At 38.7% G+C, this 72,089-nt stretch overlaps 2 protein-coding genes across 2 annotated transcripts; one reads left to right on the plus strand and one right to left on the minus strand.

Annotated features, from left to right (window-relative positions):
- The first annotated feature begins 42,070 nt into the window (after positions 1-42,070).
- On the plus strand, positions 42,071-44,725 carry LOC104232549 (transcription factor bHLH104-like). The gene is given in 6 exon segments (XM_070150010.1): positions 42,071-42,355; positions 42,822-42,905; positions 43,353-43,375; positions 43,378-43,429; positions 43,826-43,988; positions 44,197-44,725. Coding segments are annotated over 6 exon segments (684 nt in total). The 5' UTR covers positions 42,071-42,242; the 3' UTR covers positions 44,446-44,725.
- A 916-nt stretch (positions 44,726-45,641) lies between these two features.
- LOC104232542 (1-aminocyclopropane-1-carboxylate oxidase homolog 1-like) lies at positions 45,642-47,723 on the minus strand. Its single transcript, XM_009785770.2, has 3 exons — positions 47,096-47,723; positions 46,377-46,698; positions 45,642-46,121 (listed from the first exon to the last, which is right to left on the minus strand). The coding sequence occupies exons 1-3, from the start codon at positions 47,605-47,607 to the stop codon at positions 45,870-45,872; spliced, it is 1,086 nt and encodes a 361-aa protein (XP_009784072.1). The 5' UTR covers positions 47,608-47,723; the 3' UTR covers positions 45,642-45,869.
- Positions 47,724-72,089: the final 24,366 nt, after the last annotated feature.

A 72,089-nucleotide genomic window follows, 5' to 3' on the forward strand; every position in this document is an offset into this window, starting at 1 on the left:
CAGAATTTTGAGGAGGGCCCTCAAAATTCTAATACAAGAAAGCTGCAATGTCTCTAAAATGTGTCATAGCCATCAGTTCATCTAAAATTACTATGTTTTCAGAAATAACTCTATTTTTATCAATAAGTGCATATTTTCGAAAACTTTATTTCCGTGACAGCTAGGTGTTACCCAGGGCAACTCAAACAGGGCCTCCAGAATGGAGCAAAGCAAAGACAGTAGACGAAGGCACGAACCAACCTCCCCTTACAAAACTTACAATTTTTCTTTGGATGCAGGCATGGTGAACATAACAGAAGTATTCGCAAACATACTACCAATCAAGTTGACAGACACAAATATATCTCCAGCTAAGAAACACTCCACTCCTATTTGCTATCTGTTCACTACATAAGGCTAAGCATTGTCTTCTCTTTGCATGAGACTAAGCCATGTCTTAAATCTTGCATGAGGCTAAGCCCTGCCTCCATATTTGCATAAGGCTAAGCATTGCCTTCTCTTTGCATGAGACTAAGACATGTCTCAAATCTTGCATGAGGCTAAGCCTTGCGTCCACATCTGCATAAGGCTAAGCATTGCCTTCTCCTTGCATGGGACTAAGCCCTGTCTCAAATCTTGCATGAGGCTAAGCCCTGCCTCCATATTTGCATAAGGCTATGCATTGCCTTCTCTTTGCATGAGACAAAGCCCTATCTCAAATATTGCATAAGGCTAAGCCATGTCTCCATATTTGCATAAGGCTAAGCATTGCCTTCTCTTTGCATGAGACTAAGCCCTGTCTCAAATCTTGTATGAGGCTAAGCCCTGCCTCCATATCTATATAAGGCTAAGCATTGCCTTCTCTTTGCATGAGACTAATCCCTGTCTCCATATTTGCATACGGCTAAGCATTGCCTTCCCTTTGCATGAGACTAAGCCCTGTCTCAAATCTTGCATGAGGCTAAGCCATGCCTCAATATTTGCATAAGACTAAGCACTGCCTTCTCATGGGACTAAGCATTGTCCCTCCCTGCATTAATGTTGCTCTATTCTAAACTTGGCACTATCTTCTTCCCTCGGGCTAAGCTCTGCCCCTAAATTCCGCACAAGACTAAGCTTTGTCTTGTTATCACTTTCGGTACCATATCTCTACACTTCATGGGTTGACATATAGCCAACTTGTCCAAAGGAATCATAGTCCGAAGGCATCATCCTCATATCTTGAAGACACCGTGCCATGGCCTGAGGACCTCTCAATGCTTGCACATCATTATTCAAAGGCGTCATGGTTCAAAGGCACCATTTTCATGGCTCGAGAACATCATTTCATGGCCTGCGAATCGCCTATCTCACAATTCATGGACCAGGATATCATAGTCTAAGGACGACATCCGCACTGTCCAAAGACAATCCCTCATGGTCCAAAGGGAATTTGCATCATCTATATGCTTGCATGCATTGTGTTTTAAGTTTTTCAGGTAATCGAGGAGGTAACCATTCTTCAAACAGAAGCAACCTTCGCTCAGGTTTCCGCTCATACCATTTTTGCTTTGCCATTATAACTGATTCCCATCAATTGCCTACCTTACTCTGTAACCATTCAGATATATGCCCTATAATACATCTCACACTCCAAACTCACAAATCATAACTCCATCAGATATCGCCCTTCACAAAAGAACCTTTTCCATCGGCTTCATTCACCGTTGCGTCCAGAACTACACATGGCCTGATTCCTGTAAAACCAGGGATATATAGGAAACTCAGAGACCAGAGCTCGACCTCCATTTTTTTCAAAACACTCATTCGGTCAAAATCGGTCATCATTTCTTTACCCGAATACTCTTTCATCATTCCCGAGTAAAGAGGGGCAGTTGTTAATACCCAATTTTCCCCACACACTTAAAATATTGTACATGCATTTGCAAACATGCACAAGTATTTTTACAATTTTTCTATGATTTTTAAAGGCCCTAAATCCATTTATTTATATATTTTTAATTACATAAATATTCAAAACTATCCCTTATATTATTTTACGATGATTTAACCATCTAAATTCATCATTTATGTTCATATAAGTGTTCAAATACTTTAATTGTATTTTTTATAATTACATTTGTATGTTTAAGACTATAATTGCATATTTTACAAATATAGCCCCTACATAGGCATAACTATATTATCTATAAAGAAATTGACCTTTTATGTTTTTATAATATTGAAAACTATTTTTTATCATTTTATTACCTATTTTTAAAATTATTTTTATTAGTAAATTGGGTATTTAAATAACAGCCCCTAATTTACACCCAAAATCGCCCCCCCCCCCCAATCCAATTTATTAAACCCAAGCCCAATTTAAAATAACCCTAACCCAATTAAACCTACTCGACCCAGTAACTCCGTTTAATCATGGCTGTTGATCATTTAGATCAATGGTCAATGATTAAACTTACAATATTAATCCCAAACGACCACCTAAACCCCCTCATTTCTTTCATTTCCGCCGCTCTTCTTCGTTCCCTCATCTCTCAACCCTCTCTTAACCTAACCCTAAAACCTAGCTGCCATCACCTGCAAAACTCCCCGTCTATGGGGTTTCTCTGTATTTTCCGGCCCTCACCGGCCTGCTACATCTTCTGGTTGTTCGAATTCGTTGATCTATGAGAGAACCTCAAAGAGATTCGACCTGGTTTTGCTCGAAACTTTTTCACAGGCCTTTCTATGGCCATTTTCGTTTGTGAGTGATGTTTTCTTCCTATTTTTGGTTCGAATCTATGGGTTTAGACTGATTTCCTTTCATCTCTGTCATTTACAAAAAACCTAGTCTTATGATTACTTGGGTCTGTTCAGATCCTTGTAGATCTGAAACATTCAAGTATTATTTGGTATTTTTCTACGAAAAATCTTTCTATTTCTCTTATCATTATTAGATTTCAGTGATGTCTAAGAACTAGGGTTCGTCCTAAGTTCTCTTCAAACGATTTTCAAACTTCCAAGTGTTGAATATGATTATTCTTTACTGGTTTGATTAAATTTTTGTGTATATGCTTAAACCCTAGGTCTTTCTGTTTCTGGCACTAGTTATTTCAGTGATTTCCCCCCTTATTTGTTTACTTCTGTCAATCCAATATACTGATTGATTTTTATTTGGGATTTGAATCATATTTTCCTATTAAGATCAGTATCTCTTGTGACTTTTACCTATTTCCTTATTTGTGATTTTAATTAGTAATACTTGCCTTATTCAAAACTATCAGTCTGACTTAGGGATTTGATTGATTCCTACATGGTATGAGAATGATTTCTTGCCTTATTTGAGCCCTAGTTTTGTACCGTTAATTGACTCTCCTACTTCTAAAGGGTCTCTTCCGGATTCTTCTATATTGATTGACTCGTTAATTGGCTGATCGATTTATTTGATTACCCTTATTTTATGAACTATGATTCACTCTTTACCTTGTTTGGTTTTACCTCACTAAGTGCTATATATACTCTCATTCTGATACTTCTAAGGACATGAACAACAGTTCACAAACACACCCACACACAAACTTTGCTCTCATATTTCTCTGCTACTTGTGCTCATTGTTTGTCTAGTCGGCTGAAAGCCAGGACTAGACTGTTGAATCCTGCTACATTACTTTCTGCTTCTTCTTCTTTAAATGGTATGCTCCCACTTTACTATCATGCAAACCTCTGTATGATTTGATTTGTGTACTTCCTATTCCCAGCATAATAACTTGTTTGCTTCTATGTTGACTGCAATAATATGTTTGCTTCTGTCTGATTGAACCCATGTGTGTCTTGCTCTCAATCTATTTATTCCTACTTTAGCTAGACTTCTGTATTTCCATATGAATCAGACTCATGCTTATTTCTTCTTCACTAGCATGTCCCCTCTAATCTTATGTTCGCCTCTGACCAATATTGCTCCTAAGCTCAGCTACCCCTTTGCATGTGACTATATGCTCATCTAGTAACAGTTAATAAACTAAGATGAATGAGAGTCTTTGCTTTAATATTTTACGACTATGTTCTGTGTGGTTTGATGAACCTTTGTTTTAAAATGTTTCCTAAACTATTTTTTACTCCGGATATGTCCTTACTTCTAAACTGTTTCACACTTCTAACATTTCCTTCACTTTTAAAACTATTTTCACTCCTAAATGTTCTCCCCTGTTAAACTATGCTCACCTCTGAATTCTTTTACTTCTGAAATATTTCTTAAAACTGTTTTCCACTCTTTCAAGCACTATCTCCCATTCTTACTCTTAAAATACTTAGGCTCCGGCCCCTCCAGTGTGTGTACTGCCTAGGAATCTATGAGATTCCTCCGAACTCTGGCACACTGGGCCTGGCCTCTCCACACTGCACAAATAATTACTTCTCTTTAAAAGGGATCTTGGTGTGAGCATTGCCCAGGGTCCCTGAGGCCCTTGGGAACTTTGACACACCAGGATACCATTGGGTGCACTATGAGATTATGACATTTTGAGACTGGTTGAAGGCCTGCTTTGCTAGGTTTATCCTTTGGGCCTATATTCAGGCTCCCTATAGCGTTGCTTGGTTTATTCTGTAATTCATTTGTTCTATGGTCTGTAATAATAATCTTTGTAAACAGATATTGGGGGAAATTAGTAAAAGGAAGGGATTCTTATATGATTTTTGTGGGGAAACCGGGTAGAAGTCATGCCTTTAGGTCTATATTATGTTCACTTGCATTAGAAATCATGCGTTAGGTTTATAGTATGTTTACCTGCATTAGAAACCATGATTTTAGGATCACTTGGCATACTGGACGACATGTTATAGGCACACTACCTCATTTGTTACGAAATTCTATCTTCTGCATAATCATGATCATCTAGAAATCCTGTTATTAAGTTACTACTATAATTCTGCCTAATAAAAACGTCCATTCTTTTTGTACTTTAGAGATCCTGCTTTAGGACTGTATTTTCTTTTAAACTATGCCTACATCGCCTAATTCAACTATCTTGTCTATAAAAGATGTTTAAAAATAATCCCAACACTTAGATGTCATAGAGATAAGTGTGTAATATTCAGCACCTATACCAGCATGCCTATAGGACTTAATGAATTCAAATTGTTTTAAACTGATTCCCAGAATTCTGATTGCATTTTATAGGGTATTACAGATCCACGCCTAGACAAGCCTATAGGTAATCAAGGTCTGATAAAAACTGTGAAACTATGCTTTCCTTGTGACTGCCCAGGTTCAACAGGTTCTAAAATATTAATAGGCAAACTGATTAGGTCTCTATCACTTTGCCTTAACACAATGCTGCATATTCTCTGCTTGTCATGCTCACCTAGATATCCTGTTCTAGGACATTTCTAAAATCTGTTGTTTAAGACGTGCACTTACTTATTCTATTTGTGGAGGTAAAATGTGAGCCTTTAACTATTCTATCCTTGGTCCAGTCCTACATGTTTTGTTTGTCGCCTAGAGTTTTCTCCTTTTAATTACTATAGGAAAGTCTAGATCCACCTTAACTAGAAGTCCTAAATACCTCCAGGACTATGTAAATAAAGGGACGGGTAGTGCACGCATATGATACATCTTAAGATTGCTAGAACGCTTTAGGCTATGACCAAGGGGAGGGTAATTAGGTAGTAAAGGATATGATGACCTGTGTGCTAATATCACGTGTAACCCATCTAGTTGAGGAAGGCTTACCGGGTATTGAGACGATGTGATCCTATAGGCTAACAAACCTAGGACTTCCCTCATCTTATTTATATGTGTGCTTAGACTGCTCATCTATCAAATTTTCTTTATCTTATATGTGTGCTTATACTACCTATTTGTTAAATGACTAATTCACATAATTTGAGTTCGGTCGGGACCCACCGTTGTGGACCGCGAGGGGTGCCTAACACCTTCCCCTCAAGGTTATTTCGAGCCCTTACCCATTCTCTGGTAATGCAAACCGGTTTCATGAGTTATTTGCTTTAGGTGTCCTAACACTCCTTAAATTTTTTAGGTGGCGACTCTTCAAATTCAAATACCCAATTTCCAAAAGGAAATGAGTTGTTCTCAATGTATGTCGAAACCCAGACTCCGCAAGGAAAAAGGGAGCGCAACAGATATGATATGTAATGAATGCATATGACTGAGTATGTAATGCAATGAAAACAGATAATTCAACAGCAGAAATGACCTCAGTAGGTCCCAACAAGTTAAGCATGTATCCTAGACATGGTTTCTAATATGGATCATAGCTATATAGCTCAAATACGTAGACATTTCATGGTTGCAAGTAAGATCAGGTAACTACACAATACCACAAAAATAACGGAGTCACAATTCACACGGTGCATGACCATATGCCCATCAGCTAGCATGTGCATAACCTCAACACCAATCGCATAGCACGTAATTCGGGGCTTCATACCGTCAGCACCAAGTTTAGAAATGTTACTTACCTCGAAAAAGCTAAATCCAATACCAAGCAAGCCAAACGATGCTCCAAAAAATGTCATTTCGTGCGTACCGATCTCCGAATGACTCGAAACTAGCCAAAAGAAACTCAAAATAAAATAGTTCCAAAGGAAACAAACCCAATCGATAAAAGTCAAATCTTTAATCAAAATACCAAAATCGGCCATAAAGTCAAACTCGGACCCGCGCCTTTGAACCCAACAAAACTCATAAAATCTAATAATCCGTTTAATTAAGTTTCCAATCATACTAGTTTCACTCAAATCCGACTCCGAATCAATGTTCAAAACTCAAAAATTCACTTTATAAAATTTTAGACAAAACCCCCAAATTTTACTTTGAAATCATCAATCAAATGCCAAACACGAAGATGGATTCATAAAATATAACTAAACTTGAGTATAGAACATTTACTCCAATCCATATGGTGAAAATCACCTCCAAAAATTGTCCAAATCCGAGCTCTCCAGCTCAAAATACGACAAAATGCACAAACCTTTGATATTAAGTATTTTGTCCAGTTATTCTGCCTCGTTTTGTGTGCCAAACAATCTTGAAACTCACTATTGATATTTCCAATGGATTCCTTGTGAAATTTCAGTCAAGTTAGGCTTTTGAATCACTTCATTTGACCTTATAATGAAGGAGATATGTTGGTTTCAATATTTGAAAATAGTGCAGATTTTTAAATACGAAGTCAGTGACAATTTCGTAATTAATCTAAAAAAAATCTGGCAACCAAATTCTTAGTAAAATAATCACAAAATCCTCATAAGATGTCCAAATTTGATGATTCTTTTTGCAATGGCTCCATAATTACGATACGATTCTAATGCTTCAATCAAAATAGAAATTGAAGCTTATTTGTTTATTGTGGTACCATTTATGCTTGAAGAAACGACGTCGAAACATAAGAAAAACGAGCGTAACACACCCCAAACTATTTCGAAATTCACCCGAGCCCTTATGTACACCGTACGAACATACCAACAAGTGCCATAACATAACATGGAGCTACTTGATGCCTCAAATCATGCATAACAACATCGAAACGACGAAACGCACCTCAAATCAAACTTCATGATCTTTTGAACTTTCGACTTCCAAATACTCGCACCGAAACATATCAAATCAACTCGGAATGAACTCAAATTTTGCACACAAGTCCTAATATATCATATGGAGCTACTTGTGCCCCCAAACTACCGAGCGAAGTGCAAATGCTCAAAATGATCGGTCAGGTCGTTACACTAGGTGTTGTAAATTGATGCGTGCTACTTGTTGTGGGGGCTATGTTGTGCGAGGTGATGAGAGCTCGTACGTAGCTACATTCATATTATTGTCCGGGTAGGCTTAGGTTCACATCATGATATAACTGTACTATTTAAGCAGTCTCTCACCTATTAAATTCCTTTGTTTAACATTACTACTTGAGACTAGACTTGCTATCATAGAGACTTTATGATATATATGTTCATTGAGAGGTTTTGTTCTCACACGTTTATTCGTGAGTGGGGTCAAGGACCCGTTAAAGCTTCTTATTCTAATGGGATCGGGCTGTTTCGGCAGGATTATGTACTTCACATCTTATGGGATCGGGTTGTTCACCTCGGCAGGATTTATGTACCCCACTCTCATGGGAGCGGGTCGTTCGCCTCAACAGGTTAATAGATGTATCTATGATTCGTGTCGTTCGACCCTCGGCAGTACACAGTTTAATTATTTATGTTGGATGGGGCCGTATGCCTCGGTATTTCTATATATCCTCATGGAAATCGTGCGTAATATTTGGCAAGAAGCCAGTGTATCTTTGTGTTTTCCTTATTTGAATTATGACAACCTATCTGATGAGATCCACTATATTTATATATATGTTGCGGTTAAGAAAGTAATTTCTAATGGAGAGCTTGAGTTTATTCCAAAGAGGAGGATTGTACCACATATTTATACTCGTTTATTTTGTTTATTTGTTATGCCTCATTTCTGTACTTGATATTATTGGACCACTAGTAAGTGTCGATGTCGACCCCTCGCCACTACTCCTCCAGAGTTAGGCTAGATACTTACTGGGTACGCGTTGATCTACGTACTCATACTACATTTATTGCACATTTTTGTACAGGTATATATATGTCTAGTGGCCTTAAGGGCGTAGAGGTGTGGTTATTTACGGGGACTTAGGTGAGTTGCATTCCATGTTACGATCCATAGCCAGCAGAGTCTCTTTCAAAGTTATTTATACTTTCTTGTCTAATTTTTATTTCGGATAGAGGTTGTATTTTATTTTACTTCCTAGTGATGCTCATGCACTCGTGACATCGGGTTTGGGGGTATTTATGGGTTGTTTAGTATTGTGGTTGTAAGAAAATATCATCATTTACTTTGTAAATTTTATCACTTATCATTTATCTAAAGAAAATTAGGATTTCAAAATACTAAAAAGAGTAATTAAGTTAATAAATTCTTGTTGGCTTGTCTGACAGCGATGTTAGGCGTCATCACGACCTTCAATGGATTTTGGGTCGTGAAAACATGGTATCAGAGAACTAGGTTCACTTAGGTCTGTACTTATCTTCAAGAGGCTACGAGGTTGTTAGGAGCACTTCCCTTCTTGATTCATCATCATGCGATTTGATTCCTTTTGGGGCTTATGCCTTTATCTCCTTCCTATTCAATCTTATGCAACGTGAAGAACTTGTTATAAATTGGGAATCGAGGAATTGTAATGGTACTACAGATATGGTGCAGGATGTTTCTCCCTGCGTATTTGATTGGGCTATTGTCGTCGCCTTGCTGAAGGTCGTTCTATCGTTTCATCTCAGATTTGGCACGGATGGTTATGACGATTCGTGTCTTACTATAGCACAATATTTGTGTAATGGTAGGATGCTTGTCTATGCGTAGAGGCAGTGAATGACTTGAAAGGGCGGTTTTACTCAGTGCATGATTCAGAGATTCAGTATTTTATTTCCGGCGGAGGAAAAGAAATCGGACTACGAATGCTTGGGTTTGGATCCATGCGGTAATGAGACTTGGTATTTTCGAGCGTGGTGGAATATTCATTTGTGATGTAATGTCGTCGTCCTTGTTAAATGTGTTAAGTTCGCCGGTGTTATGGTCTTCTTCAATTCGCCTTTGGGGGCAAAGTATTGTGAAATAGTGCTGGGGAAGCGGCTATCAGAGATCATAGTATATGGTGGTTCAGGATTGAATTGGTGTCCCTAGTATTGAGGGCTCAAGGAAGGTGATCTTCGGGGAGGTTTAGAGCTGGTGGTGATCTGTTGGTTCAGGTGCTGCAGAGATGGATTTCGATTTAAGGCAATAGTTGGGCAGTGAAGGACGAGGAAGGGCATGCGGGAGGTGTCTTGCGGTGGTTAAACTTCTAGAAGTCCAGGTGTAAGAAACAAAAATCGAGTAGCTGCTTAAAAGAGAGGGTTTGACCAAAGAGGGGGAGTGGCCGGGTAGCATATGGGTTCTGTGGTAGGATAGCTACACACATGGAGGAAAGTTTAGAGTGATTTGGGATTTATGGTAGACAGTGACAAGGTCTACGGGCTTAATTTGGAACATTGGCTACTATTCGGAGGAAGGTTGGATACGATGGGAAGGAGTTGCTTGATATGAAGAAGGATACGACATGTCTTCGGGTTGGGATATTTTTTTGCAATTTTAGTGATGTCAATAAGGAGTGAACAGACTTGTACAACGGCTGAATGAGCACGGGCTTAGGATGGTTTAAGTATTTCATAGTAAGGGTACTCAATGCAGCGTCGTTCGAAGATGTCGGCATGTAATTTCCACAAGTGGGTTATTCCTGTGAGCAGGTTAGCGGTCGTGTGGTGTTGACGAAGCTTCTATGAAGAATTGTATTGGCTATCTGGTAATAGGTCAAATATGTAAATATGGCTAGTGATTTAGGGTGTTCATAAAATGTTAATAGAAGCATTTCGAGGAACTTGGCGGGTTGATTGTACAAGGTCATGTCAATGGGGGATAAGGAATCTTAGTGGGTTCCAGAGTTATGCAATGGTAGCTTCAAGCTAAGTGGTAGAGCCCCACCGCCTATGATTGGATTGTATGGTTGCCTACTTGTGAGATTTCTGGTTATCGACACATTGGTGGCTTATTTACGACTAAGGAAAGAGGACATCAGTGGTGATTTGAGCAAAGGATTTAAGGAATGTTTGCTATAATTGGCCCTATCAATTTATGTTCAAGCTTTGGGAAGACTCGGGATTCATGCTTCATGTAGAGGTGATTTACAAGGAAAATGATTCAGTTGGGTGCTTCTTTGAGAGGGTGTTCATGTGCTAGTAGAGCCTTGGGGTTTGATCATATTTGGGAACAAGTTAGAGTGGTGATTCTCAGCAACGGTCCTAGGGGATTCAAAAGTTAAAGTACGACACCTAAGGATTTCGAGTCTGTAGTATGGTTAAGTATCTAGCTTTTGCAGTAGATTATCAAAGGGGCTTGGGGTGTTCTATATTATCTTCGGTCTATGGTGTAGCATTGGATGAATGGCAGGAAATAACTTCGGATTCATAGAGGAATTATCAGAATGGGTGTACCAGTTAAAGATGTGAATATGCACACAAGGAGGGTATGAGATGGTTCGTGGGTTTTTATACGATGTGGTCTCGTATTAAGTTATGCATGTGATTTGTGGCGATATGTGCGAGGCTCGACGGTCGCCGTAATTGATTTTATTTGGAGGCATTCAAGTATTATGGCTTGTTATGTGTAGATGGATCCCGGAAGAGATGTGGTGGTTTAGACCACTACTAGAGGATTATATTTTCTGCGATTATGGGAATTCAGTCACGTGTTGCTATGGTTCTCCTAGAATGAATTAAGTGAAAGGTTTCTATATGATGAAGTGTTTATTCTATTAATTGTTCAGGAGTTATAATGAAATTATTATACTCTGTGTATTGGCATGTTAGGTATATAGTGAGAGGCATGGGAATTGGAAGTTGAGGATCAAGGTTGTCATTTGGTATTGGCAAGAATATCACGATCTCAGATGAGCAATAAAGGATTCAAATGGTTAGAGTAAGCTGGTATTGTCTTTAGCGTCACCTGAGATCGGTGTCCTGTGTAAGAGGCTTTTCGTATTGATTACGGATTCTTGATTTGCTTTACAACGTTTGTGTGGTCAGTGGTATAGATGTGCAGACTTGTTACCTGGTGTGGAAGTTCATGGGAGCATATCCTACGGGAAGATTGTATGAGTATGTCAGGTAGTCACTTGATTGATTGAAGATTTAAACCAAGGGTGGAGATTTTGGTACTATCGCTAATGTGAGAGTTTAGGCCTGAAAGGCGCTCTACTCAGTTGATTGTGAATCGTGGAAGTTTGGTTCGGATTTGATAGTTGTTCTTATGTGTTATGGAAAAAGGGGTTATTGTGGACCCTTGAAAGGTTATTAACCTAGTATGGTCTAACTGGATGTGTTCATTTTTGCATAGTGCCATTTATGGAGGAGTATTCAGATGTTGGATGTTGTTTCGTCGTCAGCTATTTCCTGTAATACGGTATTGTGCCATGTGGGTTGTGAGGCAGTTTGATTATTCACACTTGCGTTAAGATCCCATGTAATTTGTGGTGTTGTGAGAGCAGGATGGCTCTTAAGATACAAGTCATTTATTGCACCTTAGTTGTGCTTGATTTTTGTGGCGTATGGCGCTATTCGTCTCCCCAGGATTTGTATTATGCACTTCGTGTGCTTGTGGTTGATATTCGGGTATTTCGCGGGTAGGAGCATTTTAGCTCGGTAAGTATTTCCTTTATAGATTATTATGTGTGGATCGAGTGGCACGCCGCCATGGGTACATCGTTTGGATTGGGTGGCACGCCGCCACGGGTATCATGGTTGGATCGGGTTTCATGCCGCAATAGTATTATATGGGGATCGGGTTGCACGCCGCAACAATGTGATGTTGAGTACAGTTCCCCATATCTATCCTTGTGTGTTTTGTTTCTCATTTCCGGAGGAAGGTTCATAATATCCTTTCTGTTGTTTAATTAGTTACATGGGTTGAGTAGTTCTTTCCAAGGTTCATTTTCCTTTGGTATCACATTCGAGTTTGTAGTTTTTTGGCACATTGTGGCATTATTGAGTCTTTTGATAGTGTCTGAGGTGGCTTATTGCCTGAGTAGCTTGTTCTAGGTGAGACGAGATTATTGGACTTGGGATCCGTACGACAGATTTGTATAAAGCGTATTAAAGAGCAAATACCGTTATTTGGTTCATAATGAGGTAATGGTTCTTGTCAAGAGGTAGAACATAATGATTTGTTGACTCGGCAGTTGGTTATGAATTTTACACATCTCTTCCGTCGTGGTAGAATTCCAAGGGTTGGAACGGGACCTATATGTGTCATGAGGTGTGTTGTGAGCATCAGATTTGTAGGATTTCGGCTATTGTTATCAGAGGATGTTATTATGGTCATGTGAATTATACAGTGCATAGTGTGGATTCATCAAGGGTATGCAATCATGTATTGGTGCATAGTGTAGTGATTGATACGGTGTTCACATGATGTAAATAGGCCTAGTCGAGGATTTCAGATGTTGGAGTTTGGCTCTAAGGCTTATTTGCCTACATAAAGGGGAGGATCTTCATATTGGCTCAAACTAATGTACTTAACTGAGTTGTGGTAGCATGGGTAGGTGCACGAGGTATTAAACAGTGATTTCAAACAACTCTAGAGCAGTTCTTAGCACATTCGAGAACGAACATATGTTTAAGTAGGAGAGAATGTAACGAACTGACCGGTAATTTAGAGCCCTAGCACATCGTTCAGCAGTTTGAGGCCATGAGCAGCTTTACTTCAGGTATTATGACTTGTACGCGTGGTCAAAAATGAAATTCGGGAAGTTCGGAGTTGATTTGGAAAGAAAATTCTCATTTCGGAAGCTTTAAGTTGGAAGAATTGACTAAGGTTGGATTTTTAATAAACGACCTGGAAATCGGGATTTGAAGGTTCCAACAGATTCGTATGATAATTTTGGACTTGGACGTATGTCCGGATCGGGTTTTGGATGACCTGGAGCATTTCGGTGCCTATTGTGGAAGTTGGCATTTTTGGAAGAACTTCATAAATTGGGTTGAAGTGTATTTCAATTCTATCGATGTCCATTTGGGATTTCGAGTCTGGGAATAACTCCGTAATGGTGATACTGGTTTTAGGAGCGCGTCCAAAAGTGAATTTGGAGGCCCGTAGCTCATTTCGGAGTCATTTGGCAAAAGTTAGAAATTTGAAGGTTTTTGAGAAGTTTGACCGGGAGTAGACTTTTTGATATCGGGGTCAGAATTCGATTTCGGAAGTTGGATTAGGTCCGTAATGTTAAATGTGACTTTTGTAAAAAAATTGAGGTCAATCGGACGTGATTTGATAGGTTTCGGCATCGAATATAGAAGTTTGAAGTTCTAAAGTTCATTATGCTTGAATTGGGTTACGATTCGTGATTTCGATATTGTTTGATGTGATTTGAAGGCTCGACTAAGTTTGCAATGTGTTTTGGGACGTGTTGGTATAATTGGTTGAGGTCCTAAGGGCCTAGGGTGGATTCCGTATGGTAAACGGATCGAGTTTGGACTTGGAGGAAGCGATGTTGGGCGAGCTGGGCAGGAGCGCAAGTGCGAGGGCATGTCCGCACCTGCAAAGGCACATATGCAAAGGGTAGATCGCATAAGCGCTATTTTGACCGCAAATGCAGAGGCTGCTGGGTTGAGTTAGAGCCACACCTGCGATGGATTTCCACAGGTGCGGAGCCGCAGGAGCAGCTATTGGACCACAGGTGCGAAGGTCGGGCTGGGCAGTGTGCTTCTTTAAAATGAGAGTTTGGCTCATTTTCACTTCACTTCTTCCATGGGAGTCGATTTTGGAGCAATTTTGGGGTGCCATTTTCATCATCAAGCGTGAGGTAAGTAATTTATACTAGTTGTGAGCTAAATACATGATTTATATACAGATTTAAGCATGGAAATTTGTAGAATTCGAGATTTTGGAGAAAGACCTTGAAATTTATATTTTTGGATTTTGATCACGAAATTGGACATAGAATTTGGAATAAATTATATATTTGAGTTCGTGGTGTTATGGGTAAAGTTTATCTTCGAAAATTTTCGGAATCCTTGCACGTGGGATCGATGGTGATTTTTATTGACTTTTTGAACGGAGTTGGAAATTATTGTAAATTGAATTGTTATGAGTATTAGAGTATATTTTTATTGGTTTGCACATTGTTTGACTAGTTTGGTGGTTTGAGGTGTTAGGGTGACGTTGGAGCCAGTTATGGAACTTCGGAGAGAGGTAACTCTCTTGTATAACCCTATAAGGGGGAAATGACCCCTAGGTGTTGTAAATTGATGTGTGCTACTTGTTGTGGGGGCTATGTATGCGCGAGGTGATGAGAGCCCGTACGTAGCTGCATTCATATTATTGTACGGGTAGGCTTAGGTTCACATCATGCTATAACTGTACTATTTGAGCAGTTTCTCGCCTATTAAATTCCTCTGTTTTACATTACTACTTGAGACTAGACTTGCGATCGTAGAGACTTCATGAGTTCATGATTAGTCACTGAATAATTGTACTCCTCTTACGAAATGATTCCGCGATATATATATATATATATATGTTTCATTGAAAGGTTTTGTTAAAGAAATTATAACTCATAAGTTTATTCGTGAGTAGGTCAAGGACCCGTTAAAGCTTCTTATTCTAATGGGATTGGGTCGTTCGCCTTGGTAGGATTATGTACTTTACATCTTATGGATCGAGTCGTTCGCCTCGGCAGAATTTATGTACCATACTCTCATGGGAGCGGGTCGTTCGCCTCGACAGGTTAATAGATGCATCTATGGTTCGTATTGTTCGACCCTGGGCAGTGCACATTTTAATTATTTATGTTGGATCGGGCCATACGCCTCGTCATTTCGATAAAAATATCCTCATGGAAATCGTGCATAATATTTGGCAAGAAGCCAATGTATCTGTGAGTTTTCCTGATTTGAATTATGACAATCTATCTGATGAGATCCACTATGTCTATATATATGCTCTTGTTAATGAGGGAATTGCTAATGGAGAGTTTGAGTTTAATGCAAAGAGGAGAATTGTACCACGTATTTATACTCGTTTATTTGTTCTGCCTCATATCTGCTTATCATTTTTGTACCTGATATTATTGGATCACTAGTAAGTGTTGATGTCGACCCTTCATCATTACTCCTATGGGGTTAGGCTAGATACTGGGTACACGTTAATTTCCGTACTCATACTACACTTGCTGCACATTTTTGTGCAGGTACATATATGTCTAGTGGACTTGGGGGCGCAGAGGTGTGGTTATTTGCGGGGAGTTAGGTGAGTTGCATTCCATGTTATGATCCGCAGCCAGCAGAATCTCCTTCAGAGTTATTTATACTTCCTGTCTAATTTATATTCCGGACAGATGTTTTATTTTATTTTACTTCCTAGTGATGCTCATGTACTTATGACACCGGGTTTTGGGGGTATTTATGGGTTGTTCAGTATTGTGGTTGTAAGAAAATATCATCATTTACTCTGTAAATTTTATCACTTATCTTTTATCTGAAGGAAATTATGATTTTAAAATACTAAAAAGAGTAATTAAGTTAATAAATTCTTGTTGGCTTTCCTAACAGCAGTGTTAGGCGCCATCTCGACTTTTAATGGATTTTGGGTCGCGACAATATGTTTGGAATACAAATTAGACAGGAGAGTGTAAATAACACTAATGGAGACTCTGTGTGTTGCAGACTCGTAACATGGGATGCAACTCACCTAATTCCTCGCAATAACCGCACATTTGCGCCTACAAGACCACTAGATATATATATGTACATGTACAAAATGTGCAGCAAGTGTAGTATGAGTACGTTAATCAATGCGTACCCAGTAAGTATCTAGAGTCTAACCTCGAAGAAGTAGTGACGAGGGGTCGACTCCGACACTTACTATGGGCTAACCATAAAATATCAATATTATAATTAAGCATGGATTGCATAATATAGCTGATAACTCAATAACCGGAGATAACAAACAATCCTTTTACTAATAGAAATTCCCAAATTTATTTTTTTCTTATTTAACAATTTATATCTTAAGCCAATAAAGCAATATTAATTATTATAGGTTCCAAAGATTTATCATGCACAACTTATGCCGAGGTCGTACGGCCCAATCCAACATAAAATATTTAAATTGTGTAGTGCCAAGGGTCGAACGACACGAACCATAGATGCATCTATCTGCTACCGAGGCATTCGGCCAGCTCCACAAGAGGAGAAAATACATTAAACACAACCAATTCAAGATTTATTAAGGGGCGAATATTCAAGTAATACCAATTCTCATTACGGTCAAGTAAATGAAGTTTAACCTTTTACAATTCTTTTATCAAGTTTCAATATGATTTAAGCAATTAAATTAATAAGTGGGGTACAAACATCGCAAGTATAACATGATTTGAGTCCTAGACTACCCGGACATAAGCATAATTAGTAGCTACGTACGGACTCTCGGCACCTCATGCGTACGTAGCCCCTACAAATAGAAGTACATATTAAATCGATTCACCTATGGGCACATTAGCTCGTGCTACCACAACCAGTTGAGCACATTAGCTCGAGCCAGTCTGAAGATCCTCCCTTTTATTTAGTCAAATAAGCCTTAGAGCCAAATTCTAGCATCCGAAATTTTCTACCAGGCCCGCTTCCAACATACGAACATTGTATCCAATCACTACACATTGTACCAAACATGACTGTATACACTTTTACTGAATTCACACCATGCACCGCATAATTCACATGACCCTAATAACACCCTCTAACAACAATAGCCGAAATCCCACGAATCCGATGCACACAACACACTTCATGATGCATGTGAGTTTGGTTCCAACTCTCAAAATTCTGCCTCAACGGAAGAGATATGTAGAACTTCATAACCACCTACCAAATCAATAAATCATTGAGTCTCTCCTCTTGACAAGAACTACTACCTCATTCTAAACTACATAACGATATTTGCTCTTTAATATGCCTTATATAAATCTGATCGCACTAGTCCCAGGTCCAATATTCTTGTCTCCCCTAGTACATGTTTCTTGGCAATAAGCCACCTCAAACATGGACCAAGATCTCCTATGATGCCACAATGCGCCAACAAGCTACAAGCTGGAATATAACCCATAAGGAAGAACGAACTCTAACAGAGAACTACCCAGCCCGTGTAACTAATTAAACAACCGAAGAGATTTTATGAACCTTCCTCAGAAAATGAGAAACAAAACACACAAGAATAGATATGAGGAATTGTACTCAACTTCACACAGTTGTAGCGTGAAACCCGATCCAACCATGATACCCGTGACGGCGTGCCACCAGATCCAAACAACATACCCATGGTGGCATGCCACTTGATCCAAACAATATATGCATGGTGGTGTGCCACCCGATCCGCACATAGCAATCAAGAAGAAAACATGCATCAAGCCATAAGCTTATACTTAAGAAATACCTGAATATAGACCACAAGCACGCCAAGTGCACAATACAAATCTTGGGGAGACGGATAGCGCCATATGCTATGAAACCCATGCACAACTAAGGTGTCATATATGATCTGCATCTCGAGAGCCATCCTACTCACATAACATCACAACTATGCTGAACCTCAACACATGTGCGATTAATCAAACTATATCATAACCCACATGGCACAATAGAGTACTACATGAAATAGCCGACGGTGAAAATAACATCCAATGTCCAAAGACTCCTCCATAAGAAATGATATGCTGAATGAACACACCCGTCTTGGTGTAGAGCACACATCCACATTTAGACCCATCAACGAACCTCAAGCCGATTCTGATCATATCACACTAGTCTAATAACCTTTTAAGGATCCACAATACCCCTTTTACCCCTGACACACAAGAACAAACGTCAAATCAGGAACAACTTTCATAGTTCACAACCAAATGAATAGAGCGCCTTTCAGGCCTAAAATCTCACATTAGCGATAGTACCACACTCTTCATACTTGGTTTAAATCTTTAATCAATCAAGTGACTACATGTGAAACTTTTACAATCTTCCCATGGGATACGCTCCCACAACCTTCCGCACCAGGTAACAAGTTTGCACCTCCATACGGCCATGCTAATGTTGTAAAGCGAATCAAGAACCCACAAATCAGTACACAAAGTCTCTTACACAAGACACCGATCTCAGGTGACACTATATACAATACCAGCTTACTTTAAACATCTTAATCCTTCCCTGCTCATCCGAGCTCGTGATATTTTTGCCAACACCGAACAGCAACCTTGATCCTCAACTTCCAATTCACATGCCGCTTACTATACCTAACATGCCAATACAAGAATTTCATCATAACTCCTGAACCACTAATAGAATAAACACTTCATCATATAGAAATCTTTCACTTAACTCATTTCAAGAGAACCATTGCAACACGCGACTGAATTCCCATAACATCAGAAAATACAAACCTCAAGTTGTGGGCTAAACCGCCATAACTCTTCCGGGATCCATCTACACATAACAGGCTATCATAATCGAATACCTCCAAATAAATCAAATTACGGCGGCCGTCAAGCCTCGCACATACCGCCATAAACCACCTGCATAACTTAACATGTTGAAGGAACTAATCATTGCCACCACCATGCCGATTCAATCATTACTAACTGAACCAACTTCTTCTAATTTACTTTGGACTTGCCTTAGGAATAATAATAGATCCATTCAAAATATAACAAACCCAATCCGCACTCATCCTGAGTGACCTTATTTCACGAGACCATGCTGCCTCAAAACCTATGTACCATCTCATACTCTCCTTGTGCGCACATTCGCATATTTAACTGGTACACCCAATCTGATAATTCCTCTATGAATCCGAAGTTATTTTCTCCCATTCCTCCAATGTTACACCGCAGACCGAAGATAACATAGAACACTCCAAGCCCCTTTCATAATTCACTGCAAAAGCTTGATACTTAACCATACCACGGACTCGAAATCCTTAGGCACTGCACTTTAATTTTGAATCTACTAGGACCATTGTTGAGAGTCACCCACTCCGACTTGGTCCCGAATATAATCAACTTCCAAGACTCTATTAGCACATGAACACCCTCTCAAAGAAGTATCTGGCTGAATCACTTTCCTTGTAAATCACATCTACATGAAGCATAAACTTTGAGTCTTCCCAATGCTTGAACATGAATCGATAAGGCCAAATATAGCATACATTCCCCAAATCCTTTGCTCAAATTACCACTGATGTTTTCTTTCCTTATTCATAATAACCTACTATTATGCCGATAACCAGAAACCTCACAAGTAGACAACCATGCAATTCAATCGTAGATGGTGGGGCTCTCCCACTTAGCTTGAAGCTGCAAATTACATAACCCTGGAACCCACTAAAACTCCTTCTTCTTTATTGACATAATCTCGCATAATCGACCCGCCAAATTTCTCGAAATCTTCCTGCTAAACATTTTATGAACACTCTAAATCACTAGCCACATTCACATATATGATCCCTTACCGGATAGCTAGTAGAATTCATCGTAGAAGCTTCCAACACCACGTAATTGCTAACCTGCTCACAAGAGATAACCCACCTGTGGAAACTCCATGTCGACATCACCGAACGACGTTGCATTGGGTATAATTACTACAAAATCAGTAAACCCTCCTGAGCCTGTGCCCATTCACCAGCTGTACAAGTCCATTCACTCCCCATTGACATCACCAAAAGTGCGACAATACATTCCAACCCAAAGTCATGTTGCATTCCTGTTCATATCAAGCAACTTCTTTCTGTCGTATCCAATCTTCCCCAGTATAGTAGCCAACATTCCAAATTAAGGCCGTAGACCTAGTCATTATCCATCATGAATCCCAAATCACTCGAAACTTTCCTCAAGGCGTGTAGCTATCCTACTACAGAACCCAAATGCTACTCTGCCACTCTCCCACTTTGGTCAAACCTTCTCCTTTAAGCAATTACTCAACTTTTGTTTCTCACACTTGGCCTTCTAGAAATTTAACCACCGCAAGACACCTCCCACATGTCCTTCCTCATCCTTCATTGCCCAGTTGTTACCTTAAATCAAAATCTGTCTCTGTAGCGCTTGAACCAATAGATCTCTACCAACTTTAAACCTCTCTGAATATCATCCTTATCGAGCCATCAACAATAGGAACACTGATTCGATCCTGAACCACGGTACGCCGCGATCTTTGACAGCCGCTTCCCCGGCACCATTTCACAACACCCTACCCTAAAGGCAAATTAAAAAAGACCATAACACCGGTGAACTTAACACATTCAATCAAGAACGACGACACCACATCACAGATGAAAATTCAACCACGCTCGAAAATGCCAAGTCTCGTTACTCCATCAACCCAAACCTGAATATTCATAGTCTGATTGTCTTTCCTCCGCCAGAACTAAATGCTAAACCTCTAAGCCGTGAATTGAGAAATCCTTCTATCAAGTCATTCCTTCCGCGATCCATAATTAAGCACCCTACCATTACACCTACACTGTGCGATAGCAACGTACGAATCATCATAACAATCAGTGCCCCACTTCAAAACCATAGGCAATACTGAAACTGAGCTGAAACGACAGAATAACCTTCTGCAAGGCGACGATAATAGCCCAATCAATTACGCAAGGAGAAACATCCAGCACCACATCTGTAGTACCATTACAATTCCTCGATTCCCAATTGATAACAAGCGCTTCACGTCGCATAAGATTGAATAGAAAAGAAATAAAGGCATAAGCCTCAAAGGAATCAAATCGCACGATGAGGAATCAAGAAGGGAAGTGCTCATAATAGCCATGTAGCCTCTCGAAGATAAGTACAGACATCTCTGTACCGATCTGCAAGACTCTACTAGACTTGCTCATGACTCGTAAAACCTAAGTGAACCTAATGCTCTGATGCCAAGCTGTCATTATCCAAAATCCATTAAAGGTCGCGATGGCGCCTAACATCGCCGCCAGGTAAGCCAACAATAAATGATTAAATTATTTACTCATATTAGTATTTTCCGAAATCAAAACTTCCTTCAATTTAATAGTAAGAAATAAAGTTTACATGGTAAATGATAATATTTTTCACCACTACACTAATGAACAACCCATAAGCATCCCAAAACCCGGTGTCACAAGTGCATGAGCATCAACTAAGAAATATGGTAAAATATAACATATGTCTGGAATACAAATTAGATAGGAGAGTATAAATAATACTGATGGAGACTCTGTGTGCTGCAGACTCGTAGCATGGGATGCAGCTCAAAATGTGAAGCAAGTGTAGTATGAGTACGTAAATCAACGTGTATCTAGTAATTATCTAGTCTAACCTCGAAGAAGTAGTGACGAGGAATCGACTTCGACACTTACTATGGACTAACCATAACATATGGATATTATAATTAAGCATGGATTGCATAATATAGCTGATAACTCAATAACCGGAGAAAACAAACAGTCCTTTTACTAATAAAAATTCCCAAATTTATTTTTCCTTGTTTAACAATTTATATCTTAAGCCAATGAAGCAATATCAATTATTATAGATTTCAAATATTTATCATGCGCAACTCATGTCGAGGTTGTACAACCCGATCTAACATAAAATATTTAAATTGCGCATTGCCGAGGGTCGATCAGCACGAATCATAGATGCATCTATCTGCTAATTAGGCGTTTGGCCGCTCCACAAGAAGAGAAAATACATTAAACACAACCAATTCAAAATTTATTAAGGGGTAAATATTCAAGAAATACCACTTGACCGTAATGAAGTTTAATCTTTTACAATTCCTTTATCAAGTTTCAATATAATTTATGCAATTAAATTAACAAGTGGGTGCAAACATCGCAAGTGTAACATGATTTAGGTCCTAGACTACCCAGACATAACTAGTTAGTAGCTACGTACGGACTCTCGTCACCTCGTGCATACGTATCCCCACAAATAGAAGCACATATTAAATCGATTCATCTATGAGGTTAATTCTCTCTTACAAGGTTAGGAAAGAGACTTACCTCGCTCCGAAGTTCCATAATCGGCTCCAAAGCTTTTTCCCCAACAACTTAAACAGATGCTCATCGCTCCAAAACTAATCAATCAATGTGTAAATCCATAAATATATACTCTAATACTCATTATAATTCAATTTATAATAATTTCCAACCCCGCTTGAAAAGTCAATAAAGTCACCCTCAGACCCACGTGCCCGGATTCCGAAATTTTTTGAAGATAAACACTACCCATAATATTACGAACTCAAATATATAACTTGTTCCAAATTTCGTGGTCAAAATCCAAAAATACCAATTTCTAGGTTTTCTACCAAAAATCCCAAATTTTCCAACAAATTTCCATGTTTAAATCTTTATAGAATCCATGTATTTATCTTGCAATAGGTGGGAATCACTTACCTTGTGTTCCTTGATGAAAATCCCTCCTTGAAGCTCTCCAAAATCGCCTCAACCAAGTGAAAAATTAGATAAGAAGAGCCAAATCCCGCTCTTAAAACGATTCTGCCCAGCGACATTTTCGCACCCGCGGGACAGTAGCTGCACCTGCGGCGTCGCTTCTGCGGAAATTGCCCAAACACGATGCCTCACACTTGTGGAAACATTCCCCGCTTCTGCGACATCACAAGTGCGATCTCCCTTTCGCTCATGCGCCTTATTCCGCTTCTACGCCCAACTCTTCGCTTCTGCGCTTACACAGATGCGGCCAAAACTCTGCACCTGCGGTCCTACCCCTGGCTGACCTGCTCTGCTTTTTCGACCCCTGGACCACTTTTACGTCCTCGCACCTGTGGCCAAAACCTTGCAGGTGCTGTTACACGATATGACAGCAGCTTCAGCATCTTCATAAGGCCAAATTCAATTCGTTAACCATCCGAAATCCACCCGAGGCCCCTAGGACCTTAACCCAATGTACCAACATGTCCCAAAATACAATATGAACTTGTTGGAGGTCTCAAACCACACCAAATAACATCGAAATCATGAATCGCACCCAATTCAAGCTTAATGAACTTTAGAACTTCAAACTTCTACATTCGATGCCGAAATCTATCTATTCACGCCCGATTGATCTCAAATTTTGCACACAAGTCACACTCAACATTACGGACCTACTCCAACTTCTGGAATTGGAATCTGACCCCAATATCAAAAAGTCCACTCCCGATCAACTTCCCAAAAACCTTCAAATTTCCAACTTTCGCCAAATAACCCTGAAATGACCTACGGACCTTCAAATCCACATCCGGATGCGCTCCTAAGACCAGAATCACCATACTGAGCTATTTCCATGCTCGAAATCCCAAACGGACATCGATAACATTGAAATACACTTCAACCCAAATTCATGAAATTCTTCCAAAATGCCAACTTATCACAATAAGCGTCGAAACACTCCTCGATCATCCAAAACCCGATCCGGACATACGACAAAGTCCAAAATTATCGTACGAATCTGTTGGAACCTTCAAATCCCGATTCTGAGGTCATTTACTCAAAAATCAAACCTTAGTCAATTCTTCTAACTTAAAGCTTCCGAAATGAGAATTTTCTTTCCAAATGAGAATTTTCTTTCCAAATCAACCCTGAACTTCCCAAAATTCAATTCCGACAACCCGTACAAGTCATAATACCTGAAGTAAAGCTACTCATGGCCTCAAACTGCCGAACGATGTGCTAGAGCTCAAAACGACCGGTCGGATTGTTACAGCAACAACTTTTTATTAAACAGGTAGGTTGCGAGCAGCTCAGCTTACAAGCAACTCAAGAAAAACCTCGCAGCTGCTTCCTGAAAATCCTCGCAACTACTTCTTGAAAAGCCTCACAACTGCTTCCTTTCTTTTATAAATAGAGTAGTTTTTAGTTCATTATGTACAACAGTTTGAAATCAAATAATATATCACTTTTTCTCTATACTTATCTTTATTTTATAATATTTATTTTATAACAGTTCAATATTAGTAACACGTATTATATGTCGCATCAGACCCCTTTTTCCTTTTTAAACATTTCAACGTGTTTCTTCTCGACGGTCGTACATTTTAGTCATTCTTGTTTAAAACGTTAAATTCTTAATTTGGTGGTCCATTTAGTTTTAGTAGTACTGGAATTGGATGCATGCTCCACCTGGCACACCTTTTATCAGTAGGAATTCATCTGTATTAATTTTTTGTTTTGTTTTTTGGTTCTCCCACTTCTTCATCTTCATCGATAACATTTTTCTACTTTATAAATTTCTGGATCTCGACTTTTCAAATATAGATTATGGAGAAAAAAAAAATTCGTTTCTATCAAATTTCTGTACAATACGAATTATATTACTCTAGCTAATTTCGTCTCTATTTGAACCTATAGAGTACGTCACAGACAGGGGTGTGTTTAAGTTTTAGCATATTGGTTCACAGCTCCTCTATCTAAACCATGTATAATAATGTTATATTTTTTCAAAATTACTTAAATATATGCGTGTGCACTCATGTTCAAAGACTCCTATGATGCAATAATTAGTGAATGCACCTCGACAAGTAAAATTAGCGGTTCAAAACCCACTCTGGACGATCTTGTTTTCGACATGGAGTATAGAAATATATGTTAAAATCAGTAAGATTTAAAAAAAAAATTGAACCTATAATTTCAAAGGTGTAGTGGGTTCAGGGTAAGAGACTTAAGTTAAATCCGCCAAATATAAATTTTAGATCCACTTCTTTACAATAGTTCACACATCCTTGTAAAATCTTGGATCCCCTCACCGCTTCATATTGTAAATTTGTAATCGTCAAATTAAAAGCCATTAATGATCTATGTACACACCTTTTCTATAACAAACAGCATTACATCAAAAAAAATTTATAATTTGTATGGTCTTTAGAATTTAAAGTAGGAACATATCTTATTACGCCTCAAATGACGATAGTAAATGTTTATTTGCTAATCCTAATATACCAAAGTGTATGCTTGGAATGAGTGCACAATGTTTCTTTCTATTCATCAGTACTCTACTTTAGAGTTATTACCAACACACAACAATTTCATTCCGAATTACATATCCTTCCCAAAAATATGATATTCACCTAAACTTAACAACTCTAAGGTTTAGTCTATTATTGCCCAAGATTGAAGGTGAAGTTACTTTGTGTCACGACCCGGAAATTTCACCATCGGAATTGTGATGACACCTAATATTTTACTTGCTAGGCAAGCCAATGTTAGAACAATTTACTTCTTTTAACAGTTTAAGTGATATCATTAATAACGAACTGAAATAACAGGTATGTTCTAAGTATAAATGCTGAGATTAAACAGCCAATCTTCTATTACAATTCCCTGAACCTGGTGTCACAAGTGCACGAGCTTCTAAAGTAATACACATAAGAGTCTGAATTAAGTACAAGTTGTCTGAATGAAGTTATACAGCTAAAAAGAAAAGTGGATGGGGACTCCAGGAGTTGCGGGCGCTGAACAGCCATACCTCAAGTCTCCAACAATGTCCAATCCGAACCCACTAATATCCGTCGTTGGGACCGACTCCAAAAATCTGCACAGTGTGCAGAGTGTAGTATCAGTACAACCGATCCAATGTACTGGTAAGTGCCGAGTCTAAACTCGACGAAGTAGTGACGAGGCTAAGGCGGGTCACTTACACTAAAACATGTACGCAATATATAATAACGACAGAATAATTGAAATACAGTACAAAATTAAACAGCCAACAGGAAATGATAACCACAGCCTCGAAGATAAACCAGTGCCGTCCAAAATTACCAATTTTACCAGTTCAAACATAATATCGGAAAAAGAACGCAGCTCAAGAAATAGAAACATATAGGCTGTTGCGGCGCATCCCCCCCAGACAACACATAATCCTCCCTTATTCCACCATAAGAATATCAATAATAGTAAATAATATATTTGTTGATGCGCGCAACCCGATCCCACCATATATCAATATCAATGTCATGATTTCACCCTTATGTCACCATATCAATCCATTTTTATAACACATGTTGCGGCGTGTAATCCGATCCCACCGTGTGTGTGTGTGTGTGTGTGTGTATACACCCTTATTCCATTATATCAATCCTCCCTTATTATATCTGTTGCGGTGTGCAGGTCGATCCCACCATATCAGAACGAAACACTCAATGTACACAGTCAAATCAACAGGCTAAATCACAAGGTATTTACGATAAATAATTACCCAACTAAACCAAGAAAAGGGAAACCTCGTTCAATATAGAATCTACACGAATAATACTACACAGCGAGACCAATCCAGAAAATATGCCTTGAAACTACTAATAACCAACTCAAGCAAATAATAGCAGACAACGAAGCTACGAAAGAACTAATACTTTCAACAAAGAGAAACAATGTCTATCAACTAGCAATTAGGCATAGAAATACAAGTAAAGCATGTAGCAGTTAAGGCAAGAAAGACAATATAAGAAGAACGGGAAGGAAACAGGCAAAATAGATAAATTCGGGCGCTTAGGTACTCGTCACCTCACCTATACGCCGCTCACATGGATTTCACATAGCAAATAAGTCAAGGATTCCTAATCCCTCGAGTCAAAGTTAGACACGACACTTACCTTGCTCTGCGAGCTACTCAATGCTCAATTACCGTTTTTCCTCTAGTATCCACCTCCGAACCACTCGTATCTAGTCACAATTAACTCAATAACATCAATTATTACTAAAGGAATCAACTACAATGCATAAATTTAGATTTCTCAAACTTTCCCCCAAAAAGTCAAAAATCGACCCCGGGCCCGCTTGGTCAAAATTCGAGGTTCAAACCAAAATTAATTTACCTATTCACCCCGAGCCCGGATAAACAATTAGTTTTGGAATCTGACCTCAAATTGAGGTCTGAATCCCCAATTTGCAAAAATCTCCAATTCTTCCTAAATCCCTAGTTTTCTACCATGAAAGAACAAAGATTAGGGCTAGCAATTTAATGGATGATATTAGAAATGGAAGAAAATGAGTTAAAGAGTACAAACTTATAAATTGGTGTTGCGTTTTCTCTTCAAAATCGCACCTAGGTTGAGTTCTAATGTAGAGTTTATGAAAAATGGGTAAAATCCTATTTTTTGGTCTGTTTTAAGTCACTAGCGTCAGACCTTCTTCGCGTTCGCGAAGGGCCTGCCGCGATCGCGAAGTAGCGGCTCAATTACCTACGCGTTCGCGAAGGCTTATACCCACCAGCCTATGCGTTTGCGAGCCATGTGCCGCGTTCGCGAAGAGTATAGGTTACTTCCCCTCCCCCAGGTCCCATGCCTATGCGTTCGCGAGAGGCTGGTCGCGTTCGCGAAGGATAATGCCCCCAATGCTCCGCGTTCACGACCAAGCCTTCGCGTTCGCGAAGAAGAAAGTCACCCTGCCCCGATTTTACCTTTTGCGTTCGCGAGAGTACCTCCGCGAGCGCAATGAAGGACACACCAGATAACAGCTGAAGCTGACAAGTCTTAAATATCACGTCAAACCAACTCAGTTTCTCACCAAATTTCACAGACAAGTCTTAAATATCATAATGAACCTGTATCGGGCTCCGAAACCAAAATATGGACTCGATACCAATAAGATCAAATATTAACCAAATTCTTAAAAAACCATTAGATTTTTAGTCTTTCAATTTTTAACAAAAATTCATATCTCGAGTTAAGGACCTCGGAATTTGATTCCGGACATACGCTCAGGTCCCATATTTCATTACGGACCCACCGAGATCGTCAAAATACAGGTCCGTGTCCATTTACTCAAAACATTGACCGAAGTCAATTAAAATTAAATTTTAAGGTAAAAATTATTATTTTCATCAACTTTCAACATAAAAGCTTTCCCGAAACACGCCCGAACTGCGCACGCAAATGAGAAGGATAAAAAATGAGATTTTTAAGGCTTAAGAGCGCAGAATCGAGTTCAAAAATATAAGATGACCTTTTGGGTCATCACACTCTGATATCACAGGTAACAGCGCAAGTGCAACACTAGTGAAGAATTTCGCTTCGGATTCATGATGGAGACGGAGCCATATCCAAAGTGTTAGGATCGAAAAAATCAGATGTCATGCGGAAGCTAGCAAAGCAAACGTTGAACGACAATAAACCACACAACAAAAGAGAAATCTACTAAAAGAGACACTAATATTTAATGTGGTTCGATCAATTAACCTACGTCCACAGCGGATATGAGCAATCCACTATATAAAAAAGAGTACAAAATATTGAAAGAACAACCTCACGAAGAGGCAAACACAAGTAATACACTAACACTTGTCCCGTAAAGTTCTCCCCCTAAACACGACTCTGAAACCCCATATGGCTACATTGTGGATGCTACTGAATGAGAAGGACGGATCTTCAATATATAGAACTCTAAACATTTTCCTACAAGAAAAAGGACTAGCCAAATATGAAAGAATTATATTTCCTTCTAGGAAAAGAAAAATCAAATTCTGATAAATATGTTGTCATTTCCTTCGTGAGATAGAAAAACTAATTATTGTTAGAAAATCTGAACAAACATCTAACGCAAAGAAGGGTTTCAATTGAATCCTATTCATGAAATTTTAATAGCTCAGTTGGCTTAGTTAGTTGAGCTTTCACCTTGTTCGTGGGGCTTATTCCCCACCTCATAATTCTCCTCCATTTCTCCTTCTCGTACCCCCACGTAAAAAAAATTAATCCTCTTCGTTGGAAAATATTAGAGCGCAAGGTCGTTCAAGTACTTAAAGAAGTAATTGAGTTTGAGTATTTTGATAACAGTTTGTTGGAGGAGCTTCTTGGAGCAGATAATGACTGAAATGTGCAGTGAACGTGTTGTGGCCTTTCATAGTTCTCCACCTAATGAACCCCCCCCCCCCCTAATTCTTCCAAGACAAAAAGGCCAACAAAATAATCTTATAGACAAAGCCGAAAGGCATTACTTTTTCAAATCATGTTGAAATATGACCCATATGTTATAAAATTTGAAATAGTTTTTGAAGAAACTAAGAGGAGTATTTAAAAGTATATTATATATAGGTATGTGAGAAAAATTAACCACACCCATTTTTCGCACTAACAAATCGCAGGATATGTTTTCTTTTATATAGCTTTATAAAAAAGATTAAGTGATGTATATTTTATTTTAACTATTTAATAATTAAATTATATTATTCGATTGAATGTAAACACTGTGTTAGCTTTAGTAACTATTTTCAATGGGCTCAACGTTTGGCGGAGTGGCTTCTCATTTTTCCTACTTGAGTGTCTTGTATTTCTGTAACCAGTCAACACTGTGCATGCAAACCGAAGTATTGCAAAGGTGTGTCGGTCCTTTATATCATTTCCTGTTCTTTACACCTTTTTAGGATTCAGTTTTTCCATTACAGAATTGACTTATCATGTGTGATATCTGGTTTTTCCTGACGATGGCTTTCTGGGTGTCATGGATTTGGGTCCCAAGTGAATTTTGTCATCTTAAGGTGCGTAACTTTCTTGACTACTTCTTCAACATTCAAATTTGGTGGTCGGAAGAACCCGTTATTTAATGTGATCATGCACAATCCGTATACAGAAATTTTCGTAAGCATTGTTAATATTTTAAAAATTAAACAAATGAATAAATGACTATATTAACAATAAATATTATTTTTTACATTTATACCCAATATTTTTATTTTATTGATTAACTATACACATATCTACTAATCATGCAGGTGAATATAAGTCTAGATATTATTTTGGCATATCCGCACCTAATCATGCAGGTGAATATAAATCTAGATATGTGCTTTCAACTCCATGTTTGAGGATGGGTGGTAGGTTATTTTTTCAGTTGTGGGTTGAATGTGCAGTAGAAAACTTTAATGTTTTGGTTTCTTCCTTGATGATTAAGGATGGATTAACTTATCAAATGTTCCCTTAATCACTTTCCAAAGAATGCCATAGCTCTAGATTTGGATAATGCAATACATTGATGATGTAAATTTTTATAAATAGATCATCAGAAAAGCAATTACAAGTGTCTTTATTTATGAGCTGATCATCTGAAAAAATGAGCAATTCGTTAGAATCGATTAAATTACAATATCTTTTAAATTATAAATGAGACTTAAGCTTTTCTAGTTGAAGGCAGAGACAATATTCACCAACTATTGTGGGACCAATCTAAATAAAAAGCAATTAAAAATAAAATAAAAAATGACATCAAGTTGCAAATGTAACAAGTTGCAATAACAACAAAACCAAATAGCAAAACCAATTTGAAGTTGGTTTTGAACGGTGAAACAAGTTATGGTAATTTGCAATATGCAAATTGTAAATACAGCCATTTGATTGGTTGGAAGAACAGTCTTTCACTACTATAAAAGGAGGTTTCAGCTATTCATTTCAAGCACACCAAAATCAGAGAGAACGCAACAGAGCGTCTAGAGAGTAATCCACATATTGTAGTCTGTGAGATAAATAGTGAGTGTGAGTAATATTGTAATGAGGTGTTTAAAATAAAGAGTGTTATTTCTTTCGAAGTTATAATAGTCTCTTGACACTAATAAGTCGTAATATTATAGTGAAAATATTGCTCCGCTCGGGTATTGTATTTTACCCCGTTAAAAGAGTTGTGTCTTTGTTACTCTATTGTGTTATTGTTATTTACCGTGGATATTATTCCTGCGCGGGATATTTTTATTCCCAACAACATGGTATCAGAGCCATGGCGAATAATGGTCCACTGTTTTTTCAGTATCCCCGTCTCACAAAAGATAATTATGAAAAATGGTGTCTACGTATGAAAGTCATTCTTGGCTCCCAGGATGTGTGGAAAATCGTAGACAGAGGGTATGCAAAACCCGATAATGAGGAAGCTCTGACTCAAAATGAAAAATATGTCTTGGCAAAGACAAGGAAGAAGGAACAACAAGCCATCACGCTCATCCACCAATATTTGGATGATGCCATGCTTGAGAAGGTGGCCGATGCTACCACCTCAAAGGAAGCTTGGGAGATTTTACAAAATTCTCTCCAAGGAGTTGACAAGGTGAGGAAGGTAAAATTTCAAACTCTAAGGGCTGATTTTGAAGTTTTAAAAATGAAAGAATCCGAATGCATTTCGGATTATTGTTCAAAAGCGAAGGTTGTTGTAAATCAACTGAGAAGATACGGGGAGGACATAGAAGACGTTCGTGTGGTAGAAAAGATCATTCGCACTTTAACACCTAAATTTGATTTTGTGATGTTTTCTATTGAGGAGTCTAAAGATTTAGACTCTATGATGGTGGAGCAATTGAAGGGATCTTTACAGGCCCACGAAGAAAAAAATCAAAAGGAGACAAGAAGTGTCATTGGAGCAACTTCTTAAAACGCAGGCATCCTTCAAGGATTATGGAGGTAAAAAGAGCTACCGAGAAAATGGACGAGGACGAGGCCGTGGAGGCCATGGAAGAGGAAGAAGTAATGGTAACAACTTCAATAATGAAGCTAAAATCCACCAAACATTCAGAGGTCGTGGTCGTGGACAAAAAGGAGGAAGAGGACGTGATTACTACCAAGAAAATAATGGACAAAGGTATGACAAATCAAAAATTGAGTGTTATAATTGTCATAAAATTGGCCATTACTCTTGGGAATGTCGTAGCAATATTGAAGAAAAAGTTAACCTTATTGACGACAAGAAAGAAGAAGTTGAGTCAACGTTGTTGATGACACTCAAGGAAGAAGACAGGGATGATTACAGCTCGTGGTATTTGGACAATGGAGCAAGCAATCATATGTGTGGATGCAAAGAAAGGTTTGTGGAGATCAATAAAACGGTAAGAGGTAATGTGTCCTTTGGAGATACCTCAAAGATTCAAATCGAAGGGATATGTACGATTCTGATCTCCTGTAAAGATGGTAGTCACAAACTAATTCAAGATGTTTATTATGTGCCAAAATTAAAAAGTAATATTTTGAGTTTGGGCCAACTTCTTGAAAAGGAATATGACATCCACATGAAAATATGCATTTTTGGCTTAGAGATTCAAGTGGAATTCTAATTGCTAAGTGCATATGACAAAGAATAGATTATTTTCTCTGAATCTTAAAATAATTGATGCAAAGTGTTTTAAGGCTAATGTGCAAGATGAATCATGGTGTTGGCACATGCGATTTGGGCATTTGAATTTTCAAGAACTCAAATCAATGGGAGAAAAGAACATGGTGCATGGGATACCATCAATCAACCATCTCAATCAATTGTGTGAATCTTGTCTTCTTGAAAAACATGCAAGGAGGAATTTTCCAAAGGAGGCCATGTCAAGATCAACCAAAGCCGCTCCAGCTTGTTCACACTGATGTGTGTGGACCAATCAATCCACCTTCTTTTGGTAAAAGTAAATACTTTCTGCTTTTCATTGATGAATTTCGTAGAAAGACTTGGGTTTATTTCTTGAACCAAAAATCTGAAGCTTTTGCTGCTTTTAACAATTTCAAAGTACTTGTGGAGAAAGAAAGTGGCTATGAAATTAAAGCTCTAAGATCCGATAGAGGAGGCGAATTCACTTCAAATGAATTTAATGACTTCTGTCAATCTCATGGAATTCGTCGCCCTCTAATGGTACCTTATTCACCCCAACAAAATGGTATTGCAGAGAGAACGATTCTTAATATCGCTAGATGTATGTTGAAAGCTAAACGTATGCCCAAGGAATTTTCGGCCGAAGCTGTTTCTTGTGTAGTGTATTTGAACAACAGGTCTCCAACAAAAATGTTAGATATCAAACCCCTCAAGAAGCATGGAGTAGAAGAAAACCAAGTGTCAAGCACTTGAGAATCTTTGGGAGCATATCCTATGCTCATGTGCCACATCAAGGGAGAGCAAAGCTTGACGATCGAAGTGTCAAGCATGTGTTTGTTGGCTATGATACGAGTTCAAAAGGCTACAAGTTATACAACCCAAGCAGCGGTAAGGTGGTGGTAAGTCACGATGTTGAATTTGATAAAGAATTGGCATGGGATTGGGAAGCTCCGGAAGAAACTTCATATGATTTTCTTCCATACTTTGGTGATGAAGAAGAACCAGAAACCGTGGAACCTGCGCAGGATACAACTCCACCTCCTTCTCCAACCAATGTTACATCTACCTCTTTTCAAGAAAGTTCAAATGAACAACCGCAAAAGATAAGGAGTATTCAAGAGCTCTATCAGGACACAGAAGAAGTTACTAATTTTGATTTTTTATGTTGTCTCTTGGCTGACAGTGAACCAATGAACTTTGATAAAGCTGTCACAAACAAAAAGTGGATACAAGCCATGGAGGAGGAGATTGAGTCAATAGAGAAGAACAACACTTGTGAGTTAACAACTCTTCCCAAGGGTCATCGAGTAATTGGAGTGAAATGGGTATACAAAATAAAGAAGAATGATGATGGAGATGTGGAGAAATACAAGGCACGACTTGTGGCTAAAGGCTACAAGCAAAGACAAGGCATTGACTATGAAGAAGTCTATGCACTTGTTGCCCACATGGAGACAGTTCGTTTGTTGATCTCTTTGGCGGCGCAAATGAAGTGGAAGATCCATCAATTAGATGTAAAGTCAGCCTTCTCGAATGTCTATCTTGAAGAAGAAGTCTATGTTGAACAATCATTGGGCTTCGTGGTCAAAAAATATGAAGATAAAGAGTTGAAGTTGAACAAAGCTTTATATAAATTGAAGCAAGCCCCGCGAGCATGGAATAGTTGCATCGACAAGTATTTTCAAGACAATGGATTTACTCGTTGTCTCCATGAATATGCTCTTTACCTTAAAGTTCATACTAATGGAGATATCTTGCTTGTTTGCCTTTATGTTGATGATCTTATTTTCACGAGTAATAACCCAAGTTTGTTTGAAGCTTTTAAGAAAGATATGTATCGTGAGTTCGAGATGACGGACGTAGGGCTCATGTCATACTACTTGGGCCTAGAAGTGAAGCAGATGGAGAATATAATTTTTATCTCTCAAGAAAGCTATACAAAAGAGATATTGAAGAAGTTCAACATGCTCGATTGCAACCCCGTAAACACGCCGATGGAGAGTGGGACAAAATTGTCCAAGTTTGATGAAGAAGAAAAAATGGATCCCACATTTTTCAAAAGTCTTGTGGGAAGTTTGAGGTACTTGACTTGTACCAGGCCAGATATACTTTTTGCAGTTGGAGTAGTAAGTCTCTTCATGGAAGCTCCTACCTCCACTTACTTGAAAGTCACTAGAAAAATTCTTCGTTACCTAAAAGGTACGATCGACTTTGGTTTATTTTATTCTTCTTCTAATGACTTTAACCTTATGGGATTTTGTGATAGTGATTATGCGGGAGATATTAATGATAGAAAAAGTACAACTGATTTTGTATTTTTCTTGGGTGATTCTGTTATTTCTTGGAGTTCAAAGAAACAATCCATTGTTACTCTCTCGACTTGTGAAGCTGAATATACAGCAGTAACACCCTGTACATGTCATGCTATTTGGCTGAGAAGATTGTTGAAGGAGCTTAATTTACCACAAATTGAAGCTACAGAGATTTGTATTGACAACAAATATGTACAGGCACTCGTGAAGAATTCAGTGTATCATGATCGAAGCAAGCATATTGATACAAGGTATCACTTTATCAAAGAATCCATTGCCGAGGAGGAAGTTGAGCTTAAGTATGTGAAATCTCATGATCAAGTTGCAGATATTTTTACCAAGCCTTTCAAATTTGAAGATTTTCAGAGATTAAGATCAAGACTTGGGATGAAGAAAAATCAAAATTAAGGGATAGATTTGTGGGACCAATCTAAATAAAAAGCAATTAAAAAAAGGTAAAATGACATCAAGTTGCAAATGTAACAAGTTGCAATAACAACAAAACCAAATAGCAAAACCAATTTGAAGTTGGTTTTGAAAGGTGGAACAAGTTATAGCAATTTGCAATATGCAAATTGTAAATATAGTCTTTTGATTGGTTGGAGGAACAGTCTCTCACTACTATAAAAGGAGGTTTCAGCTATTCATTTCAAGCACACCAAAATCAAAGAGAACGCAACAGAGCGTAGAGATAGTAATTCACAGATTGTAGTCTGTAAGATAAATAGTGAGTGTGAGTAATATTTTAGTGAGGTGTTTAAAATAAAGAGTGTTATTTCTTTCGAAGTTATAGTATTCTCTTGACACTACTAAGTTGTAATATTATAGTAAAAATATTACTCCGCTCGGGTATTGTATTTTACCCTGTTAAAAGATTTGGTGTCTTTGTTACTCTCTTGTGTTATTGTTATTTACCGTGGATATTATTCCTGGGTGGGATATTCTTTTATCCCAACAACTATGTCCTCTATTTCAGACTTCCCTCTGCCTTTTTCCTCCCCTCGCATTAAAATGGAGCAATTCCTTAATTCTTACATGTGTTCGTTCATTTCATTTGTTGTCTTCTTTGATAGTATTAGTAGTTCAGTGCTATTTCTCCAATAAGCTTTTTCGTTACTTCCACCACACATTTGTGTTCTCATCGATCAATTATTTGACACTTAGCTTTCGTATCATGTCCAGGTGCATTCAAGATCCAAACTTAACCATTTCTTCCCTCCCTTTGTTTACATAACTTATCACATGAATCTGGTGACTCAAAACTACTCTGAATCCATTTCTCCCATTAAAGTCCTCCAACTTCTTCTTCACATGCAGGCTTTCCAATCATAATCGTCGCCATCATCGGTATATTGGCCATTGGTTTCACACTATGTGGTGTGACCCAAAACAGACAATATCACACCATGTTAAGAGTAGTTTTAGGTTGTTTTAGCCCAATAACTAGTATCGGAGCCAATAGTTACGCGGAACTATGAAGATGGCGGAGTGTATGGGGGCTCGACTTAGCCTTTGCCCATTTACGAGGTTTACGATCTTTAACCATAGCTTTGAAGATGCATACACAACCTTTGGGCTTCAGTGACCGTAAATACTCAAGATCATGTGGTGGCACACAAGTTGATCTCCAAATTAGCCCATGAATGATGATGGATTATGTGGAATTTAGTTCAAGTGAGAGATTGTTGGGTGTATGAACAAATTCCCAAGTGGAAATTAGAAAAGAAAAAAGATTCTACTTATAATGAGTTGGATATTTTTAATGTGAGGCTTTTTGGAAAAAATCGTGCAGACTTGGTCCAAAGCGGATAATATCACATCACGTTAAGAGTATTTTTGGGATGTTTTAACCTAACAGTTTGTGATTTGATGAGAGAATATAGTTCAAACATTTCCAAGGACTTTCCAGTAAGCAAAGTTGAATCCAAGCTCAGTCAAGCTCCTTTTGGGAAAGTAGTGGCAGCCCAATGCTGCATTGTTTTCATAGTATATTACAGTTTTGGAAAACCAATTACCGCTTGCAAATATCATATAGTAGTCAAAATTCATAAACGGATAAGTCCAACTTGTATCAAGTTTGTCAAGATGAAGTCAATCTCAGATGTGGAAGCTCCATTGTAGTCTTCAAATATAGTTGCTTGTGCCATAAAAGGGGACCAAATAACTGAAATGGTAAAGTAGTATGAGGGGAAGGCAAAATGGCCTCGTGGCCACTTAAACTTGCACCCGTTTTTTAGGGACGGGACAATGTAGTAGCTCTAATGGTGTTACCGATGTCTGATTTACCTTATTATGTGCATGGCTTGATCGGTGTCGTGCTATATGATGCACAATTTTCCGGTAAATAATATTAGATTTATTGTTACTTATGGTATTAGAATAATATGAAAGGTATTCATGATTTCCACGGGCGAGGAAATTCCTTATGCGAGGTTCTATATAAGATGAGAAAAAAGTGTTCAAAATATTTAACTATGATTTAAGACACTAGAATAGAGATTCTGACTCTTGGGATAGTTATAGTTGTTATTAATTTTCCAAATGAGTTACAAAAGGCATATGTAGTGTAATGCAAAGATAAGATGAGTGTAACGATAAAAAATTCATACCTCTCTTTTCTAGGGTATAGCTCGCTTAACATTCGAGGACGAATGTTCTTCTTAGTGGGGGAGAATGTAATAATCTGAATTATTTTTATATACTTATTAGTTGTGAGACTAGAGAGATTAATGTTTTTTTCTTATAACTATTGGGTCAAATATTAAGCCAGTGGAAAAAAAATTATTATAGTATATGTGTATTAGATAAGTGGCTAGGGGACTAAATACACATGACAAATTGAGAATTAGAAATAAATAACTTTATGTATTATTTAAAATGATAATAAATGGGCTAAGCCCACCTATATATGTTTATATCATGTGAGAGTGTTGGGAGTTATATACATGCTAGGGCTTATATTTGATAAGGAAAAAAAAAATCAATGAAAGAAGACTTCTTGGAATTGGCGGTTGCGTGAAGGAATTGGTGAAATAGCCTCAGGTAACATTGAAAATATATTGTATTATACTTTTGTGGAAGAAGAATGATGGTTGCATTAATAACTAGAGACGTTGTAATGAATAAAAAGTAACATTATGATATTACAATATTATACAATGATTGATTAGTTAAGGGTTTACTTAGAAATAGAGGAAATTTCAAGAATAAGATAATCTGATACAATTATATATTATTTTGTATAAAGCTAAAATTATTTAATAAGTGGTTTGTGGTGTAGTGTGATGTGGCGTAGCCTCGTGTTATGGCGCGTTAGAAATTATTTCTTCGTTACCGTGATAGATTTGGGGCATTGTGTATGCCGAGGTGATAGATTTGGGGGCATTGTGTATGCCGCCATGATATATTTGGGGTATTGTGTATGCCGTCGTGATAGATTTGGGGCATTGTGTATGACGTCGTGATAGATTTGGAGCATTGTGTATGACGTTGTGATATTTTTTGGGGCATTGTGTATGCCATCGTGATAGCTTTGGGGCATTGTGTATGCTGTCGTAGATTCGTTGGGGGTATTTGGTTAATTTCCTGCACTGCCGTTAATGACAAGTCCTTAGTGCAGATTGTGTTGAGATATATATAGTATTGTTGTTGAATAATTGTTTGGACCTTATAAAGTAATTATATAGTAAAGAATTTATGTGTATATTATTTCTTTGCTCGTTGTCTGTTTGTATTTTCTAACACTTATTCTAGAGGTATTTAGAGTGTCGGGTCGAGGATCTTACTGGGTTATATTTATGTATAACTCACTCCTTACTTGCATGTCCATGCAAATATTATTAGTGAAGACGGAGCTAGTAACTGACGAGTTCGCTAGAGTTGATTCAGTTATTGAGGTGAGCCGCCGCATTGTTCGTGGAGGCTTCCAACAAAGTCTTTATCATTTATTCATACGATGTCTTTTGTAATTTTCTTAGATGCTCCATGGTCTAGTGTGGGATTCGGGCTAGAGTTTCAATATAATATTTCGAGATATTTATTGTTCATAATTAATTATCAGATTATTTGGATACTCATTTAATTAATCAAATGCTGCAAATTAATGGCTAAGGTAAGAAAGTATGGTTCGCCTCGGCGGGTGGTGTTAGCTAGGTGCCCGTCACATCTAGGGGGTAGTTTGAGACGTGACAAGTAGACCAGTACGCCTCTCCTCTCTTTCTTATCTTCACCGGTGACCTCCCCATTTACCTCCCGTCATTAATTCCACCCTTTTTTTTAATCTAGTTCTTCTCATTCTCTTTCAAATTTTTGTTATCTCGTTTTCTTATTCTCCCGTATATAGTGAATGGTCTGAGTAAAGAAAAGTTATGAGTTTTGAACCTAAGCCAGGAGAGAGACAGCACCTTGGAGTTTTCCGGCCAGATTCAATCTCAAGGTGTGTAGTTTTACTTATTTCTTATGATTTGGGACTTTTTAGCAAAGAGATGTGGATATATGGTTGGTCGCCGGCGAACCGAAGGTGGCAGCCATTTGAGTTTTCTGGTGGTCAAAAATTCAATCCCTAATTGAATTTAACAGAAATAATAAGAGAAGTAGGAAATGGGGAGAAATTCAAAAATAGCCAAATTTACAAGTGGTCATTCAAAAATAGCCACACTTTTAAAAGTAATCGAAATTTAGCCACTTTTCATGTAAAGATAAATTTGAACGAAAACACTGTTCAAAATCCGGAAAATACTCCAGTATATTATACTGGAATTCCAGCATAAGTATACTAGAACTCCAACATAATATAATGGAGTTCCAGCATAAGTATACTAGAACTCCAACATAATATACTAGAGTTCCAACAAAGTATACCAATCCAGTATAATATAATGGAAGTTCATACACAGGTGCTCGAGTCTCCAGTATATTATGCTGAAACTTTCCGCGTGTTGGAGTTCCAGCATAATATGCTGGAAGTTGATATACATGAGCACCGAACTCCATTATATTATGCTGGACCGGTCTCTGTTGCAGCAAAATAGTGACTATTTTTCATTGACTTGGCAATCGCTGACTATTTTTGAATGACCAGTCCGAAAACTGGCCAGCCTGTGCTATTTTTACTAGGAAATGGGATGAAAGAAGCCGACTAATTTCTTGGATTTGGAATTTGGTCGGAGGCTTTTTCGTATCTTCTTTTACTGGTTTGTTGTGGGTTTTGGGTGTTTGGGGGTGTTGGAGGGGGAGGTGTTTGAGTGGAGAAGAAAGGTAAAAAATAAAATGAAATTTTGATAAATTAATTTAAAAATTGGGACCCACAAATAACACATGTCAAGTAATAAATCGTCTAGTATATAACGTGTTTGACATATCAGCGCAATTGATATATACGCTCGGTTAGATATGTTTATTAGTATTCAGTCCAGTGAAGTGTTTAAATGAAAAAATTATAAATTTGTTTCTCGGGTTAAAAAATGGGTGCCATGAGGGGAATAACCATCTCTTGGATCGGTATTCCTTGTGGTGGTATACTTCAATGGCTTGATCTACCTGAAATAGCATCAGCGATTAACTCTTACATGCAATTTGTTAATAAAAAAAAAAGACTCTTAAAATTTAAGATATTAAACATATCATGATATCTTTATTGACTATAAAAATATTATTCTTTTTTGATGAACCAATAAAAAATATTGTTATGTAAAATAAAACTTAGGGAATATATTGTGGGTTTCCTATGAATATAAGAATATATTATTAAGAGTAAAATTAAAATTAAAAATAAAAAAAAAGGATTATCAGGAAATAGTGTTATGTAGAATGTAATTGATGGAATTAATTTTTTTTTCTTACAAATTCTTCGCATCAAACACAGAACAATTGTGAAATAAGGACTGAGAGGACCGAGGGACTACTCAACTGGCCAATTTAGGAGTCAATTACTCGTATGGTCACTCAACTTTGTCAAATTATCTTTTAAAGTCACTTTTCTTTTGTTTGTAACAATAAAGTCACTGAACTATGCCTATTGCACTCAAAAGATCACTCAACTAGATTTTTCAAATTTTGAATTGCCAAATACCTACTTTACCCTCTAAATTATAAATATTTATCTTTTTTTGTTTTTTTAACTTTTTAATATTATGATTTTTTATTTTTAATTTATATTATGGACTTACCTATAAAATAAATAAATATTATTTATATATTAAAAAAATAAAAAGTATTTAAGCATCTATAATCTATAATGTTGGAATAACAAAATAATGAGCATAGTAAAATTAATTAGAATAATTTGTTCGTAATAATAATTTTAGTATTAACAACAAAAATTTAAAAATTTATTTACACAATTCAGAATGAAAGAAAATAAAGGTTGTAAAATATATATTCCATGCATGTAATATAAAAATAATTATTTAAATAAAAGTATTTTTATAATATACATATATATTCTTGAAAATTATGCTCAATTATATTATTAATAGAAACATAATAATATAATTGAGCATAATTTTCAAGAATATATAATGTATATTATAAAAATATGTTTATTTAAATAATTATTTTGGTATTACGTGCATGGAATATATATTTTACAACCTTTATTTTCTTTCATTCTGAATTGTGTGAATAAATTTTTGAAGTTTTGTTGTTAATACTAAAATTATTATCATTAACAAATTATTCCAATTAACTTTTTTTTTACTAAGCTCGTTATTTTGTTATTCCACCATTATACATGCTTAAATACTTTTTATTTTTTTAATTTATAAATAATATTTATTTATTCTATAGATAAGTCCATAATATAAATTAAAAAGAGAAAATCATAATATTAAAAAGTTTAAAAAAATAAAAAGAAGATAAATGTTTATAATTTAAAGGGTAAAATAGGTATTTGGCAATCCAAAATTTGAAAAATCTAGTTGAGTGACCTTCTGAGTGCAATAAGCATAGTTCAATGATTTTGTTATTACAAACGAAAGTAAAGTGACTTTAGGAGATAATTTGGGATAGTTGAGTGACCATTTGAGTAATGAACTCGCCAATTTAGTCATCATATCAAAATGACAGTGGAAAATGCGGCGACACCAATATTTTAGTCAATCGGTATTACACGTGTCAACAAGAATTCCGACTTTAATGACTCCTCTTCTAAACTAACTCCTCGTTTTCTCCTGTGGTATCGTCAATCATCGTCATGTTCATTCAAGATAGATACGCTTTTAATATTTTTTCCTCATCTTCTATGTGCCTAGGTATTTATTTAAATTGGACTTTTTAGTATTCGACTTGTTCTCGAAATGGATCAATTGGATCCATTTCGAGATGACAATTGGGACCTAATCGATATTAACAGTTTTTTAGATGAACCTCCTTTTGATTTCTACTGGAACGATCATACGCTGAACCAGAGGTATTTTGATTTATGCCCTTAATCATTAACTGAACCGTGTTAATTAGGTATTTTTGAGAAGTAAAGTTGTCTAGGATACTGTACAGAGTGCTTTCACTGTCGTTTTGGTTTTATTTGAACTGCGGAAATTGTTGTCTTTTGTTAGGGAAGGCCTGAATTAGTTCTGTACATTCATTATTTTCACTATTAAAAGCTTCTATGTCTGTTTTCTACCAAATTATTGGCGTTTGCTTAAATTTTTTGAGAAAGTGTTTCAACCATAAAAAAAAAAAACTTTTTTGCAAAAACTATTATTCAGTGAAAAGGTTTTTGCAGCCAAAAAAAAAAAAAAAAAAGAGCCAAACCAAGGTATTCAGATTTTGAAACAAAGGCATATCCGATAGAGATATATCCTTTTGAGTTTCCTTATTTGTTGCTTATATCAACGAAAAAAGGCTTTCCTTATATTGTTGATCGTTGGTTGCAGGAATGTCACTGAACTTGATGTATCACTTCCTGGTTCTATATTTCAGGAGAAGGAATATGTAGAAACAGAATGCCGTCGGAAGAGGTATTTATTAAACTTATCTGACTGCAGTATTTCTTGTTTCTTTCTATTTACCTTCTTTTGTTCTTGAGATGGTCAAGCTTTGGTGTGATGATCTTGAGGGAGTAACTTCAGAGTAAAATAGTAAAGTTGATGTAATGTATTGATAGTCATGTACGATAGTGTGGTCTAATTTGATAGAATTTCTCCGTATTTTACCCTGAATATTACTCCTTATATATGAGCACTGCATGTAAAGGAACTTTATCTCTTGTTTATGCTTAGTATTTCTTCTCCACAAAGTGGATGTTAGTTGACCTGCAAAAGATTTTAACATAAATGTGTAAATGAGACAGGGTTCACTTGGCTAAGACTTCTATAATCTATCGCTATTTTACTTAGTGACGTTGACAAAGGCAATCATCTTATCATAATCATTTACATTATCTGCATTATTTGGTTCTTAAACAGGGCTCGTAACAATTCATGCAGCAAAAGGAGAGTAAAGCTTGCCGATAGAGACTAAGAAGAGAAAAATTGAATGACAGGTACCGCCATGCTTAGATGATTATTATTTTAACGTTTCTTCAAAGATGGTTTCTTTTATAGATTGCCTCTGCACATTGATACCACACATTATAAAGCAGGAATATAGTCTATTGACAAATTTTGGGTAGATAATTACTTTTAGGGGGTTTGCCAATCTTGATGCCTCACACCCTCTTTTACATGTGGCTGACGGAGTGCAAAAGAAACCATTTCTTTTTTTAATAGGTTATACCTGTGGATGTGAAATGTATAGGGAACTTCTCTTGGCATATCAATTACTTGCTGATTAGTTTCAGAGTGTGTTATTTTTATTAGTTTTAGAATGAGTTTCAACTCAAGTGAACCATTTTAGCGTTTAATTAGATTTATTTGAATCTCGACTATGCTTCATGTAGGTTCTCAGAGCTATGCTCCGTGCTGGAACCTGGGAGACCTGTGAAAACAGACAAAATTGACATACTTGACGACGCCATTCGAATGCTAAACCAACTGAAGACTGAATCTGAGGAATACCAAGAGATGAACCAAAAGCTTTTGGAAGAGATCAGACCTCTAAAGGTTAGATATGATGTTTTCTATGTTAGTGATGCTAAGATGTTAAAACTAGGTTAATTTAGCTGGTATAGTTTGCCACTTATATTCTTGCTAGTAACTCTGGACACCCCTAATCTATCTTATAAGAACTAGAAATGCATCCTTAACACTTAAATTCTTATCTGCGGTAGATAGTGCATTGTACGCATATCTTTATTTCGCTCATGAACAGGCAGAGAAGAATGAACTCCGGGAAGAGAAACTCTCGCTGAAGGCAGACAAGGGGAGGATGGAGCAGCAGTTGAAAGCTTTAATTGCTTCCCCGCCGAGTTTTATCCCAACCCATACAACAGGATATCAGATGGCGCAAAATAAAAGGGCAGTTTTCGCTAGTTATGGCTTTGTGCCAATGTGGCAGTATCTACCTCCAGCTTCCCAGGATACATCTCAAGATCATGAATTCATGCCTCCTGTTGCTTAATCTTTGGCATTTTCCCTTTCATTCTTTAAGTATGGGCAGCTTGCTAATCTTTTTTCACCTTCTTACTCCTTGTTCTATTTTCACCATTATCTTGATTTTTTTTTTTTTTGAGCACAAGTACATGTATGATCAAATGGTCAAACTAGATTAACATTGGCTTTTACCTTTGCCTTTACTCAACATTGGATTTTTTGTGAGCACAATTTGATCTTTGGTTTTTGTTGCTCATATTATCTTGCATGGAAGTTTTAACTGTAGAATAAAAATCAAAGTCATTGCAGATCCATTTCTATAGCTAAGTCCAGCAGAACTGTTACATTTAACTGATTGTAGGATCTGACAGTTACAGACTAACAAATCGTTTCTGCCTTGTTCAGATCCTAAAATCTGACAAAGCAGATTTGCCTCCAATCCCTGTTGCATAATAGTAGTTTCCCTATACCTCGCAGGATTATCTTCTGATAACAACTCCTTAATTGGTCCATAAACTCTCGATGATAATGAGTGACCGGTGGTGAAAAAACAGGCCACTGATACTCTTGGACCAACACGACTTGCCAGAACTCTGTGTGCAATGCTCGTGAACTTGTCATTTGATATAAGCTAGAAATTTTCCAATTTAGCACATATCATGTTCTATTCAAATATATGCAATTCATGAATACGAATAGAATAGTTCATCATAGGGTAGTTACCTGTAAAAGATCACCAACATTTACTACTAGAGCACCAGAAACAGGAGGAACATCAAACCCAGCAATTGTCATGAAGAACCTGAAGGCCTCCAATGTGATCCTGTAGCAGTACTGTAAGGAAGTCACTGTCTTCATGCTCGCTAGTTCCAAGATATACTCCAAATGATAATACTACTGTTATTTTAGGACGTGGAAATTGTTACTCCAAATGATATACTACTGTTATTTTAGGACGTGGAAAGGGAAAAGGAAAATACCTATGCATATTAGGGTTTTCTAACATAATTTATCGGTTAACAATGTATAAGTTAAACATAAATCTAAGAAAATCTCAAATATTAGTTTCTAAAACTTGCAAATAATTTTTATCTTAAAAAAACGAATGAATATTACATTAAAATGAACTTAAAAATATTTTATTCATATGCAACTTCTTAAACTGGGTCAAACTAGGTGAAGAAGAGGTGTTCAGTAGGTGCAAATCCAAACTAAGCAGAAAGATAAACATTCAATCTCCATCAGCGAGATACTTTAAAAAACCACAGTTGCAATGTTGCATACATACTGAGATATTCAGAACGCGGAATGGACGTAAGAAGCATAATTTTAGGAATAACAAGGCCACAAAGTGTAGAATACAAAACTCAATCATATGGCTTTACTCCAGCAGAACTGTTACATATAACTGATTTTAGGATCTAACTAACGGTTACTGACTAACAAATGAGTTCAGATCCTAAAGCCTAGCAGCGCAGATTTGCCTCCAAGCCCTGTTGCATTATAGTGAACTGAGAAATCCTTCACTGTAGTTTCCCTATACCTCGCGGGATTATCTTCTGATAACAACTCCTTAATTGGTCCATAAACTCTTGATGATAATGAGTGACCAGTGGTAAAGAAACAGGCTACTGATACTCTTGGACCAACCCGACTTGCTAGTACTCTGTGTGCAATGCTCTTGAACTTGTCATTTGATATGAGCTGGAAAATTTTCCATCAAAATGAAGTTAGCACAACATAATATATGTCAATTCATCAATCATTTCTTATAACCCTACTACAAATAGAATAAAAGGCAGTTAGTTGTACTAAGCTCTTGTTATGCGCGGGGTTCAGGTAAGGGCCGGACCACAAGGGTATATTGTACGCAGCCTTACCCTGCATTTCTGAACTTTTACCAGTTACATCAAGGCTCCCCTTCATAAATAGAGTAAACTCATATATAAAAACGCTTACCTGTAAAAGTTCACCAAAATTTACTACTAGAGCTCCAGAGAGAGGATGAACATCAACCCAGTAATTGTCATGAAGAACCTGAAGGCCTCCACTATTATCTTGTAGCAGTACTGTGAAGAAGTCACTATCTGAATGCTTGCTAGTTCCAAGTGTTAGTTCTGGCTCAGGGCATGCTGGGTAATAATGGTACAAAACAGCAAGCCCTTCTGAACACCCAATGTCATTCAGATAGCTCGGTTTGAGGCCAAGCGCCTCTGAGAGTAATTCGAATAAAGAACAACCTAGCTTCTTTATGTGCTCCGAGTACTCAATCAGAATATCTCTGCAGGAAAAATAATGTAAGAGTACATCAAAAATTTCTTAGATATCTAAAATGCTAAATTGACAATCTCCTATACAATTTGCCGTCATAACTTTCTGTTCTACGGCATTTTCATCGTATCTTTTTTACTCTTGCTTTTCTTGAGTCGAGGGACCCCACTTGTGGGATCACACCAGGTATGTTATTGCTGATAATTAATCTCCTATAGCCTCGAGGGCAGATTTCAGTATAGAGTATTATCATGATTCCTGTATACTTGGGACTATTACGCGTTACTCTATCTCAATAGAGGTTCCAATTTTTCTGATAGAAGTATGAGAACAGAAACATATATAACAAATGATATGAGAAAAAAGGTACAAGATTTTTTGACTCAGGCAATTCATCCAGTAAAAACCTGCAAGCCTCAGGCAATTCATCAGCAGTAGGAGGGTCTGGAGCCATACTGCAGTAAGTAGTATCCCTCCAATTAGCTGATGCAGCTCCAAACAAATCAAAATTGCTATTATACACCACTCTTTTCGACGTATCGCGCGTATACCATCGTTTCTTCACCTCAGTATCTTGCTCATAAAACCTCCTAACACCATTCAACATTTCTTGTAAAACACTTTCTGGAATTCCATGATTGACCACTTGAAAGAAACCCCACACTTCACGGATTTTTTCAACTATCGCGCTACGTTTAATTGGATCTTTACTGATGCCATCTAAGTCTATAACTGGAATATTGATTTGGGATTTTTCAGGATCATTAGATGCCACAGTATATGCATCTTCTGGTGTATAGAAAATTCTTGGAACCTTTTCAACTCCTGCATCTACTAGTCCTTTAACGCCAGCTTTTGTACTATCAAAAGCTATTAATTCACTTGTCCTATCATAGATATGTTCACCTGTGACAACCATTTTCTTCTTCTGCTAGAGAAATCAAAGCTCAAATAGGAGAGATAGGAAGTACTACTACTAAATGAGGAGATTTTATCGAGTAAAGTCAAAAGTATGGGACCAATATCCAAAATTGCAAACCTCTAATATCGCAAATAGTCCACCTATAATTTTAGGTGGATTTGATGTTGATTTTTAATTATTCATTTAGACATTACGTTAAAAGATCTTTAGCGGTTAATTTATCATAATAAAAACTATTTTAAATTTTATAGTTAAATGGGAAATTGTTATACTCCAAATGGTACACTACTGTATTATTTTAGGAGGTTGACACGGAAAACGTAAATTCCTATACATACCAGGGTTCTTTCACCTGAGGTGCAAGACGTGTTTTAAACATAATTTTAAGCGTATAACAATATTTAAGTCAAACAAAAATCTAAGAAAATCTCAAATATTAGTATATAAAAATTCAAAATTGATTATTTTAAAATAATGAATGTTAAATCATAAAGCATAAAATCAAATGTTAAACCATAAAAATAAATTAAATGAACTTTAAAATATTTTACTCATATGTAACTTCTTAAATCAAATTCATTAGTTTTAATTAAATAAATATTGGATGCTGAGTAATTCTTTTTAACAGAAATAGTATTATTATTATATAAAAAAACTCATTCGAGACTTGGTCTAGGTGACGTCTTGGGAAGGAAAAAAATATCAAAAAAGACAAATAAGAATCAAATCCAAAAAATCAAAAGCAAAGAAAATTTGAACTCATCGCATGGAGAGGGAAGTAAAAGTTGACATCATTAATGAATAATCTTATGATCCTTATCTGAGAAGTCTTTTTCACTTACCAACTATATTATATAGATGTATTATATTTCCAAATTCTTAGAATTCGGTATTTGATGCAGAATTCTGAAGTTCAATCTTGGCAACTGATGTATCCTATTGGCGGATGCTATGAACGGGGCGGCTCAACAATACTGATGGCCTAAAGCCAAACCTCGCCTTAAATTGATTAAACAAAATTTAATATATTATTTTTACTTTATTTTTTGTGATGATATCGATCATCTTGTACGTATTTTGATCATTCATTCATTTACCTGCTAGTTTTCACCATAGTAGATATTTAATAATTCTATTCATTAAGACTTAGATAATATTTTTATAAGAAACATATATTAACGGTTAAGGTAATATTTCTATAAATTCTCATAATCTAATAACCACAATTTTCTACCACTAAATAGATGTCAGTATAATTTCTTGAAAACGGTTCAAATCTACCGAAGTGACAAATGTCTTAATCCACTCTTTATAAAAAATAATCAACTATAAAAGATATTACAAGAGCATTCGTTCTTTAATTATCAAAGTCGTCATCAAATTGTTTATTGTCATATATTGCATAGTCCTTATAAAACTGAGTTGTTTATTGAATAACCTCTATCACATTCCAAACAAAAAAGTATAAAATCTACATCTTTTATTAGTAATTTTATAGTATTGTATACGGTAAAATCAAGCTCATGGTACACCCTGACTTCCGATAAAATAAATGGAGCTAGAGACATGATGCCAAGGAATCGGAATAGAGGCAAGGGTCTCATCGAGTCAGAGTCCGGGGGCGTGATGCCCACCCTCGAGAATATCGGGGCCATGATCCGGGATCGGTTTAAATCCCAAAAGACTTTGGAGAACGTTGTCGAGCAACCAAGCGCGACGAACAGAAGGTCGTGATATCCGTAACCGGTAGGATATCACGGCATGAATCTCGGCACGCATCGATAGAGAACCGGTGATTGGTTAACGGAAGATTTTTTTACCTTTTATATAATTGTACTTAGGGTAAAACTCCCTTACTATATAAAAGGGAGTCTAATTATTCATTGAGGACATGGTAACACATGCATACCAAGGCAATATACTATTATTTTCTTTGTTCTTATTAGTGTTCATCAGTGTTGGTCATTGTGAGTCCAGAACGGGGGTGGATATTTTATTAAGGCTAGAATCCTCCTCCTCATGTGGTTTGAATTTACTATATCTTTATTTATTTAATCTAACGCATTTACCGTTTGTATCGAGTTAATCTGCGCCTTAAAACCACTTACAAATTCAATTGTTATTAGTTTTTTAAGATACACAGTTTGGCGCTCACTGTGAGGCTAAGGATAATAGTGGCAATTTGATACAAATTTTCATAACGCACCTTATTTTACACTTGTTTTTTAAAGTGTCTTTATTTTCAGGTCAAAGTTCAAAATGTCGAACTCCCAATCTGCCCATCTAAACGTAGATGCTGAGTCCGGTTACCATGGTGAGAACAATAATATAGCACCAGGTAACGAGGTACCCCCTGTCGATCCTAACAGAGTTCTAGCCGCGAACCCGATCGACGCTAACTCACATGTAGCCATCAATGCAAATTTGCCTACCGATCCTGAGAACAACGTCCGCGGGGGAGTCCGATCAGTAGCCCAAAATATGCACGACGGTGAAGATGATGGGATCAACTTGTGGGTGATATTTGAAATGCTATAGGCTCAACAAGCAGCGATATAGCCCGACTGCATAACCAAATCCGCTCCCCCAACAGAATTAAGCCCGAGCCGTCCTGAGAAATCACTTGCAGAAATGAATCGGTCACGGAGAGTCCAAGTGAAGCTGAATGCGGGACTAACCCCGAGATCATAAAGATGCTTGAGCTGACAACACATGTAGAAGCGGGAGAAAAGAAAATCGAAGTCAATGACAAAAAGGTGGAAACCTACAATTCTATGGTCGACCAAATCCCAGGAGCACCACCGATATTGAAGGGTCTGGATTCCAAGAAGTTTGTTCAAAACCCTTTCCTCCAAGCGCATCTCCGAAGCCAATCCCAAAGAAGTTCCGCATGCCCGAGATTCTTAAGTACAACAGAACAACTGACCTAAATGAGCATGTGACCTCATACACGTGCTCCATCAAGGGGAACGACTTGGAGGATGATAAGATCGAGTTCGTCCTGCTGAAAAAGTTCAGGGAAACTCTGTCAGAGGGAGCTATGATATGGTATCACAACTTACCCCCTAATTCTATTGATTCGTTTGTTATGTTTGCAGACTCCTTTGTGAAAGCACACGCCGGGACTATTAAGGTTGAGACCAGGAAGTTAGACCTTTTCAAAGTGATACAGAGAGATAATGAGATGATTAGGGAATTCGTGTCCCAGTTTTAAATGGAACAGATGGACCTGCCTCCGACCACGGACAATTGGGCCGTTCAGGCCTTCACCCAAGGACTCAATACTCGAAGCTCATTGGCTTCACAGTAGTTGAAGCAAACTCTAATAGAATATCTGACTATAACTTGGGCCGACATACATAACCGGTATCAATCAAAAATTAGGGTCGAAGATGATCAGCTTGGAGACCCTTCCAAGTCCGTTTATCCCGTCATAGCTATCGACATAGCCAAGAGAGACATATATCGTGAACCAAGGTCAAATAGGGATTGGTATCAACCATACAATGGAGATTGAAAAGGTAATGGGTCTGGGTGAAACCCTATGAGAAGTTAAAGGAGAAGCGATCGAGGTCAAAATAGCCGGGGACTCATGAGTAAAAGTGGTTTCAATAGGCACATCGGGCCTAAGGAAGTGCCAAAGTTATCGGAGTACAACTTCTCGTCGATGCTACTGCCATCGTATATGCCATCAGACGCATCAAAGACACCAAGTGGCCTCGACCTCTATAGTTCGATCCAGCCTAAAGGGACCTCAACCTAATGTGTAAATATCATGGCACTCACCGCCACAAAACGGAAGATTGCCGACAATTGAGAGAGTAAGTAGCCCGTTATTCAACAACGGTCCACCAAGAATTCCTGAGCGATCGAGCCAAATATCAATTCAGGAATAGGGACTCTATTAGGCAGATCGAGCAGGAGAAACCTCAGCACGTCATTAACATGATCATCGGTGGGTTCGACATCCCCTAGAGGCCGATGTTAAATCACACCAAAGTATCCATCACAAGGGAGAAATAGACTTAAGATTACGTGCTAGAAGGAACCTTATCTTTCAATAACGAGGACGCTAAAGGCATGATGGCCATAATAGGGAGAGGAATGACAAGCATCCAAGATACTCAACTGCTCTTCCTCCGGGACACACCTTCGAATCACACCATCCGTGCAAATCTTGAACAAGTACGGCTCATCCCAATAGAAATCCAAACTATCCCGCTTGACCTTCTTCCTTTGGTTAGAAGAGAGCTCACACGGGATTATACCTGTCACAAGGAAATTAGCAACATCCTCAAACCATGGCATATCATTCATTGATACCGAAAGGAGTTGTTCATCGGGAAATGAATCATTGATCTCTAGGCCATCACGAGGCCTCCCCTCCTCCTCCAAACGAGACAAGTGGTCCGCCACTTGGTTTTCACTACCCTTCCGGTCCACAATCTCAAAATCAAACTCTTGAAGTAACAAAACCCATCGCATCAGTCTAGATTTGGAATCCTTCTTCGTCATCAAGTATCGGAGTGCGACATGATCGGTATGAATAATAACCTTAGCGCCCATGTGCTTATCTAAAGCTGAGTTGTGTAATTGCTCCAAATTGCACTTCTCAACATTTTTGGTTTTGATTTACTTCTAATTATATAAAACTACAATGCTCAATTAAACTAAAATAAGCTAAAGTTAAACTATTGCGAGTTGTTCAAATGGTTAAAAGGCACTAGGGTAGTGACATTCGCATAGGAGGTCAATTGACGGATACTTGAGTCTAAGGCATGATTGTCACATTTGGGGAGTATGATATAACCATTGCATGATTTTACTCACTCTACACCTCTCGGTAGTTCGAGTGATTTTGCCCGAATTGACTTTTTCAAGACCAATTGGGTATGCAAATTTGCATAAGCAATCAAGGTTCAAGTCAGGTATTACTATCTCAAGGTTTAACCCTTTAATTGGGGCTATCAATCTCTTGAGCACGCCTCAATTCCTTGTTGGACCAATTTCAGAGACTTAGACTGTCTTTCTCAAGAAGAGCCAAAGTCAACTAAACACAAACTAGTGTTTGCAACCACTAATTCAACAATTAAACATGAAATTAGTTCAAATATCAAACACCCATAGCCAATCAAGCCCTAAAACACAAAACCCATCAATTACCCATACTAGGGTCAAGCCACAACCCTAGCTTATGAGTCTAGCTACTCATAATTGAAGAAGAAAACAAAGAAATAGATGAAGAAAAACTCATATTAATTAATTGCTAAATTAAACTAGAAGATTCAATGTTGGAATGAAGCTAAAATTACTCAAAACAACTAAAAATATCGAAGTCATGAGCACAACCTTCAGTACAAACTGTCTGATGACCTAAAAATGGGAAAATAAGCTATTTATACTAAGCTGAAAAATCTGGACAAAAATACCCCTGCGGGGTTAGTGCAGACCGCACAAAATCACGTGCAGCCGCACTAGGGCTCTGGACTTGAATAAGTGACTCTCTGAACTTGGGCAATGCGGACCGCACAGAATCGAGTGCGGCCGCGGTGGCCTCTAGTGTGGTCCGCATGAAATGGAGCGCGGACCGCATTAGGCTTCAAACTTGGAACTGACAACTCTCTAAACCTTCTCTCTGTGGACCGCACTAAATCGCGTGTGGCCGCATTGATCCCAGTGCGGACCGCACAAAACCTCGTGCGTCCTCATTATTTTTTTTGCCTGAATAGCACCCTCTCTGAACCTCACTTGTGCGGACTGCACAGAATGGTATGCGGCCGCACTGGCCCTATTTTGCCTGAGCTTGTCTTGTCTTGGTACTTGCGCAAGTTTCACTCCTTTTTGAGCTGATCTTTGACATCTTGTCACCTTATTGATCAAACCTGCAATCAAGCACAACTTGTGAGCCTTTTGGGACTATTTGTACACATTTCTAGTCAAAACTTAAGCATGAAGGAGTATAAAATGTATCAAAATCCCTAGTTATCAACTCCCCCAAACTTAAGCTTTGCTTGTCCTCGAGCAAATAAAATAAGACCCACCCCTTAAAAGAAAATCCAAGAAAATTCAGTTGTCCTAAAGTGACCTCATCTAGCATCAATTGGGACTAACAATTTCCCTCAATACAAATGAATCATTAACAACATTTACTCTTTTAAACACCATGGATTAAGTGCGATACAAGAGCATCAAGAGTTGACTCAACACATCAAAGAACTCTTTCTATTACTTTGGTCAGTGTGGAACCCAAACTCACACATCCACAGCTCTCCCTAAGCAAACCTCACCTTTAGAATAGTAGCACTCAGAACGAAGTTAAATGGAAAATCACTCATCTCTCTCAAGGAAAAGTTATAAGTCCGGCTCTAAGTACCATATGCTTACCCCTTATGTGAGTCACCACTAATGTAAGTTTCATTCAACTAGAGATCATATAGGGCTTTTGTGGAGACATAGTGAAGGCTTTTGGTTCCGGGTAGGCAATGTTTGGTCTAAGTAGGTTCCATCTTCCCTTAAGCACTTCTTTTGTTTCATTTCGGCACACCTTCACTTGACTCTTTGAGTCATTTCACTTCTTTCTAAGGGGTTAGAGAGACACACTGTCACTCTTTATTATACATTTCAAATATTTTTTTCCTTTCTCAACTTTTCACACCATTCATTCTTTGCTTTTCTTGAATCCCTTTTATTCATTTCTACATTGAACATTCTTTTTGTCTTTTTGCTTTTATTTCTTTTTTATTGCCTTTCCTTTTCTTCATTTTGTACCTTTTTACCACTTTGTTGCAATCCTCGTCTCTCCCCCAAACTTATACTCTTGCCATATGCTAAGGAAAGATCGGGTGCCAAGAGAGGGTATCTTTTAGAACGGGTAAAGGCTTGTATTATGGTTTTTGAAGAAAAAAGAATCTAAGGCTCAAAAGGGTTGACTAGAGATTTTATCATTGGTAGGCTATTGAAGTGTTCAAGCTATCATTTGGATCAAGGAGAGCCTATAATCAGGTCTCAAGTCAAAATTTACTTAGGATTTCTCCTCAACAAACATTCAGGGCAAGTTCTAGACCAATGGCTTGGGACTTGGACTAGCAATGCAATTTCTCACCACACAAGCTATGGGATCGCTAAAGACACAGATTTGGGGGCCCACAACGACCTTAGATAAGATTTGAGCACACAATGGTCCCGAAAAATTACTTGATAATTATCGGTAAACACAAGAGTCTCAAGGTCACGACTTTCACCATCCTAAACACAACAATTTATTTTTAACCATGAGATCAAAGGCAAATATGTTAGGCCCAAGTGAAGCTTTGCTTGAGGCACCCTTACCACTAACTACTAAAAGCAAAAAGAAAAACGGACTTAAACCCTTAAGAAGGTTGTCACGCCATCCATCATTGGGAAGAGCCACCCGGTTCACACAAACTCCACCTTTGGAAAGAACCGTGGCATTAAGAAAATCAAAGGCTTATTGCAAACGTTCAAAACAAGAAGTTACGAACATAAATAAGAAGCTACAGAAAAGAAAAATGCGGAAAGTAAAATGAATATTTACAAGAGGGGATTTAATCGAATATACAATAGAGGTGATGAATATATACAATGTAACATAAACTTTATATACATACCCAAAGTAAAAAGTACGAAAAATGTAATGAAGTACTAGAATTATATACATACCAAAGATAAAAAGAAAAAAATCATAAAATTTGCCGAATATATACATTCATCCAAATCAATAAAAGTAGGGCCTACCCCCTCAAACGAAAACTGGCATTGTCCTCAATGCCAACTAAACAAAATAAGCACCAAAAATAAAAGGGAAAAGGATATAGAGACTCCCTATGGCCCGTCTGTCTGCATGGGATCCTGAGTGGTCCCTGGGTCCTCAATATGCTCGGGAACCTCAAACTGGTTCCCTATGGCCTGCTGCTCTGCTACTGGGATCAGGACCTGGACAGGCTCTTGGGCTGCATCTTGTGGCTGACTGGAGAAGGTCTCCGGTGGGTCTGCCAACTGGATGACTGCATCTTCTGCTCGGGGAATCATCCTCTTCCTCTTGGGAGGCCTCTAGGACTGCTCTGGCTGGGGGTGAGCTACTGGCACAGGGCCCTCTAGCAATAAATCAAAAGGTAGATGATCTGCCTTCATCCTGTGAACCTCAAAACCCTCAACTCCTTCACGGACTCATTGGAAGGCCGTGTCTTTCTCATCTTCTTGGCCTCCCTAGCAAGCTCCTTGAGAGCTTTTCCATGAGACTCCACAGCGTCTGTAAGAACTTTCTGAGTGTCAAAGATTTTCTTCTGGTTGTCCAGAATATCCTTGAGGCCGTCCTTAATAGAATATGGGACGTGTGGAGGTGGAGGTGTCGACTGAGCTGCCACTATAGTAGTGAAGGCAGACAACTTAGAAGAATCTGTCTGCATCCAGTTGTTGATACTGAGAAGGGTCTGGCTCAGACGGTGTGCAGTCACTGGGTGGGCCGGGGTAGAGGGTATATCTGGAGTTGCTGAAGTGGATGGACCAGAGGGAATGTCTGCTGAGGTGGAGGTAGGATGAGTAGGAGCCACTACCACAACTGGCTCTTCAGACTGGCCAATTGGAGCAGCGGCTGTTCCCTTGTAGTTCTTGCCTTTCGGGTTGTCATCACCCTGCATGCTATACCATGAAAACGGGGCCTTTACTTTTACCTTAATATCAAATAGCCGCTTTTCAACCTTGATGTCCCTGAAGTACATGGTCAAGAAGCTGGAGAAGGGGTAGTTTCTGTCACCTTCACTAACTACCTGTGTAATTACCCAAGACATTACCTTCCCGACGTTAATCGGGTACCCTGCCATGATTGATGCTACCAACACTGCCCAGTGAAGAGGGAGGGAGTTGTCATGAGTAGTGGGGTACAATCTGCTGCATACGAATGTTTCCCACCCATTGGCCTCGAAATTCAAACTTCTTCTCAAAAATTTCACTCCCACATTCAACCAATCGGGGGTGGTACCTTGGATTGCCAGATACTATGCCAACCAAGGACGGACCTCCTCACCTAATTCCATCTTTGCCAAATACAATGACTCATCCTCCTCATCGAAGCCCAAGTAGTCATTTATTGTTTTCCCATCAAATAACACTTTCAAATTGCGCACCTTGGTCACTTTGGTGCCCTTCTTGATGTGGGCAACATTGGTGTAAAATTCCTTGACCAGGTGCTCGTTTGCATCCTCACAGTTGTTTAAGAAATACTCCCAGCCCACACTCTCTCTAAACTGCCTTCTTACATTGGGGTTGTGAGGCAAAAGGTCTCTATCTACAAAACTTCTCTCCGGAATTAATTTCCTCACATGCCACCATTCTCTTAATTTATGGTAGGCCACTTCGTTCACAAATCGGTCTTGCCACACCTCCGGGTTTCTAGTTCATTCTACCCCGCCAACCTGAGGCTCACCCCCTTCTCCTACTACCTCTTCTTATCCTGTTGCCTCATCTTCTCCTACTACACCTTCTCCGGATAATGAAGCTATAGGAGAGGTGGAATATTCATCCCCACTACCTTCAGCTGAGCCCTCAGACGACCCAGAAGATACATTTATTGACGCTTGGGCAGTGGGGAAAGGTGGATGAGTGTCTCTTAGTCTATTTCTCTCCGGCCAGTCAGGGATGTACTCTGGGATTGAGTCTGAAGATATATCCCGGGAGGGCTCGTATTCACTCCCAGACTGGTCAATGGCCCTATCAGCAGCTTTAATGAGCTTCCTTGTTTTTTAATGTTTTACAGGGCTTGGGGAGTCAATCTTAACATTTTCTATTTCCCTCCCCGAGAGGACTCTCCCCTGCCTGGTTTTTTAGAACTCTTGCCTCTTTGTTTCACTATTTCCTGCAAACAACATCCATTAGACTTGTTAGTATCAATAGAAGCAATTAAGTTCACAATTGCAGAAAAGCAAAAGGATGCAGACAGTAGCAGATGTTGCACAGTGCGGACCACACAAAATGTAGTGCGGCCGCATAGAGGCCAATGCAGACTGCACAAAATGCTAATGTGGTCCGCACAGAGGTGGGGTTCAGACTACCCACTCTCTGAATAATTGCTCCACGGACTGCACAAAATGGTAATGCGGTCCGCATTGAGGCATCGCAGACCGCACAAAATGCAACGCGGCCGCGATCCTCGAAGATCAAGTTTCTAAACATTCTTCAATGCGGTCTGCACAAAATTCCATTGCGGACTGCACTGAGGTACCGCGGACTGCACAAGTTCCATCACGGTCCGCACTGAGTATCCAGAAGTAGCACAAACTTAGGGTTCAAGAAATTTTGATTTTAAGTCCAATTTTACACCTAAGAAAGGTCCCTAAGTGTTTCCCCAGTGATTTTAACTACCTAATTCTAACTTTAACAAGAAATTAACTACCCTAAGCTACCAAATTAAAAGAAATACGGGAGAGAAGCTAAGGAAACAAAATTAAAAGACAATAATCAAATCAAACAATCAAAAAGAAGTAAAAGTTACTAGATGTGAGAGTTACTGATGATTAATCGAGGATATGCAGATGAATTTGTGCAAGATTAGTGATGAACAGTGATTTTTTTAGGGTTCTGGGAGTTAAAAGATCGAAAAGTGTAAAAGGAGGTCCTTAGGCCCTATTTATAGAAAAGGACCTGGGGCCTAGCTTACCTACCCCAATGCGGACCGCACCACATAGTGTAATGCAAAGTTTGAGAAGACAACCACTGCAGTCCGCACAAAATGTAATGCGGTCGCAGTGGTCCACCGCGGACCGCACAAAATGTAATGCGGCCGCGGTGGAAAACTTCAGAGAGCTGGTATTTTCATCCTCCATCAATGCGGTCCGCACTAATTTTGTTCCCCCCACACCGAGTTCTTTGCGGCCGCACACAATGTAGTGCGGTCCGCATTGAAAACATTAGAGACTTGAACAATTTTTCCACCATGTCCTGCTCTGTGTCAACACAAACCTGTAACATCTCACAACCAGTCAGACCAAAAATAAATCCTATCCTGCAATGAAAATCAAAGAAAAACAAGAAGAAAAACACATGGGTTGCCTCCCAAGAAGTGCCTGATTTAACGGTACAACGCAGGTTACCATCAAATCACTTGAGATGAAGAAGTGCCACCACGTGGCTGTCATCAATTTTTCCCAAGTAGTGCTTGAACCTATGCCCATTCACTCTGAAAACTTACCCATTTTTGTTCCTTAAATCAAGTGCACCAAACGGGGTCACACACACCACTTCAAAAGGTCCACTCCATTTTAACTTAAGCTTTCTCGGAAACAGATGTAACCGAGAGTTGAACAAGAGAACCAAATCACCCATTTTGAACTCCTTGCTACAAGAATATTTATCATGAAGGTACTTCATCTTATCCTTATACAAGGAAGAACTGGAGTAGGCATGGAATCGGAATTCATCAAGTTCATTAAGCTGCTCCACACGGAGATTGGCTGCAACATCCCATTCAAGATTTAGCTTTCTCAAAGTCCATATGGACTTGTGCTCTGACTCAACCGGTAGATGACAAGCTTTCCCGAACACCAACCGATACGGAGATATACCAATCGGAGTCTTGTAAGCAGTCTTATAAGCCCATAGAGCATCATCCAACTTCTTTGACCAATCGGTCCTATTAGGATTGACCGTCTTTGACAATATACTTTTGATTTTCCTGTTGGAGACTTCAACTTGACCACTTGCTTGAGGATGATAGAGAGTAGAAACCTTGTGATTGACACCATACTTCGCAAGCAAAGTGTCAAAAGCTCTATTGCAAAAATGAGACCCCCCATCACTTATGATTGCACGAGGAGTACTAAACCTTGTAAAAATGCTCTTTTTGAGAAATGCAACAACACTCCGGGCCTCATTGTTGAGCAAAGCCACGACTTCTCCCCACTTTGAAACATAGTCCACCAGCACAAGAATGTATGTGTTCCCACACGAGCTAACAAACGGGCCCATAAAATCAATGCCTCATATATCAAAAATATCAACCTCGAGGATGGTATTGAGAGGCATCTCATCTTTCTTCAAAATTCCACCCGCTCATTGACATTCATCACACCTCTTTACAAGTTCACTTGCATCTTTGTACAAAGTTGGCCAATAAAACCTACAACTAAGAACTTTGGAAGCCGTCCTCGCCCCACCATGATGGCCACCATAGGGAGATGAATGACAAGCCTCCAAGATACTCAATTACTCTTTCTCCGGGACACACCTTCGAATCACACCATCTGTGCAAATCTTGAACAAGTATGGCTCATCCCAATAGAAATCCAAACTATCCCGCTTAAGCTTCTTCCTTTAGTTAGAAGAGATCTTAAACGGGATTATATCAGTCACAAGGAAATTAGCGACATAGGCAAACTATGGCACACCATTCATTGACACTGAAAGGAGTTGTTCGTCGGAAAATGAATTATTGATCTCTAGGCCATCACGAGGCCTCCACTCCTCCTCCAAGAGGGACAAGTGGTCCGCCACTTGGTTTTCACTATCCTTCCGGTCCACAATCTCCAAATCAAACTCTTGAAGTAACAAGACCCATCACATCAGTCTAGCTTTGGAATCCTTCTTCGTCATCAAGTACCGGAGTGCGGCATAGTCGGTATGAATAATAACCTTAGCACACATGAGATATGGCCGAAACTTTTCCATTGCAAATACAATAGCCAAAAGTTCTTTCTCGGTCACCATGTAGTTCACTTGAGCATCATTCATTGTCTTGCTCGCATAGTACACCGGATGAAACATTTTGTTCACTCTTTGACCCAAAACCGCCCCAACCGCAACATCGCTCGCGTCACACATGAGCTCAAAGGGTAAACTCCAATTAGGTGCGGTAATGATAGGAGTGGTGGTCAATTTATGCTTGAGAAGTTCAAAGGCTTGCATACATTTATCATCAAACACTAACTTGGCATCTTTTTCCAACAACTTGCACAAGGTATTCACTACCTTCGAAAAGTCTTTGATAAATCTCCGATAGAACCCCGCATGCCCAAGAAAACTTTGAACTCCCTTGGCAGATATAGGAGGAGGGAGCCTTGAAATCACATCAATTTTTGCTTTGTCTACCTCAATACCATGCTTTGAAATTTTATGCCCAAGAACTATGCCCTTTTCCACCATAAAGTGGCATTTCTCCCAATTGAGAACAAGATTGGTTTCTTCATAATGGGCCAAAACTCTATCAAGATTCTTCAAGCATTTATCAAATGAATCTCCCACAACACTAAAGTCATCCATAAACACCTCCAAAATGTCTTCCACCATATCGGTGAAAAAGGCCATCATACACCGCTGAAATGTAGCTAGTGCATTACACAACCCAAAAGGCATCCTAGAAAAGGCAATGGTTCCATACGAACAAATGAATGTGGTCTTCTCCTAATCTTCCGGAGCAATCAAGATTTGGTTGTACCCAGAATACACATCCAAGAAACAGTAGAAGGCACGCCCAGCAAGTCGGTCCAACATCTGATCAAGAAAAGGCAAAGGAAAGTGATCCTTGCGGGACACTTTATTCAACTTGCGGTAGTCCATACATACCTTCCAACCGGTGACAGTTCTGGTACAAATCAACTCATTTTGTGAATTTGTAACCACGGTCATGCCACCCTTCTTCGGTACACATTGCACCTGTGAAGTCCAAGAGCTATCAGAGATGGGGTATATAACCCCGGCATCCAACCACTTGATCACCTCCTTTTTCACAACTTTTTACATTGCATCTTTCAACCTCCTTTGATGCTCCAAGGAGGGCTTTGCATCATCTTCCAGAATAATCTTGTGCATACAGAATGCGGGGCTTATCCCCCGAATATCAGCTAAAGTCCATCCAATTGCCTTTTTCTGCTTTTGAAGTACCACCAATGTGGCATCAACCTGCATGTTAGTAAGACAAGAAGAAAGAATAACTGGAAAAGTAGAATTTGAGCCTAAGAGCTCATAACTGAGGTGTGGAGGCAACGGTTTCAACTCCAACACCGGAGGCTCCTCAATTGAAGGTTTTGTTGGTGAAGTCTTCCTATTCTCGAGGTCCAAAGATAATTTCCTAGGCTCATAAGAGTAAGAGCCAATTCCATGTAAAGAATTCACGCATTCCCCTCGGTCCTCATCATCATTGACATCAAGATTCAATAATACTACCTCCAATGGGTCCTATACATTGATTATTGCACGGGTGTCATCAATTATCACTGCTGTGATGAGGTCCACAGAAGAGCACACCTCGGTACTGTTGGGCTGCTTTATTGACTTGCAAACATGAAAGACCACTTTTTCGTCACCCACCTGGAAGGTGAGTTCCCTTGCTTCCACATCAACTAAGGCCTTTTCCGTAGCAAGGAAAGGTCTCCCCAATATGATAGGTACTTCATAATCCACCTCACAGTCCAAGATCACAAATCAGTTGGCAAGATAAATTTGTCCACCCGGACAAGCACATCATCAATAATACCCAATGGTCTCTTCATCATTCTATCCGCCATTTGCAATCTCATGGAAGTTGGCCTAGGTTACCCAATACCCAAAGTTTTGAAAACCGAGTAGGGCATCAAATTGATACTAGCCCCCAAATCATATAGAGCCTTAGCAAAATCCGCACTCCCTATGGTGCAAGGAATGGTGAAAGCACCGGGATCTTCAAGCTTCGGGGCCATTGAATGCACTAGAAAACTAACTTGGTGAGTCATCTTTATAATTTCACAATCCATAGAACGCTTCTTTATAACCAAGTCCTTCATGAATTTAGCATAGCCCGACATTTGTTCAAGAGCCTCCACCAAAGGCACATTAATGGATAAGCTCTTCATCATGTCAATGAACTTTTTAAACTGATTCTCATTTTTCTACTTAGCGAGCCTTTGAGGATAAGACGGAGGTGGCCTTGGCAAAGGTACCTTGGCTTTAGGTCACCGGCTCCGGCATGTCTATAATGTGTTCCTTAGACAGGTTCACATCATTTTGAGATTCCACCTCGGCATCTTGAATATCAATCCTCACTTATTCATTTACATTCTCATCAATCACATTTTCAACCACCAAAGGAACTTCATCTTCTTGCAACTCAACATCATCACTCAAAACTTTCTTTTGTTTGGAGGCATTCACATCACCGCCTCGTCCACTCCTTGTAGTTACCGCCATAACATGATTGTTCCCACCCTTCGGGTTCACTACCATATCACTTGGTAGAGCACCCTTAGGGAGTGTATTCAAGGACTGAGAGATTTGGCCTAACTGAACCTCCAAATTTCTGATTGAGGTATTGTGGGAAGCCAACTACGCATCAGAATCCACATTCTTCTTCATCATTTGTTCGAACATCATTTCAATTCTACCCATATCATTTCTAGAAGAACTAGGACCTTGGGATGGAAATAAGGGTGGATTGTTCAGTTGTTGGTACATTGGGGGCCTTTGAAAGCCTTGCCCCCGATTTTCTTGGTTTCCATTGTTCCATCCACCTTGATTGTTATTACCACCCCAATTGTTGTTGTTACCCTTCCAACTTCCTTGATTGTTTTGATTTTTGTTTTGATTACCCCAGTTGTTGTTTTGGTTGTTTTCCCCCAATTACCATTGCCTTGTTGTCGTTGATTGCCCCAATTGCCTTGGGGTCTCCATTGTTGTTGATTGGAAGAATTGCCCCTTTGGCCTTGATAATTGTTCACATATTGCACCTCTTCATTTTGTTCATCATAACCATCATTTTGGAATCCACCACAATCATTGTGAAATTGCTCTGAATTCCCTTGGTTTTGTTGCATTCTTTGTCTTCTTTTGTTGACAAGCATATTGACACCCTCCATGGCATTCACTTGGCGAGGATTTTGAACTTGTTGCAACTATGCCTTTGCTAGTTGGTTCATCATAGTTGTCAACTCAGCTATAGCCTGCCCATGATCATGTAACTCCTTGTGCAAATGAATAACCGTTGGGTCACCCTGGGGCACATTGGCTCTACTTTGCCAAACGGAAGAAGTGTCAGCCATCTCGTCAAGAATGTCACAAGCCTCATCATAAGACAGCTTCATGAAGTTGCCCCCAACAAGTTGGTTCACTATGCATTGGTTTGTGGTGTTAATACCTCGGTAGAAAGTCTGTTGGATCATCGTCTCGGCCATATCATTGTTGGGGCATTCCTTAACCATTGTTCTATAACGCTTCCAAATCTCATGCAAAGGTTCCGTGGGCTCTTGCTTGAATGCCAAGATCTCATCTCTCAATGCAGCCATATGCCCCAATGAGAAAACTTTTGCAATGAACTTATCCGCCAACTCATCCCAAGTAGTGATGGAATGATTGGGAAGTCGCTCAAGCCAATCAAGTGTTTTCCCTCTAAGTGAAAATGGGAAGAGTCTCAACCGAAGTGCATCCTCGGACACATTTGTTTGCTTGCTCCCCCAACAGGTATCCACGAACCTATAAGATATTTGTAAGCATTTTGATTTGCAGCACTCGCAAAATACGCATGCTGCTCTAGAAATGTCATCATCACATTAGTTATTTGAAAATTTCCCGCCCGGATTCGGGGTGGGACAGTAGCACTAGCATAGCCTTAGTTCGGAAGCACTCTAGGAGCCACTCTTGGAGGTGGCGGAGGAGGGTCTGGAATATTGTCATTTGCATTAGCATTGGACTGGTGGCCTCTACGTTGTCCTTGAGGTACAAGAGGCACCTCATTATCTCCGACATCATCTACCTCCTCCCCCGCAATCACATTTCCAAGAGGGTCATTGGTGTTGTTTGCTGCCATTTGGTACCTGAAGTTGTGACACACACGAATTAGTAACAAAGAAGGAAAGAAGAACAATACACAAAACTATTTAGATAGATAGCTAAAACCGTTAGCTCCCCGGCAACGGCGCCAAAAAGTTAATCGAAGCCAACCCTGCACTACTATTGAGTAGTGAGAGAGGTCAAAGCAGTTTTTACCCGATTAAGATCGGGATCGATTTCCACATGGAGCTAGAAGTTGGAGTCGGGTGCCTATCCAAAGCTGAGTTGTGTAATTGCTCCAAATTGCACTTCTCAACATTTTTGGGTTTTGATTTACTTCTAATTATATAAAACTACAATGCTCAATTAAACTAAAATAATCTAAAGTTAAACTATTGCGAGTTGTTCAAATGGTTAAAAGGCACTAGGGTAGTGACTTTCGGCTAGGTGGTCAATTGATGGATACTTGAGTCTAAGGCATGATTGTCGTATTTGGGGAGTATGATATAACCATTGCACGATTCTACTCACTCTATACCTCTCGGTAGTTCAAGTGATTTTGCCCGAATTGACTTTCTCAAGACCAATTGGGTATGCAAATTTGCACAAGCAATCAAGGTTCAAGTGGGGTATTACTATCTCTAAGTTTAACCCTTTAATTGGGGCTATCAATCTCTTGAGTACGCCCCAATTCTTTGTTGGACCAATTCAGAGACTTAGACTCTCTTTCTCAAGAAGAGCCAAAGTCAACTAAACACAAACTAGTGTTTGCAACCACTAATTCAGCAATTAAACATGAAATTAGTCCAAATATCAAACATCCACAACCAATCAAGCCCTAAAACACAAGACCCATCAATTACCCACACTAGAGTTGTGTCACAACCCTAGCTTATGGGTCTAGCTACTCATAATTGAAGAAGAAAATAAAGAAATAGATGAAGAAAATCTTATATTAATTAATTGCTAAATTAAACTAGAAGATTCAATGTTGGAATGAAGCTAAAATTACTCAAAACAACTAAAAATATCGAAGTCACTAGCGCAGCCTTCAATACAAACTATCTGATGACCTAAAAATGGGAAAAGAAGCTATTTATACTAAGCTGAAAAATCTGGACAAAAATACCCCTGCGGGGTTAGTGCGGACCGCACAAAATCACATGCGGCCGCACTAAGGCTCTGGACTTGAATAAGCGACTCTCTGAACTTGGGCAATGCGGACCGCACAGAATCGAGTGCGACCGCGGTAGCCTCTACTGCGGTCCGCATGAAATGGAGCGTGAACCGCATTAGGCTTCAAACTTGGAACTGGCAACTCTCTGAACATTCTCTCTGCAGACTGCACTAAATCGAGTGCGGCCGCATTGATCCCAGTGCAGACCACACAAAACCTTGTGCGTCCACATTGCTCTTTTTGCCTGAATAGCAGCCTCTCTGAACCTCACTTATGCGGACCGCATAGAATGGTGTGCGGCCGCACTGGCCCTGTTTTGCCTGAGCTTGTCTTGTCTTGGTATTTGTGCAAGTTTCACTCCTTTTTGAGCTGATCTTTGACATCTTGTCACCTTGTTAATCAAACCTGCAATCAAGCACAACTTGTGATCCTTTTGGGACTATTGTACACATTTCTAATCAAAACTTAAGCATGAAGGAGTATAAAATATATCAAAATCCCTAGTTATCACATCCCCAGAAGATGCACTGGCAATATCTGTACTCATAAATAAATCTTGAGTTAAGCATGTGTTAATCGATCCAGGTAGCTCAGCTAATATTATTAGATCGAGAGTCATGGAGCAGCTACGTCTACAAGACCAAATTGTGCCTACAGTCCATGTTCTAAATGGATTCAACATGGCACGTGAGACCACCAAAGGGGAGATAACATTACCGGTGAACACCGCCGAAACCATTCAAGAAACAAAGTTCTACGTGATCACATGAGATATGAGATACAATGCTCTGTTCTGGAGGCCATGGATTCATAACATGAGGGCAGTGCCCTCGTCGCTGCACCAGGTGTTGAAATTCCCAATACCAGGAGGGATTAAAAGAATTTATAGAGAACAACCAGTTGCAAAGGAGATGTTCGCAGTCGATGAAGTAGTCCCCATATCCGCACTTTCAACACCAAAGGATTTGGGTTAGGTCGCCATGGAAGAAACCAAATAGCAATCACCGACACTGGCCGATCGGACCAGAGAAGTAGGAGATGGGTGAGGACGACGACTACAGAGTTCCCATGTCTTTCATAGTCCCCGATGATTCTGACGCCACCAAATCAATGGTCGAAGAACTGGAGCAAGTCATATTGATCAAGCACTTGCCCGATCATAAGGTATACCAGGGCACAGGGTTAAGTCCCGAGCTAAGGAAAAGCCTCATTAAATTCCTTATAGCTAACATAGATTGTTTCGCTTAGTCCCACCTCCACATGACATGGATTCCGCCAGAGATAACTACTCATAAGCTGAGCTTGGATCCAAAGTTCCACCCGGTCAAACAGAAAAGGAGGCCTAAGTCTGAAGTCAATCATTCATTCATCAAAAATGAAGTATCTAAACTCCTTAAAATAAGGTCGATCCGGGAGGTTAAGTACCCGGATTGGTTAGCAAACGTAGTGATAGTCCCTAAAAGGGGAATAAATTAAGAATGTTTGTAGATTACAAGGACTTTAAAAGAGCATGGCTAAGGAATCTTTATCTCTGCCCAAGATTGATCACATGATCGATGTAATGGCCGACCACAATATCCTAAACATTCTCGATGCCTACTCCGAGTACAACCAAATTCGGATGGATCCGGGCGACCAGGAAAAAACATCCTTTATTACTAAGTATGGCACCTACTGCTATAACGCAATGCCATTCGGACTAAAAAATGTTGGTGCCATTTACTAGCGCCTAGTAAATCGGATGTTCGAAGAACAAATAGGAAAATCAATATAGGTTTACATTGACGATATGTTAGTTAAGTCCCTGCGAGCACAGTACCATTTGAAACATTTGTAGGAAGACTTCAACATATTGAAGAAATGCAATATGAAGCTGAACCCAGAGAAATGCGCATTCGGCGTCGGGTCCGGGAAATTTATCGAATTCATGTTGTCTAACCAGGGAATCGAGATTAATCCCGATAAAATCAAGGCCATAGTGGACATCACCGTTGTGGATAATGTCAAGGCCATTCAAAGGTTAACCGGGCACATAAATACTTTGGGTCGATTCATCTCAAGGTCTTCCGACAAGAGCCATAGATTCTTGTTGTCACTGAAGAAGAAGAAGAATAACTTCTCATGGACCCCGGAGTGCTAATAAGCCTTGGAAGAACTCAAGCGGTACCTCTCGAGCCCGCCTTTGGTCCATACCCCGAAGGCAGACGAATAGTTGTACCTATACTTAGCGGTATCCGAGATAGCAGTAAGTGGAGTCCTGGTCTGGGAAGAGGAAGGTACACAATTTCCTATCTATTATGTTAGCAGGACTCTAAGCGAGGCCGAAACTAGGTATCCTCACCTAGAAAAATTGGCGCTCGCTTTGCTAAGCGTTTAGAGGAAGTTAAAACCATATTTTCAATGTCATCTCATATGTGTTATAACTACTTACCCGTTCAGAAACATAATGCATAAACCCGAGCTCTCGGGACGATTGGCCAAATGGGCCGGGGAGATCAGCGGGTACGATATCGAATATCGACCCCGAACCCGCCATCAAATCTCAAATTTTGGCAGATTTTGTGGCCAACTTTACGCCGTCCCTAGTACCCGAGGTCAAAAGGGAATTATTGAACTAAGGGACTTCCTCGGGAATCTGGACCCTCTTTACGGACGGTGCCTCAAATACAAAGGGGTCCGAACTTGGCATCGTGTTTAAGCCACTAATAGGTAATGTAGTTAAACAATCTATTAGGACTGTAAAATTGACTAACAACGAGGCCGAGTATGAGGCTATAAGGTCTCGAATAGGCTAAAAGCCTGGGGGCGAGGTGATCGTAGCTAAGTGCGACTCCCTCCTTATGGTGAACCAAGTCAATGGGATGTTCGAAGTTAGAGAGGAACGAATGCAAAGGAACCTGGATAAACTGCAAGTAACGCTATATCGGTTCAAGAAGTGGACCCTGCAACATGTACCTCGAGATCAAAACAGCGAAGCCGATGCTCTTTCTAACTTGGTATCATCAGTTGATGACGATGAATTCAACTTGGGAATGGTCGTGCAACTCATGAAATCGGTAGTGGAGGAAGGCCACGCCGAGATAAACTTGACAAGCTTAACCTGGGACTAGAGAAACAAGTATATAGATTACCTAAAAACCGGGAAACTGCCCTCAGATCCTAAATAATCCAGGGCTCTGCACACAAAGGCGGCCAGGTTCAGCCTATCCAAAGACAACACCCTATTCAGGAGAACGTTCGATGGCCCACTCGCCATATGTATAGGACCAGGAGATACTGATTATGTTTTGAGAGAAGCTCATGAAGGCACATACGGGAACCATTCGGGTGCCGAATCGTTAGTTCGTAAGGTAATTAGAGCCGACTACTACTAGATCGACACGGGAAAAGATGCAAGCGAGTTCATATGAAAATGCAACGGATGTCAGAGGTACGCACCGATGATTAATCAGCCGGGGGAGCTATTACATTCGGTCCTGTCACCTTGGCCATTCATGAAATAGGGACTGGACATCGTTGGTCCCCTGCCATGGGCACCCGGTAAGGCTCAATTTGTTTTATTTATGACTGACTATTTTTCTAAGTGGATGAAAGCCCTGGTGTTTGAGAAAGTCAGGGAGAAAGAAGTTATTGATTTCATTTGGGACCACATAATATGTCGGTTCGGAATGCCGGCCGAGATCGTGTGTGTTGATACCCAATTTTTCCCTCATATTTTCTAAATATATATTACTACTATATATAAATAAGGGTGTTAAACGGGTGGGCCGGGCCGGGCTGGGGTGGGATTTTCTGGGCCCGTACAGGTTATGGTCCGGGCCGGTTACGGGTTGGGTCTTACCGGGTTTAACGGGTTCGGGTTCATCCGGGTAAAAATTGAACCATAAGGGTTACGGGTTGAGGGGGCCGGGCCGGGCCCGGTTTAGTGTTTTTTTTTTTTGTATTTTGTATAACTATTGTAAGTTATATTAATACAAAGTATTAACATAAAGAATACAAGGAAGAGGTGAAAAAATTGCACTTATAAATTGCAAGTGCTACATTTATTTCAAAATTACAAAATTAAAGTTTGCATTTAAAAAGTAAATTAACAAAAAAATAGTAAACTAAATTTTCATGCATAATAAATTAATAATACTTCATATTAATCTAACAAACTAAAACATTAAGCATAAATACGTCTAATAATTTTAAAATAATACAAATTGTCTTAAAATCTTAAATACGAATTTTCGGAGGACGCTCAAGACAATACTTTATATGCCTCATTAAACTGCCTGTGCCAGACCCTGAACGAAGATTTAAGACTTGACCACAGTTCTTGCACTTTACTTTCTGACCTTCTTCATTTTCTTCTACCACCTCAAAGTATTGCCAAACATATAAGCGCACTCTAGAAGTACGAGGCATGACTTAACTTGAATTGAGATTTGAGAATTGAGATTGAGAAATGAGAATTGAGAGATGAGTGAAGAAATGAGGAAGAGGGGGGGGTATTTATAGTTTTAGAGAATGTTAATTTTGTAAATTGAAAAAAGGTTAAATTTTTTTAAAAAAAGAGGCTATTAATGCAATTAAGGGTGTTAAGCAACGGATCCCTGCCAGGGGTGACCGTTGCCAACGGTTAGTGGGCCCCACAGATTTCAAAAAACAAAAAAAATGATTTAGCCGTTGTACCGGTCCGGTTAAACTAGTATACGGTACTGTTCACGTGGACCAGGTTTGACCAGTCCGATTAACCGTTAAAAAAAAATAAACGAACCAACCCCCTCTACCCAGCCCCACCCAGCCCCTATGTACCGGGCCGGTCTGGTTCCGGTTTTTTTCGGTCTGCACCGGTCCGGTTACGGGTCAACCCGGCCCGTTAGACACCCTTGTATATAAAGGACTAAGGTGTACGAACACACCTTATACAAATTGTACGAAAAGCTATTTGGATTGTACAGTAAACTTGTACTTATTTCAGTGGTACTTGGTTTATTTTCCCTTTTTCTCTTAACGCGTGTACTCATATTTTTCTCCAGCAAACACGTGTACCATTTTATATACGAAACCCTTCTGTAATGCTCAAAACTCAGAATCAATTAGGTCCACCTGCTTCAATTTCTCCTTCACTGCATTGAAGTGTTTCTACTCTCTTCTTCTTACGAGTTTTGCAACTTTCTCTTTCTTTTTCACTCTTCTAATTAATGTTGACTGCAATGACTCTTTCTTCTTCGACTTCAGATTTTTTTTCTATTTCTTTGGTCTTCACTCTCTGAAATTGTGAGCGAGATTTTCCTGAATTTTTCTCTGTTTCATGCACTTTGTTTCGTTTTTCGTTGGTAATCACAGTTTGTTGGGTATTGTTGATATTTTCTATTCATGGCGGTAAAACCCCCTTTTCTATTTTATTCTTCCAGAACAATATCAGATCTCTTTAATTTCTCTACGATGGTTGTGATGGTGGTCTGCTCTAATTTATCTATCAATTTTTGGGTTTGCAGATCTCTAAAAGTTAGGTTTTTATATACAGTTTTGGATATCGGTTTGTTTCCTGCTCTTTTGGTGGGTGTATGTTAGATTTTTACTTGGGTTGTTAACACATTTCGACTCCGTTGAGATTTGAATTTGGGTCACATAAATGCGCACCGGAATTTAAGAATGTAATTTAAATTAAGTCGTGCCTAAAGAGTCTAACGCGTTATTATCTTTGAGGAAAACAGTGAAATTCGCTAAACGGCTCATCCCAAATTCTAAGTATTTTTAATATGTACATTTATGAGGGCCCGCAATTTGTGCGTTTTATTTGGCGAGGCGCAATTCATTTATTTTAAGGATATCCTAAAATGACTACATTTCTATTAAACTCGTCTCTAAAAAAAGGAAAAAAAATCCTAGTTCATTGCATGCTAAAGAAACGTGACATATTAATGGCTAGATCAATACAAGTGTTAATGGAAAAGAATATTACAAAGATTGAAATTTTAAGCAAGATCGAGGTTGACAAGATGATGCATTCGAATAAGATTAATTATCCTAGAACTGGGCTAACTCCACAAACCAATAATTACCTGGGACTATTTACAACTAAAATTACCCTTAATTATTAATGCTTATCCGAAAATCTATTAGATCTAAACGCTAAACCTTCTTGCTAAATTCATGCTTATTAGATTAATGCTCTTAACTTGTTACATTGATTCGTGCTCCCAAAAATGTAAACCTACTGATTCTATTAATAGCCGCTTTGTTTAAATGGCGGGCCAATGCTAGTATTAATTACTACTTTACGTTATTGAGACTGTATTGAAGCAAGGAATCCAACAAGAGAGCTGACGTATATCGCTAATCAGTTGGTCTTAACTAACACAATATGAAAATTTATGTGAGATACATATTTCTTAAAGTCAAACTGAACCGGGCCATAACACATTTAAACAGTCCAAAGATCCGATAGGGTACATACAGACACCTATTAGATTATGCGTTATACCATCATCGTCAGCTAAGTTAAACTAAATTGCTAAACACATGGTATACATCTAATCAATATAACAACATACTACTTAACAGT

This window comes from Nicotiana sylvestris, chromosome 6 (genome assembly GCF_000393655.2).
Source record: "Nicotiana sylvestris chromosome 6, ASM39365v2, whole genome shotgun sequence".
In the NCBI taxonomy this organism is placed as follows: Eukaryota; Viridiplantae; Streptophyta; class Magnoliopsida; order Solanales; family Solanaceae; genus Nicotiana; species Nicotiana sylvestris.

What these genes read in the sequence shown, in the direction of transcription:
- LOC104232542 (XM_009785770.2), bottom strand. Translation starts at nt 47,607, where the DNA reads ATGGTTGTCACAGGTGAACATATCTATGATAGGACAAGTGAATTAATA. An exon ending in GAATTGCCTGAGGCTTGCAG is followed by an intron (nt 46,699 to 47,095) that starts GTTTTTACTGGA and finishes TTTTTCCTGCAG; the next exon opens with AGATATTCTGATTGAGTACT. An exon ending in ATTTTGGTGAACTTTTACAG is followed by an intron (nt 46,122 to 46,376) that starts GTAAGCGTTTTT and finishes AAAATTTTCCAG; the next exon opens with CTCATATCAAATGACAAGTT.